Source organism: Malania oleifera, chromosome 13 (assembly GCF_029873635.1).
Source record: "Malania oleifera isolate guangnan ecotype guangnan chromosome 13, ASM2987363v1, whole genome shotgun sequence".
Lineage (NCBI taxonomy): Eukaryota > Viridiplantae > Streptophyta > Magnoliopsida > Santalales > Ximeniaceae > Malania > Malania oleifera.
In genome coordinates, this window is record NC_080429.1 from 67,047,370 (window position 1) to 67,119,458 (window position 72,089).

Here is a 72,089-nt window from a genome sequence, read left to right on the forward strand (position 1 = left end):
GAGGAAGTTCTCTTCAAATCTGCTGGAGCGGATCGTTGGTGAAAGCTAGTTGGAAATCATCCCAGAGTTGAGGTAAGACTTTTTAAGCCATATTTGGTCTTGCGCTAGTTATAAGAAATGTTGTGCGCATGAAAATACTGAAGTTTAATACTGGGGGTTTTCAGTTTCAGGGTATTGGTCAGGGAATCCCTCAGGTGTTAGACTTGAATACTTTTTGGTAAAAACTTTCTACTCAATATTTGGGTTTTTGACAGTTGCGGAAAGTATTATATGCTTAGAAATACTGAACTTTAATACTAAGAATTTCTATTTTCAGGGTGTTGAGTTGGGAACCCTGCAGGTGCAGGGAAGATTTTCTTAGGGGCTTTGCAGGAATCAGGTAAGGAGATAAATTAAGCTAGTTTGTTTTGAGAAAATGTATGTATATATATTTAGCATCTGATTTACGAAAAATGTATATATTTATATATATATATATATATATATGTTTTATATTTGCAAAATGCGGTAAAAATGATTGTATGATCGAATATGTGAAAATCCGTTTATGTGGCATGAGTATAATATGTTGTGAAATAATGTTTTCTGCGAATGTGGATGATATGAATTTTTATGATGGAAAACTGGCGTACAGGCCGAGATTTTTACATGTTTTGCTGGCGTACGGGCTGTGCTATGATTTGCTGGCGTACGGGCCATGCTATGTGACTGTGGTTTGCCAGTGTACGAGTTGTGCTATGATTTGCCGGCGTACGGGCCGTGCTATGTGGATGTGATTTGCCAGCGTACAAGTTGTACTATGATTTGCCAGCGTATAGGCCGAGTTATGATAAAATGTGTAATACCGGCGTGCGGGCAGATGATTTTCATGATATACGTGTATGTGCAAATTGATATGATTGGTTTGGTAATTAATGATATGAGATATTTATGTATCACGGTTTTAGTATATGTATATGATATTAGAACCTGGTTGGCTTGGTTTAGGCTAGCACTTGCATGGTACCGTTGCTATGTGTTCATGGTCTTCGTGATCATGATATCTGTGTTAACGTCGCTGTACGGAGTGGTGTAAGATTGGATGGTCGATGTGATTATTTTTCAAGAAGTGTGCTATTATCGTCCCTAGTGTACGGACCAGGTCTAGCAGACCTATCGGACCTACAGACTAGACTATTGACTTGGCAGTGGTTGGCCAACCACTGTCGGGTCCCACCTTTGAGCCATACAACCCAATCATGTGGAGGTAATACATGATAACAGCCAACTAACCTACCAGAGATGTTTTTATGTTATTATTATTATGATATGAGATGAGAAGTGTTTATGAAAATGCAGTATGTTCTGTCATGTTTTGATATACATATGTTTTCCCAGATTTGATATACAGTACTAAATGTGATATGTAAGGTATATGTAGAACACGAAATACTCATGTTGCCACACACTGGTATTAGTTTATTTCCCTTACTGAAAGGTGTCTTGCCCCTAAATCTTATTAACTTTTCATGAGCCCTAGACAGGAGAGCGGGAAAAGCCTCGCAGATTTAGTGTTGTTTATCTGCCCTCTGTGAAGGGTAAGTTTTGTAGGGGTAGTTAGATTTTGGGGAAATGTCCCTAGATATGATTTTTGGGATGTATATACTGAGATACTGTGATTGTAGTAACTTTGGTGTTGTAATGCATGTTATGATGAGATGTATATGATTATATGCTTTCTGCTGCTTAGGCTTCTGCTATATATACTCTATGATATCCCTGGTACCCACAGGTCTAGGTGGATGGTGACCTACCAAGCTGGAATGTGTGACGTTGATATTATTATTATAAAAAAAAATGTGGAAACTGAGCAGGTCGTGACACTTAAACCTGGGTCCGGCATGTTATACCTAATAAAATATCTGATAATCCATAATTAACATATACGCAGTGGAAAACATAAATATAATCTCCATAGATATAGTACCATAATACCAGAGTTTACTAATTCCTATTTATAATCCATAGTAATCATCCACCACCTGCATTTCCATAAATCTACATAACTCTCAAAACATTTCAGTATTTTCACAATCATTCCTTACTCAATAACATTAAAACATAAAGACATAAAATATAAATATTTACATTCCCCAAAATTATCATAGAAAAATATACCCTTTTCTTTTTCTATTTCCCAATAATGCTATAAAAACCTTGAGCTCTCAAAGCTCGATCTCGAGGAAATCCTAAAAAAAAAAAAAGAATTCATATTCGGGTGAGACACATCTAAGTAAGGGAAGAAATAATATATTAAACATAGCATGTGGCTAACATAAGTTATTCCATTGTCATTTCATTGCATAACGTTTTCATTTCATTCATTCGTACTACAGCTGGTCTTTAGCCATCATCAGTTAGTTCACATAGAAATACGCTAGAATCTGCTAACACAGCTCCTTTTAACTGTCATCAGTTAGTCCACATAAAAATGAGCTAGATATACTAACATGGCTGCCTTTCAGCTGTCTGACATTTACATGGTTGCATTTAACATATATGGCAACATTGTCCATATCACATTTTATTTTTAATGTCTTACTTACTTAGCCTGCATCTCATACATTTAAAATATATTTGCACAGAATCTCATGCCACACAATTTAACAGTAAAAATTCATGCATATTCCTGTAAAATAGGTCAACCCACATTTAACATGTAATTACTAAAAATACAATTTCCATTTCTTACATAATTATCTAGAAAATTTCTTCCACTTTCGTCAGTTCATTTCCACAAATACATAACTAAATAAGTGGTCTTAGGCTTAGAAATCATAGTTTTACATGGTCGGCATTTTAATAATTCACACCAAAACATACATATAATATAACGTAAATTATTAGCTTTAATTTCATAAATTATGATTTAATATATAATTTCCCCTTACCTGGTTTCTTGAACTACGCCAATAGGGATCCCGAAAAATATCTGCGGCTCACTCAGACCCTGAATCAAAAATTTTAGTTCCATGTAATTAATCCTGAATAAAATATAATTTTAATATTTCCTAAACCCATAAATTCTAAATAAATAAATATGCCCTTAAATATAGCCAAATTATCAAAATTTTCAAATCCTACTCTCACTTTGGAGTGGAGTCTAGAAAACTCCAATTGAAAAATTACCTACGTCAAAATGACGACGATCACGACTAGGACCCCATGGTGCTGCCTGATCGTCGATTCAACAACAGATTTAACGAGAAATTGAGAAATTAGGGAAAAGTTGCCTTATCCCAAGAATGGTGTCGACGCAGCTCCCACGACAAATTCGTTTCAATAAAAATGTCAGTGGCAGAATTAGGAATCCAACGACACCTTCTGTTTCCCGATCAGTCAAATATTCGTCAAGAAATGAGGGGAAAGAGAGAGACTGAGACGAAGAGGCGATAGACAAGGAGACTAAGAGCTGAGCGGATTTGTTTCTCTCAAAAGCTTCAAGCTTCTTTCTTTCTTTTCTTTTTCTTTTTTTTTTCTTTTACTTACTTTACATATAACATAATAATATTATATTTTATATATATATATATATACATATATATATATATACATATATATATATACATATATATATCGTATTATTTATTTAATACATCATATTTATTAATACTTAATTAATTCATTCATTCATAATAATAATTTTTTTAAAAAAATTATTATTTATTTATTTATTTAATTTAATAATTTTTAATTAATTAATTAATAATTACTCTTTTTTTTTTCATACTATTTCTTTTTATTTGTTTATTTAATACGTTAATTTAATAATGCTTAACTATTTAATTAATTAATTATTTTTTTTTCTCGGGTTATTACATTCTTCCCTCTTCTTCCCTCTAAAAAATTTTGTTCTCGAAATTTCTTTACTAATCAATCATCCATAACCAAATTAAATCATTGTTATCTTAATCATAAACCTATACCTGCCCCCTTGGCTTTATCTGCCCATTTAAAACCATAGGATAATCACATGCTCGTCCATCTCTACCTAGTGGTATCTGCTGGTTTCTCCCGATACCATAACATCTGAAATCAACTAACCTAACCGTCGAATTCAAATCCCAAGTTTGAATTTCTCTGCTCAAAAACATCACCATCGATGGATTTACCATGATTTTCTGATGTTAGCTACTTCTTCATGAAAACACAGAAGATCATCAAGGGATTTCTGCTCCCAAGCTTATGAAACACAACTCAGAATTCCTTATCTTAATCTACCCATTCCTATCCTTATCGCAACTCAATCCTATACTCTGGTATAAATCATCCCTAACCTAATACTCTAATATCTCCATATCGAGGCAATATGAAATTAATCACACTTCCAGCTGGACATTACTCTGATACCATAATGTAACGTCCCGAACCCTTAAATCCGGAAATCTTTGATAATCCATAATCAACATATACGCAGCGGAAAACATAAATATAATCTCCATAGATATAGTACCATAATACCAAAGTTTACTAATTCCTATTTATAATCCATAGTAATCATCCATCACCTGTATTTCCATAAATCTACATAACTCCCAAAACATTTCAGTATTTTCACAATCATTCCTTACTCAACAACATTAAAACATAAAAACATAAAACATAAATATTTACATTCCCCAAAATTATCATATAAAAATATACCCTTTTCTTTTTATTTTTCCCAATAATGCTATAAAAACCTCGAGCCCTCAAAGTTCGATCTTGAGGAAATCTTGAAAAAAAAAAAATTCATATTCGAGTGAGATACATCTCAGTGAGGGAAGAAACAATATATTAAACACAACGTGTGGCTAACATGAGGTATATAGATAGCATTTTAAATACATTTTCAAATCATTAGCATAACATTAAAACAATTTTCTGAACCTAAACAATCACATGCAGAAATTTATCCACGAGATTCCCCAAGGATAGGAGTGATTACCTACTCATACAAGTAGCACCCCTCTGCTCTGATACTTAGGTAACCCTAAGGTCACCATTAAAACATACCAAAGCACTCACCTTACTCAGTAAGCCTTCAAGTATAAGATTAATCTCGTACTCACACATTCAACAATAGTTTACCGGCAAAGACCCTAAGGATAGGGAAATCTACCCACCCATGCAAGTAAGTTTCCTCTGCCCGAGTACGTTATGCGGCTACTGCTATATCTGTAGCTACTAGTGCACTTGCCTTACTCAACAAGCCATTAGGCGAAAGGTACGCCTCTCCCAATCATAACATGTTCTACGTACATATATACTTTTAATATCATAATATATCATTCTTTCTATCATTATTCAATCATACACATCTGTTTATATTCATAGCTTAACATTGCATTGCATTTCAATTTAAGTGACTCTTTCCCATTTGTATCATTCACGTTTCACATTTCATTTCATTGCATCGTCATTCCATTGTCATTGCATTGCATAACATTTTCATTTCATTCTTTCGTACTACAATTGGTCTTTAGCCATCATCAGTCAGTCCACATAGAAATGCGCTAGAATCTGCTAACACAGTTCCTTTTAGCTGTCATCAGTCAGTCCACATAGAAATGAGTTAGATTTGCTAACATAACTGTCTTTCAGCTGTCTTACATTTACATGGTTGCATTTAACATATACAGGCAACATTGTTCATATCACATTTTATTCATAATGTCTTACTTACTTAACTTGCATCTCATACATTTAACATATATTTGCACAGAATCTCATGCCACACAATTTAACAGTAAAAATTCATACATATTCCTGTAAAATAGGTCAACTCACATTTAACATTTAATTACTGAAAATACAATTTCCATTTCTTACATAATTATCTAAAAAATTCATTCCACTTTCTTCAGTTCATTTCCACAAATACATAACTAAATAAGTGGTCCTAGGCTTAGAAATCATAGTTTTACATGGTCGGCATTTTAATAATTTACACCAAAACATACATATAATATAACGTAAATTATTAGCTTTAATTTCATAAAGTCTAATTTAATATTTAATTTCCCCTTACCTGGTTTCTTAAATTATGCCAACAGGGATCTCGAAAATTACCTGCGCGCTCACCTGGATCCTGAATAAAAAATCCTAGTTCCATGTAATTAATCCTGAATAAAATATTATTTTAATATTTCCTAAACCCATAAATTCTAAATAAATAAATATACCCTTAAATATAGTCAAATTACTAAATTTCTCAAATCCTACTCTCGCTTTAGAGTGGGACCAAAAAAACCCAATTGAAAAATTATTTACGCCAAAATGACGATGATCGCGACTAGAACCCCATGGTGGTGCCTGATCGTCGATTCAACATCAGATTTAACAAGAAATTGAGAAATTAGGGGAAAGTTGCCTTACCCCCAGGAATGGTGCCTACGCCGTTCTCATGACAAATTCGCTCTAGTAGAAATGTTGGTGGCGGACCTAGGAATCCAACGGCACCTTTCGTTTCCCGATTGGTCGAATATTTGTCAAGAAATGAGGGGAAAGAGAGGCGGAGACAGAGAGGCGACGGAGAAGGAGACTGAGAGCTGAGCGGATCTGTTTCTTTCTTTCTTTCTTTCTTTTCTTTTTCTTTTTTTTTTCTTTTACTTACTTTACATATAACATAATAATATTATATTTTATATATATATACACACATATGTGTGTGTGTGTGTGTATCATATTATTTATTTAATACATCATATTTAATAATACTTAATTAATTAATTAATTCATAGTAATATTTTTTAAAAATTATTTATTTATTTATTTATTTATTTTAATAATGTTTAATTAATTAATTAATAATTACTCTTAATTTTTTTTCATACTATTTCTTTTTATTTTTTTTATTTAATATGTTAATTTAATAATTCTTAACTATTTAATTGATTAATAATTTGAATTAATTAAAATTTTTTTTCTTAGGTTTTTACAAAATTAATAGCAGTAAATCCTAATCTAAGTGGCTCTCAATGACATCTTAAGTCTGTCACTAACCTAAGAGAGGCCAAAGAGGGTCCCTTAGCACATATTCGAAGCTATTATTTATACCCAAAAGGGTTTACAAGGTTTGAATTTTAAAATAGGAAAGTTTTGCCAAAATCTCACGTAGAAGATTGTCGTTGTTGACCAAGTCGCACCCATGCTTTCCCCTAGTCGCACCCTAGTCGAGGCTCGCAAGAAATCCGGAATTCAAACTTCAACATCTTCGACCTAGTCGCGCCAATGGGTCTTGCTGGTCGAGCTACTAGCCGAGACTTGTAGGATCTCAACTTCAGTTCAGTTTCAGGAACTCGACTTAGTTGCCCTTCTTGGTCTCCCTGGTCGAACACTTGGTCAAGACTCTCGGTATTTCTTGGCTCAGTAGGCTTCAGTATCTCGACCTGGTCACCCAAAGGATCACTTGGTCGAACCTTGCAGCAAATCTTCTTTAATCTGAACCTTGGAGTCTGCAGCTTGTGACTTGGTTGCCCCTTGTCTTGCTAGTTGCACCACATGGTCCAACGGGATCTTCTTCTCTTTCGATACATTGAGGCTCTAGGGACTTGGCTGAGCAATTGATTTGAGCTTTGTGTACTCTAATTACTCCCTTGGCTTCTCGTAATGCTTAACTCCTAGATTTTAACCTCTTTTTCCTGAAACACAAACAAACCTTGCATAACTCCGAACTATGTTAACAAAGGGCATACACAAGATAAAAGAAGACAAAACAAAGGTAAATGGAAAATAGTGCATTTTATGGACTCATCAATTTTATTCTAATATGTTTCCAATAATAAGCATACCATAAATTCCTATTGTAAACCCAAATTCTAAAGAGAGAGAGAGAGAGAGCAGGGACAGAAAGAAAACTCTACAAGAAAAATTCATGGAAATTCATGGACATCAGAAGGAAATATAGAAGCCTCAAAGGAAACTTAAAATAATTTGTAGAAGCTAAAACTAAAGGTAGGTGTTCTTAATATTCATTTTTTTCATCAAGGGACTTTCGATTTTAAAGGGAATAGGGGTAGAAACTTGCATGGAATTAAACCCTAATAAGATTTAAGCTTGTTGTCTCTAGTCGCTTGATATGACCATATGTTCTCTTTGGTTATCATAGCTACATGTTTTGTTTAGTTGAAAATTTTTCATTTGATACATATCCATGTGATAAGGATGATGGTTTTACTTGCTATGCCATAAATTGTGTGTGTGCATATATTGAATTGCTATTATATGAAAAAGCTAGCACCATTATTGTTTGCATTTGTGATTGTTGACTTTTTAAGTCTGATCCCTGTTTTGATGCTAACAAAGCACAAGTCACTTACGTGTGTATTCAGTTTGTGAACATGTTTTAATTCAACACACACATAAGGGAAATGGAAGCCAGAATGGAACTTCAAACACACTTTATTTAGCATATTCCATGACGAAGTACAGAGCAGAAAGAAGAAGAAGACAAATGTATTTAAATTGTAATTGCTCTTAGTTTCTTTATTTGGTTTGTACTAATACAGGTCATGCATGATGTGGATGTAAGCTTGTAATGACCATAGACTGACCTTAGGCACCCAACATTTTCATGAAAAACCTTTTCTAAAAGTATCAAAATCATACAAGGTTTTAAAATGAACATAGGGACAAAAACAAGGCCAAACTTAGGTTTTACAAAGACCTCGATCGGTCGACCAAGTCACGTTTTAAACACCTCAGCCGACTGACCATGCCCTAAGGGCAAGATTGTAGTTTTGGTAAAGCTCAGGTGACCGTCCCCAAAATGAACTAAAATGACCAGCCGATCGACCCTCCACTTTTGGCTTTTTAGGAAGCTTCGTCTGACCGACCATTTTAGTTCAAAAATGCCTCGGCCGAATGATCCTCAAGAACCAGCAAACTGGCCTTAAGTGTTAGTGTTAGTGTATTCCCAAGAGGAAGGGTGAATTGGGTATTTAAAAATTTCTTCTTAGGTTCAACTAATCTAGCAACAGTATTACTCAACCAAGGGTCGATCTATGCAATTATAAACCCAATCATTCACAATAGTAAAACACAAACATTCATGTGCTGAAATTTAAAATGTGAAAATTAAAAGCATGCATAAGAAATGTTATCAGGGTTCGGCCAACTGTGCCTACGTCCCCGCCTCTAGCTCACAAGCCCGAGGATTCCAATAATGTTCACTTAACGGGTGGAGCGGCACCTAATACAACCAGGTCAATTAGCATGGGGCTGACCTCAACCTTTACAAATTCTCTTTGCGGGACAAAGAAGGCCCTAACAATCCTTACGGGCTGGATTACCGCCCCCTCAGGCTAGGCCTAGAATACAACCCAATTACAATACAAACTGTGTACAATATAATGTTTCTCCAATAAGCATATATGTACCAATACAAATCAATCAAATGCATATCAACTATATACGTAAATGTAAGCTCAGTGATGTGAATATTTGTGCATGCAACACTCAATAAGATATAATCACTAGAATATTCAAGAATGTTCTAATTAAACTATATCTTTGAAACAAGTTATATCAAATCTTAATATCGAATCAGGGTTTCAAAGATGCTAATCAAATATTCAAACTATCTCCAAATATTTTCCTTCAATGTAATGAGCACAAAAGTAGTTTGAAAAATATTATAGCTTGTAAAAATATTTGCAGAACAAAAATAAAGCTATAGGAATCTTGCAACGACAATGCAAAGATCCTTAAGCTACTGAGTTTATCCCAATTCAAGATTTATTATATTCAAATCGATGGGATAAACTTTGCTGACTCCTCAAAGATAAATCAATAAGTCAAACAAGAACAATGAGAGTATTAGCAACCTTTACTAATTAATAACACAATATGACACTCTCACAAAGATGTATCAAGGGAATGAAGATTTGAGAATGTTTTGAAGTAAAAAGGGCAAAAATAAGATTTTGAAGTAGAGAGGATTCTTGGCTAATGATTTTTGCTAATTACCCCCTAATCCTCACAAATGAACCCATATTTATAGACTAGGGTGAAATTATAACCGTTTACGACCCATAGGGAATTCTTAGAAAAGTTTAAAAGTACTTAGGAAATATTAACCCTATTTAATCAATTTAACTTCGGTTAAAATTTAATTAACCTGAGAAAGTTTGGGTGGCTGAACCAAGGTTCAGTCGCCCGAATAGACAGAGCTTTGAAAAGCATTTTAAATGGTTCAGTAGCCCGAGTCTTTGTTCGGTAGCCCGAACAAAAGTCAGAAACATTTGCTCTGAGGTTCGGGTGCCCGGGTCTGGGGTCGGAAGCCCGAACACAAGAGTTTGGTCGCCCGAGGCATGATTTGAACTGAAATGCTCGGCAACTCGAGTTGGTGAAATGTCTTCTTCAAAGGGTTCGGGTGCCTGAGGGAGATAGGGTCAAAATGGGTTCGATCGCCCGAAGCCTGGTCAAATCGTTGACTTCTCAATAGTTCGGGTGCCCGAGGTGTTTTGAACTCCTAAGGTTCGGTCACCCAACCTCTCACAAATTTTGTCTGTTTAATCCATTTTTACTTCAACTAATTCCCTTGATATTATAAGTGATTATGGGGACTATTTTGTGCATTTGTGTAGGGACCTAAGGTCTTTCTAGGGTCTATGAGGATATCGAAAAAATCCGGTGTCAGTCGATCGAAGGGTGCCCTAAGGTCATTCGATCCCTATGGTCAAACTACGGTCTTGTTGAGCTTACAATTACCTACATGCGTGACATGCAGAGATCATTACAGACCGATATAGATTATTACAGACCAAATTTAAAACATAAGTGCATTTACAATAGGAATCTTCTTCTTCTTTCTTCTACTCTTCGGATTTTCCATGGAGTATGCCAAGAGTATGATCTTTAAGTCTTTCAGGCTTCCAAAAATCCTTTCTCATGTGTGTGTACTGAAATAATGACCTATTCACATACTAGGCATACACATTAGTAATATGTAGTTTGTCATTATCAAAACCAAGGATTGGACTCAAAAAGTCAACATTAAAGCTAGCTGACCGAACCTACAATGGTTTGGAATCGCCCTTAGCTCTGCTGACGAGCACCTTCCACAGCTAATCGAACCCTATTTGAAATTCAAATTTGTTATGAGAGGTCAGCCAACCGATGCTAGGGTCAGCCGACCGAACCTCTCAGGTTTCGGTTATTTTCTAAAGCTAATCACATTTAATTTTTAATTAAACAATTTGGAAAATACCAAGTTTGTCCCCAAATGGTCATTTTTTCCCAAACTCTATATAAACCCCCTCGTAACAAAATTTTTAAGTTGAGATTAGAGAGAAAATCCTTTGAAAATATTTTTTTAGATTCATTCATTTTATACTCTCCTACACTCATTATTTGAAAGTTTTCTTATGGAGAGCATTCATTTGAGCATTTATTTCTCACAACAAATATCATTCACTCTCATTCAATCCTTTCTTTTCAAAATCATTTTTGAGAGTAAGATTAGAGTTTTTCCCACATATTTTATTTGATAAATATCTTTGGGAGTAAACTTTATATCGCCAAAGAATCTTGCACATCTATTGCAAGATTTCAAAAGCTCATTTATTCTTTTTTGAAAATTTCTTTTGAGCAAATTACCCTAGGCTTCTCCTATATTTATCTTGAAGTATATTTTTCTTGAGAAAATCCTTAGGTAGATTAAGAGCATCTTGAGCATGTTAACATTCACATATCTTTGCTTGAAAATGTCTCTTATTTTTTTTTGGGCAAAAATTGTTTTAAGAGCAAAACCCTAAGTTCTCCTGCACTTTTATTGAAAAATATCTTTGGAGAAATATTTTTTCTAGGGTTTAATCTTTGAGGTATTTTATCATATACATCATTCTCAAAAATTGCAACTTTAGTTTGACAAATATACAGACTCTACTGAGCTTTAACTCACATCATATGAGAGTGCATTTGTGCTTATTGTTGTACATCATCTGCTTAGTTTAGAAGTAATTTATTAGTACAAACATGATTTGATATTGTTGTATTCCCAATGTATCGTCAGAAGAGGATTGCATTGGCCTGTAATGTGCACCGGATTGGTTCAAACCCAATTAGGAGAACTAGGAGCACCATCCTATAAGGTGTTGTAGTTGTTTGAGCTCAGCCCAGGTTAATTGAGCTAAGGTATTCCTCGCCCCGTAAGGACAGGGTGCTGTAAACGCTAACGCTCCACCCGTAAGTGAGCATTAGTGGAATCCTCTAACTGGTTTGCTAGAGGTGAGGACGTTGGTACGATTGCCGAACCTTAATACCATATTCTGTGTCACTCTCTTTCCCTACGCTCTATACTTTCCGTACTTGTATGCTTATATTTAATTTGTTGTGAATGGTATATCTATTTTAAATATTTGCATACTTGTTTATATGTGAGAATTTGAATCTGTTTAGAAAGACCTTAGGTTGCGTAATACTGAATATGATCTTTATATGACCTAGGAAGTTTTAAATTTCCAATTCACCCCTCCCCCTCTTGGGATTAACATCAGTGATATTATGGAATTTGAGTAAGTAGAGATTGTATCTCCCTTGTGTAAAAGACCCTAAACCTTTGAAGGGCATTTCCATGTTAAGCAGTGATTGGCTAAGTTGGAAACTGGCACTAATTTGAAATAAAAATTACGCTTGGTTGGGACAATACTACTATGTTGAAACAAAAAAAAAAAAAGAGGTTGAAATGCATGCTAACATTTTTTTTTTTTCCTAGATGAAATACTTAATATTTGAATGCTTTACAATTGTAACTTATAAAGAGACTGTTCAAAATAGAAATGTGTGTTCATAGGTATTGAAATCCTTATTTGAATACAGAGGAATTAAAAATGTCTTCTAAGTTCGTGGTCGCTCACTATATTCCTTGATAATTTCAAGTTCAAATGGAAAGAGATCCCTACTCATAAGTTCCTCAAGAGATTGCCATTTTGACATATACTACAAGTTGGTAGGATGATATCAAAGATACTAAGTATGTAATTTTAGTCTAGAAAGTGTGAAAAATGTTACATGTAGAGTACAATCCAATATAAAATGCTAGTCAATGAAAGTAATACTCTTTTTTTGGTTGCTTTTATTAAATATATGTATCTTATGTTTCAAATAATATAAGCCCTTAATTTATTTCTTTCAAATGGTGATTTTACAAAACAAATTCTTGCCTACGCCAGTGACCCCATCAAATGTTGGAGTGGTCACATGCCAAAAATAAAGACATGATAGATTAGATATTTAATTCAATTAAATTACAATTCAAATCGATTAACTCGTAGCAATTGGTGGATAATTCATTGGTCCACAACTTATTTTCGTGACATAATTAAAACATCACTGGAATTTATAATTTGGTAAATTGTAAAACAACTTCCTAAACATGATGGTAAAATCCATTTAAATTTAGACCCAAAAAATATACTATTTTTGAAATTAATTCTTAATTAAAAAAAAAACTCACAATTTAAAATGTAAACTTTTCATACAAGTTCAAATATAAAAAGCATAAATATTTTGAAATATAACTCTTTAACAAATTGACCATTTGTAAATAACTATAAACCATGAAAATCTACCATAAACTTAGTAATGTGAATTAGGTCAAATAATCCGTATTAAATTATGTAATAATGATATGATTAATTTACAATCTATACCATATTTAATGGATGTATCAAATGAGTTATTTTAAACAAATTGGCTTCTGTTTGAATTAATAAATTTTATATATTTTGTAAAGCCTAACTCAGGGATTTGAACTCTTTTAATACAAGTATTTTAAAGCAATCTTATTAATTTTGGCAATGCTTGTATTACAATTTTGAATATGTAGGGAGTAAGGTGAAGAACAAAAACAAACTCAATTCGCAGAGGCAAGACATGCAAGCCATAATGAGCTAATAATACTTTGCAAGCGAGGAAAAAACGGGTGAAGTCGTCAAGCCAAGCAAGTTATCGTGTGGCACACATCATTGTACTTTCTAGTGTTGCAATGCATTTCTTTTAATCCTGCACTTTGAAACAATATACCGACTGCCTAATTGCTTGCTCACCATTTGACCCAGTTCCACAAGCTAGCATAACAATATCAAGGGACCAAGGCTCAATACCAGTTACAGCTTACACACTAGGTAGACTGCTCAAACCTAAGATGCCCAGCTAAATGAAACCAAATTAATGTAAAAATAAAATAAATAATAATAAATAAAGGTTCTTTATATACCTAGCATAAATGGCATTTAACTATCATAGCCATGGATGCTGCTAACAGCAGGAAGATTAGTCAAAAAAGGATAGTGGGGGTGTTTGCAGCTTCAACTAAACGTGGGACTGCTGCAGATGCATATGCAGCTCAAGCAAAATTTCTTCCCTTCTGTCCATTACAAAAATTGATGTTAAACTGTAAGGCAAGCTCTAACTTGATGAAGCTGCACCTTCAAACTTTTCTGAAGCAGGGGCACAGGCTTCACTGGGAGGCAGTGAGGCCGATGATGCTACAAATGAATTTGTGCCTGAACAACTGTTTGTACCCATCATTTCATGATTCTCAGCTTCAGCCGAACTATTCAAAAAGATTAGGCTCCAGTTAGTCATTCAACTCAAGCACACTAAATTTCCCAAGAAGCTTAGGCATGTTGAATACTGACTAGTGCCTCTCGAGGAAAAAAGGATGTCAAAACAAAGTAAAATTTTCTTCCAGCTCAGAACATAAAGATATCTAAAAATAAACATAATCTTCCCAAACCAAAGCAACAAGATTTGTTTGTCTAAGATTTCCCTTGAAATCTTCTCCATTACATGAAATAATTTTTAGCATTGAAAATTTCACTGCTGGGACAAAAAATTCTACCAGGTACAGCTCAAGACTCTAGTTTCGTTAAATGCATTGCTCTCCTACATAAATAGCAAACTCATTCGTGACATTGCAAGACAACCAATGTCTCAGTTTAAGACTGCATAGGGAATCATGCCAACTACCAACAAATGACAAGTATCAATATCATCAACGTATCTAAATAATAACAGACCAACTTGTGACACTTATGACATGTAAACAATGTCAATTTAAATAAATAAATCAAATACCATTCAAAAGAACGGCTAGATATTTCAATCTGAATGTATTTTTGACTAAATGTCTCAATCTAAAAGTTCATCAATACCCAAAACCTGCTCATAAATCAATCTCAAAAGATTTTCTTTTGACACCCAACTCAAGATGTTGGTGTACACTAAAGCCGCCACAACCACAGAAGTAATATCTCCATAATTTTTTCAGCTTTCACAAGCAATCAATTGATTACAATGTCATATGAGAGTGCAAACAGTTGAAATATAAAGTGTTCTCTAATGAACTCTATATGCATAAATTTATAAGAAACTCACACAGTAGACTCCAAATACTCCACAGCCTGCTTAACAGCATGAAGAATCATTTTCATCACCTGTTTCAATGAGAGCTGAGTTTAGACTTACAAAGGAAAATTATTCCTACAGAATTTATTGAAACTTTTGCTTTTGTGAAATAATGACCCAACTAAATGGTGTATCAATTATAAAGGAGAAGACCGGAACCACCCTTGGAACAGGAATTGCAGATGTCTAAAACTCCAGGGCAGTGATCAGAAACACCAGAAGAAAGGAAATCAGGTAAGAGTAGGAAAATGTTGAACACAATTATGAGAAGCCAAAATTCTATCAAGCTTCCTGGCAATAAAGCCATCATCCTTTCTATCATTACATGAGAAAAGGGGCCCAGTGAATGAGATACAGAGCTATTAAAACAACACTTAAAAATTTGTTCACTATGAATCCAAAAACAGAGAAAAATAACAATGAGTAGAGAACAACTTGGTTCAATTTAAATTGGAGAAATTAAAACAATTTGAACATGAAAGAAACAGAATACCTCTAATTTGTCTTCATTTGCCCTGTGATTTTTGGGAAGCACACGAAACTCCTCTGCCAAACGGATGCACTCGCCGACATTTTCAGGCGAGACAAAGTCCAGTGCAACCTTAATACATGACTGTAATAAAATAAAACAAGAACATTTAAAAAATACAGATATTCCATGTGTTCCTACCAATACAAAACAACTGCATGAAACAGTTTGCACACTAAAAATTCCAATTACTGTTCTGCAGCTATCAGTTTCTTCAGCGCCCCAAATATCCATAAGCAACAACTTTTCAAACATATATTAATGGTTAGAAAAGAAGAGAGAAAGATTGGAGGTAGGTGAAAGGACCTAATCTACACTATATAGAAATACAAATAGTGTAGATCATTTTATGGACAAAAATGTACTTATCTTTTGAAACTAAAACCAAAAATTCCTAAAAAATTATTTTTATACCATATATAACCTAATTTCTTAGAAGAAAGGCTAAACATTTCCAAAAGAAATAAATTTTCATACTATATATAAGTGGAAATTGTTTAAATCAGCTTGTCCACAAAATTTCCTTATCTTTTTATAGCAAGATTAAATATTCCTAAAAGAAGTAAATTTACTCTACAAAGTAATTCAGTCAAATTACAAAAAATTACATTTATAATGTCTAGAAATTATTGTATAAAAATGAAAGAACAAACTTTCATCAATTGATAAAAATTATTTATATTTTTGGTAGAAAAACTGTGCATTGCAATAAATTTATTAATATTTTCATTAGAAGTCATATTAAGAATTTTTCTAAAATTAAAAATAATAAAAATGTTATTTATTAAATATTTTATCTATAATGATATAAAATATTCTATTTAATATTTTGCATAATGTTATCAGAGCATTCATATCATATTATATATTATAGTTTTGAAAATTTTCTTATCCCTATATCTCTGTGCTGTCATAATAATATCTCACGTTGATGTTTGTAGTTTATAATTTTAAATAAAATATAAATTTCTATAAAAAACTAGAAACATTCATACTTTAATATTTATAAACTAAATTATGAGAATATATTATTAATTTTTTTAAAAGTAGTATATCTAAACCTTATTAATAATTATAAATAATATTTTACAAAACATTATTTACATGCAATCACATGCAACGCACATGACACCTTTACTAGTTATACTAAATGTCGAATAGATATTAAGGATTCAAATTAGCAGTGAACAGTGGTTTCCAAACAATCATCCAGTAAGAAAGTTTGCATTTAATACTAGGAAATACAAATTTTACAATTTAAAATCCCACAATTTAGGCTTTTTTGTGCCCCTATGGTTCCAACAAACAAGCATATGTGCACAAAGAGAAACAAAAGCACGCAAAAGAAAGAGAGATCCTGCAAAAGACACCAGACAATTCTCCACCCAACCAATTGCTAAAATCATGAAGTTAGATCATGAAGAGAAACAAAAGCACATGCAAGAAAGAGAGGTCCTGCCCCCCCCCCCCCCCCCCCCCCAAAAAAAAAAAAAAACCACAAAATTCTCCATAATATGGTGGCTTTATTTGAATATATATATATATATATATATATATATATGACAAACACTTGCACACTCACCAAAAAAAGCAAATAAGGACAAATATTTGCATTGAAAATGGTGATTAAAGCAAATCCATCTTGGGAAACAACAAATTCCAGCCACAGTATATCATTAGCTGCAGTAATCAGAAGTGAATCTGGCTTCAGGCTTTCTTGAAGAATCAGTGTAGATGTCTTCTCTGTTACGGAGATAATTTAGCATAATTCAGTTGTAAATAATTTAGTTAAAATATTTCAGTTTATATTTATATTGTATATAGCAGAAAATAAGGCTGTAAATAATGCTGAAAATCTGGCAGCATTTAAGCGCTGAAAATGTGCTGAAAATCTGGCAACAACTATGTAAATCTCTTCTATATATAATGAAAGTAAACCCGATGGAAAAGGTATTCAGACCAAAATTAACATGGTAGCAGAGCCCCTCTTCTGATCCCGTCCTTTTGGTCTTAATAACTGGGTGTGATTCTCATTGCTGTTCTTTAAAATAAACAATAAAAAAAAATCTCAGTTTCAGCAAGTTCTTTCTTGCTTTCATGGGCGTTGGCCTTCTCTGTGGTGTCCACTTTGGTGGTTTTGAGTTTTGTTGGGGGCTGCCGGAATTTTTTTTTTTAAGTTGCGCACGCTGTCCTTGGTTGCACTACTCATCTGGGTGTTTTTCTTGTGGTGGTGGCTGGGCATCTTGTGGCTGTCGGCAGTCTCTGTGAGTGGCTGTGTGGTGATCAACCACTTCAGGTATTTCAAGTTAGACTTCCGTGTTTGATCTAAGCCTTCTGTGTTTGATTTGGCCTTTTATTTTTGTCGGGCTTTTGTAATCTGGTTGTGTTTGTGGACCTCTTATTATTTGGAATTGGAGCTGATTTGAGTTAGGCTTGCAGTTTATTTGGTTGACTGCTTGGGTTTATTTATTTTTTTAGTGCCTTTCATCATGTTATTGAAAATAGTAAAAATACTATTGTCAAGGTGATCTCTTGGCTGTTGGGGATGATTGAGTCCCACCTTGTGACCAATCTTTGCTGTTTTACTACAGCTCAAGCTATGTGGGATTATCTCCATCGTATTTACCACCAAGATCGCAGTGCTTGGAAGTTCCAATTGGAGTTTGAAATTAGTAATTACAATCAAGGTAATTTACTTATTGGACAATTTTATTCTAGTTTTATTAATCTATGGAGCGAGTATTCTACTATTGTTCATGCTAAGGTTTTCCCTGTGGCACTCGTGGCTCTTCAAGCGGTTCATGCTGAGAGTCAACATGATCAGTTTTTTATGAAACTTTGACTTGAATTGGAGCCTGTTTGAGCCAATTTATTGAACTGTAATCCAGTTCCTTTTTTGGATATTTGTTTGGGAGATTTATTGCGTGAAGAACAGCGATTATCCACTCAGATGGGTATGACTTCCGAGAAGGTATTTTTTGAGGTTGTGAATGTAGCATATGCAGCACAAGGGAAAGGGAGGAATAAGTTGCAGTGTTTTAGTTGCAAAGAATTTGGTCATATTGCTCGCAACTGTCCTAAGAAAGTTTGTAACTACTGCAAGAAAGAAGGTCCTCTTCTCCTTCTTTTGTGCCACCCAATGTAAGCTTTGATTCGTCTGTTCTCACACCAGCAATGGTCCAACAGATGATTGTGTCTACTTTTACGGCCTTTGGCCTGCAAGGTACGGCTACTAACTCAATTTCTTGAATTGTTGATTCGGGCGCTTCTAATCATATGATTGGAAATATGACAGATCGCCAAGGTGCTCGTAAGTATAGAGGCATGCAAAATATTCAGATTGCTGATGGCAATACTCTTCCAATTACTGCTATTGGTAATTTAGGCTCTTCATTTCGCAATGTTTTTGTCTCTTGGATTATCTACCAATTTGATTTCTGTTGGAGAAGTGGTAAACAATAACTGTGATGTTCATTTTTCTCGTGGTGGTTGTCTTGTGCAGGATCAGGTGTCGGTGACGGTGATTGCGAAGGGGCCTAAAGTCGGACGTTTATTTCCTTTACAGTTTTCTATTCCTAATGTTGTTTCTTTTACTTGTACAACTACTGCCAATAATAATGAAGTCTAGCATAAGAAATTGGGTCATCCTAATTCTGTTGTTGGCTCATCTTATGAAACATGGTTTTTTGGGCAATAAAGATTCCTTTTCTTCTTCTCCTGTATCTTTTGATTGTGCTACTTGCCGTCTTGGTAAAAGTAAAATTTTACCTTTTCTTGCGCATGGTAGTCGTGCCTTTAATTGCTTTGAGATTGTGCATACTGATGTTTGGGGTGTGAGTCCTGTTATTTCTCATGATTAGTATTGTTATTTTGTGACGTTTATTGATGATTATAATCAATTCACTTGGATATATTTTTTTCCGCTCTAAAGTTGATGTGTTTTCTGTCTTTCAAAAATTTGTTGGACTTGACGAGACACAGTTCAGTACGTGTATCAAAACTTTACGCTCCAACTCAAGGGGGCAGTACATGTCTCATTCTTTTCAGACTTTTCTTCAGCAAAAGGGGATCATTTCCCAACGTTCTTGTCCTTGTACCCCTCAACAAAATGGAGTCTCTAAGCGTAAGAATCTTCATCTCTTAGATGTCGTTCATACTTTGTTGATTGATTCTTCTGTACCTCCTAAGTTCTGGGTGGAAGCTTTATCTACTTTTGTCTATTTGATCAATCGTTTGCCTACTGCCACTCTAAATTATGATTCTCCCTATTTTCTATTATTTGGCATATATCCTGAGTATCAATCCTTTCATACTTTTGGGTGTGTTTGTTTTGTTCATCTACCACTTGTTGAGTGTCACAAGCTTGCTGCCCAGTTTGTCACGTGTGCCTTTATGGGATATAGTCCTACTCAGAAAGGATTTGTTCATTATGATGCTCATTCAAACAAATTCTGAATCTCCCAAAATGTGATTTTCTTCGAAAATCAATATTTCTTTCAGGCTCAGGTTATTTCTAATACTCCTATTACTCTTCTTCCCACTTTTGATGACGTGTCTTCTTCTATTGAGCGATTTAAACCATGTGTGGTGTATCATCAAAGTCGTTCCCTTTCTTCAACGCCCCTTCTAGACACTGATTCATCATTTGATTCTACAGTTCCCCGGCGCTCCACTCAAATTACACATCCACCGGAGAGGTATGGTTTTCCTCATACCTCACTTATTGCCACTCTTGACACTATTTATGTTCCTCACTCATATGCCCAATCAGCCACCCAAGCATGTTTGCAGCAGGCCATGCAACAAGAAATCCAAGCTCTTCAAGACAAACACACTTGGGATCTTGTGACTTGTCCCCTCTGGTGTCAAATCTATTGGTTGTAAATGTTGTTTTTTGTCCCACATTGGCAGAATAGTTTCACATTAGTATAAAAGGTTGTTTTGAATTTTTTATATTATTTGTCCCACATTGAAGAGAAGTGTTTTTTGGACTTGAGGTTGAAGCTATATAAAGAGCTCAACTCTTCATTTGTAAAAAAACACCTCAAAGTTGTACTTTGTCAAGAAGTAGTGGATTGATCATCGGCGCCCGAGGACGTAGGTAATTCTATACCGAACCTCGTTAATTTCTTGTCTTGTTCTTTTTACTGTTTTATTATTAGTTTCTGCATTGCTTTAATTTCTTATATATTCAATAGCAATAGTTGTAGTATTGGTGTTTGGCACAAGTGGGGTGCCCGGCACAACAATTGGTATCAGAGCTAGGTTTATTAGCAAATTATATGCATGGACAATTAGTAATTTAAAGATAATTAGAATTAGAAAGGTCAGCATTTGATACAACAGCTCTTTTCAAGGAGCTGGCAAGAGAAGTAAGTAATCAAGAAAAATACAGAGGGCATTCAAGCTCAAGCAAGACAAGATACTGCCCTCAAAACTGTTTGGCCTACACCAACCCCGCAAGACCAACATTAAAAAAAATATATGCATTTTCCTTGTCTTTAAATAAGGCTTTTTTGGAAGGATATTTCCCATTTGTTGTTGTCAAAGTGTTGACCCAAACCTGAAACCTAAACTACGTACATAAACATTAACCATTATTTTAGAGATAAAAAAATTGGGTTTTTTTTTTTTTTTTTTGGGTAACTCCAGAAACCTTCACCTGCAAAACTCATGGGATGAAAAGAAAACAAACATTTCAAAAATAATAATAATAATAATTACCTTCATGTTTCTAACTTGGTGGGGACACCCAGCAGGAATTAAAACTGCTTCTCCAAGTCTTTGAACAAACGTCCAGGGCTCAATGCCTACAGTGCAGCACAAAATTATAAAATAAGAAAACTGCATCAAACAAACACATGCACACACAGAATACATCACGGAAGATATATTATGAACAAACCAAATTCCTCCTTAAGCTTCCTTTTATGCTCCAAAGTCAAGTAAAAAGTTTGGTCATGTATAGGGTGAACAACCTGTAGTATTAGAAAAAATGAACATTACAATTGGGTAAATTGAACAAATACAGACAAGCGTATACGGTATTGTAATTCAAAATTGAACAAAACCCCAAGACAGGTCACATAAGCACAACAGCCAACTGTAAAATTTATAAATTTGAGCTCCAACTTCCCTAGTTTGTCACTAATTATTATAATTCAAAATGCAAAATCAGGACCTCCTAAATAATGTCCTCTTCCTATTATCAGTTGATTTAGGTATATACGAAAGTTATCTGCATTTTACAGCATTCAAATGCATTGCAGTATATTCTTTGTATACAAGACATGTACACCATTATGTTTCAAATTTTCACTGCTGTGAAAAGCTTATGGGAGAAAATAAATGGGTCAACTGTCCAGAAGAGTGGAAGATTCCTTAAATTGATTGACGAATTTAGGTACTATTTACAATCAGTGCATTTGAAAAAAAATAATACACACATACACACACACACACACACACACTAGTTAACATGATTCCAAATACCATTGTATAAGCTATTACCTGCGGTACACGAGAACAATAGAAGTGCCTGAATTCCTTGAAGTGCTTCATTAAATATTTCTGCAGCTTAGGTACATCTTGCCTACGGAAGATATCCCAGATAGCACCTCCCTCTGCTGGATCAATGCCTTCTGAATGTTTTATTGACATTGAAGGACCATAATTCTCCACAGCACCATTCTCAAATGTCCCTTTCCTTATCTCTAAATTTGCATTTCTCCACGTCTCCTTCTCAGCACTTTTGCCTTTAGAACCCTTTTTTTCCTTCAGGATATTTTGCCTTACTTCAGTTACATCAATTTTGATTTTCTCTCTTATTTTCTCTTCCAACAGCAAATCAAAATTATTTTCTTCAGTTAGCTTCCCCAAAACATCATTTGGTCTAGGATCATCTGCTATGGAATCAGGAGAACCATCTTCCATCAAAATTCCAGCATTTAGCGTATGCCCGTTTGGCTTCTTATCAGAATCGCTAGTATATTGTAGAGCAGTAGCATCAGTTGCACCATGTTTTATGTCAAGTTCTCGCTGATCTTGCAAATTGTGCTTTTCTTTCCTATCTCCTATCTCAGCAAGCTGTAAAGGTGTGACAGTCACTTCGGCTGTATGTGTCAAAATATTAACCTGAAATAGCAGATTAAAAAATATGAAAATGAGAGTAGGAGGAAGACAAATGAAAAGAATCCAACAAATTGTTGGATTAAGAAAAAATTCACATGTCTAACTGTGCAGACTGGGTTAAAGGCATGAACAAACCTAAAAAGAAAAAATTCAAATTTCAAACATCTGAGTAAAAAATAAAAATTGAGGTGATGCCAGGGGGATAACGACGATTAGTTGCTAAAAAAAACCCCAGCATGAGATAATGCAGTTCTCGTCAACATAACTTTGCAATAAGAAATTAGCCAGCCACAATCGTTGGATAAATAGGCCCATAAAAGTGCACAGGAATTTTATTCATCGGGATACTGCATGGATTGAAATAGATTAAGCATACCGCATCAGACATATCGCAGTGAAGTTTCGTTACAGAGTCTCCGCGCCCAAGCTCTTCAGCAATGCCATAAGCAATATATGTCTTTGGCCCCAGATCTGGTTTTAGACTTTTCTTCGGCAACTTAACAGCAAGATTAAGAAAACCATGTTGAGGATCTGTGTATTCCTTAAAAGGCAATGCTCTGATAAACTCAGCACCATGGCGTGGTAACCGTTCATCAAATGAATGTGATGGTGGCCAATCTTTCAATTTTAATAACTGAGGCCAGCTAGACTTGATGAACTGTCCTGAATACCCCTCAAAGAATTTATGAATATTAATCTCTACCTGCATTTTGTTAATCAACCAAAAAAATAAGTATTGGATAAAATGCAAAAATAATTTTTTACAAAAATAAATCCTAGGCAAATTCCATAAAATCAGAAAATTTGAAAAATAACACATCAGGGGACTTCTAACAATACAGATACAGTATAAGCAAAAAATGAATGTTCAGGCATCAATCAGAATCAATTAACAAAGTGCATTGAAGGATATAAATGAAAATAGTGCTAATAGAACTCAACAATTAAAAATTCAACAATTAAAAATTTTATTGAAGCATACAAAGCAAGATGCAGGGAAGTCAAACAGACAACTATAAGCACATTAGTCAACTACAGATCAGAATAATAGAAACACAGCCTACCCAAGAAGCCATACATACACACACAACAATTCTTAAGGCTTTTGTTGTTTAATCCTGGTTTAGAAAGAATGCATAATACATCAATAATATAGTTGTTAACACTTTAAAGCAATCTCCTACAGCTTAAACAATACAAGAAACTCAGATTTGCAATTAGGAACACAACAGGATAAAGTGCATGCAGCTGTGCCAGAGCCATAATAAATAAATTGCACTAGTTCAACAACCACACAGTTAGAGTAGCATAGGAACCAATTACACACCTCCTGTAAAAAATTTGGTCATCAATACTTGCTGAACAAATAGGGAAATTAAAAAACTGGACACAATCATCATTGCAATCAAATTTTGGCCCTTCAATGTCAGCCAGTCAAACAATGACTAACATATCACAAAGTACAACTAAAATCACCTCACATAAGTCCAAGCAATCGATGGCCTTGACATCCAAATGCTGGGAGTGTTTAGTATGTGTAATCTGTCGGAATGCACGCCACATGACCATTGGTTCCCAGCTCAAACCTGATGTCATTTCGAGCACATTTTTCACGATCACTGGCTCACCTTTGCTCCAATGCCACTGAAAATGCTTCAATTCACCATGATGAATCTCAGTGGCTTCTGGAGAGTACAAATAATTGTCACTGGAATCTTCTCGAAAAGATGCTTTCCGTAGCTTATCACTGCTCAAGTCAATGTTGCACCCTGGGTTGAAACAGGAGCACTGTTGTGCAGGTGCATCAGACATATCAACGAGTTTGTAAACTTTAGCCACTTTTTCAGCTTCCTGTACCAGCTCTGAAACCCAATTTTCTGAAAATATACACCTCAATTCTAGAATACCGCAACCACAACCACCCATGTCCTTTGGGGGGCAGGGGATGGTCCCATTTTCCTTCGCTTCCCACTTGATTGCTGACCTGACGTGATCATTACAGCTAGTATCCAGCAATGAATTAGAAAAATCAAAACCTTCACCATGCATGTATTCTGATCCCCTGTTAGTGTACTGAATTACTACTTCTTCACCACCTCCCTGCAAGCGGCCATCACGGATCTCCCGACAGCATACGAGGCAAAGGTCATAAGAACATTTTGGACAGCTTCTATGATAGTCAACTATAGACGTTTTGCAGTTGTCACTGAACAGCCAAAGAAGAAGAAGAAAAGACAACAACACTTGGTAAAAGTACAACTGGTGAAACAGAATAAACTCAGAAGAAATTACTTCTGGGAAGGATTCCTACCAGTACACGCGCTCATCATCAGGCAAGCCGACTACTTGTAGCTTTACATTTGATGGAGATAGCCCTACGCGTACATTGAGATAATAAGGAACTAAAATAATAAATTTGGCTGAAGAAATTTGCCATCCAACTCAGAACATTCTGGATGCCAAACAACATCATGGTTGATTACACATTATTTGCAACCATACAGATTGAATAAAGAAATCTTAGTAAGTTTATAATCTAACTAATCCCACACTTTCTTTTCCCAATTTTGAGAGGATATGAGTGCATTCTATCAACAATTAATTAAAATAACAAACAATTAGAACAGCTAGAATGGTTTTAAGGGTATAATCAGAAAACTATACCAGGAAAGAAAGCAAATGTGGAAACTATAATGATGGTCACATAATAAGTACACATACAACTCCTTTTCCAAGATGAATGAGCATGGTACCAGTTTGTGACGTGTGTTAGCTTTTGTAATATAAAAAAGTGAAAAAACCACTAGCATTTCCAAATAAATGAAGTAATATTTCTATCTTGGTATTTACAATGAAAGCACATGGGAAACTTCTGTTGTAAGAACGTCTTTGTGCTTCAACTAAATAAACATTTTAAGATCTTCTCTGCTGTCAGTTTATAAGAAGATACGTAATTTTCTATACATCTTCAAATATAGATTATGTAATGATCCCTTGTCAATTAACATCATGAATACATGATATGATATTGGATGATGAATTTATCTTGCACGGGGATCCACATTAAAAGGGATTGAAAATAGAAGTCGTAGTTGCATGTGAAATCAGTTTTAAGAACCTAACACCAAGATAATATATATATATATATATAAAAACATTGTGAAACCTTGAATTACAGCTTCGACCTCCTTCTCCATTACTTGCTGTTGACTAAATTGTTTCACAAATGGGAGGAGTGCATGTAACAAATAATTAGAATATTGAATTTCCTCATCTTGGCTTATGTACAGCTTAGATTTCTTCAACTCCTGCAATGAACCACAAAGAATAAATAAAACATTAAGTTGTAGAAACAAATCATGACTTCAACTTAAACCAACTGTAACACCCCTAATACAGAAAATATGAAGAGGTCGAGAAACTGACTTTTAGAGGGCCCTCTAAACGCAAGCATGCTTTGCAATTGCAATTTCTACGACAAAAAGGGCAAGCCTCAGCAATTGCATCCTCTTGCACTTTTGGATACCTACATATCATCAAACAAAAAGAACAATATGACAGACACAATAATGAAATTACAGTTAGCAACTGAGCTGGGATTAATTTTTAAAAAGTTAAATTTATCAGATGACTAAACTGCCATTGACATTTCCCAGAAAATTGCAAGAAAGATAACAATAGAAAGAAAATTAAAGAGTTGAAGGAGTTAATTTTCATCCCTGATTTGAGAGGGGTAAATTTGATTGAGAGGAGTTATTTTTGAAGGAGTATATATATAAGTGCCTTTCTGGGTCTTTGAAAGGTGTGTCAAAGAGAACAACATCTTAGATTCTCTTGTATTTTATCTCTTCCCAATAGTGAAGTTTCTCGTCACCTTTGCCCGTGGATGTAGGCTATAAGCCGAACCACATAAATCTTGAGGCTATTTTCTTGCATTTCTCTTTTATTATTCAATTACTTTCTTAATTGGCATAGTTGCTGAGCCTAACTAGCGCTAGCAATTTTAATCTTTAGCAAGTCAAAATGTGTGTTGTCTTGACCCAAACGGGAATGGTGAAAGCATTGCTGGGGAAAAAAAATGTCGAGTACTTTAACACGTGATTGAAAGGACGAGATGAATGAAAAGCTTTGACAGCAATCCAATTATGCCTTTTAGACACACTTCTAAGAGAAGTCCTCTCACAAAAGACCACTTCCAATTTATGGTTTAAATTGGAGTCATTATACATGAGAAAGTCCCTTACCAACAAATTATATTTGAAGCACCGCTTGTATATGTTGCGAATGATAGAAGGAATGTCCATGAAAATCCATGTAGATGAATTTAACTCCATTGTTACAAATTTGAATTCGACTGATGTCAAAATTGAAGAAGAAGATCAAGCTCTTTTATTGTTTTGTTCCTAGCCCCTTTGCGGCCAAAGTACAAGTAAGATGAAATTCTACAAACATTGTGTTTGGAAAGCAGAAGAGGGTCACTTTCAAAACCAGCATTCACAGAACCAAAGGAACTCTAAAGTATATACATTCAAACTTGTGGGGACCTTTTGCATTCCTTCTAAAGGTGGAGCTCGATACATGCTTACCTTTATCGATGACCACTCAAGAAAGACCTGGGCATTTTTTTGAAACATATAAAATTATGAATAAACTATTCAAATTTCAACCAATAGAAAGCAATGATCAAGAAACAAACTGAAAATAAGATCAAGTGACTCAAAACAAATAATGGTTGGAATTTTGCTCACTCAAGTTTGAAAAATTTTGCAAAAATGAAGGCATTGTTAGGCATAAGACAGTAAGGCATACACCACAACAAAATAGGGTAACTAAGCGCATGAGAAAAATCCTCTTGGAAAGAACTGTTATATGCTCTAAAATGCTCATTTATCGAGGAATTTTTTAGCATGGGCTATTTCTATTTCTTGCCATTTAATGAATTTTTCTCCAACCTCAACTTTAGAGTTCAAGAGCCCAAAAGAGGTATGATCTGATAAATCTATTGATTATTCTAATTTGAAAATTTTTGAGTGTCTTGCCTATGTACATGTTAGTGATGGGAAATTAGAGTGAAGAGACAAGAAATGTATTTTTCATGGTTTTTCAATCAAGGTGAAGGGTTATAGACTCTAGTGTCTTGATTCCAAGTCAATCAAGTCTATTATCAACAAATATGTTATTCTTGATAAGATGGTAATCCAAAATAGAAGAAAGATACCATTGCATAGGTTAAGCAAGTCAAAAACAACATCAAGATAGTAGAGATAGAAGATGGCACTACCCCTTTGCAAGAGACTACTCCTATTTAGGCTGCCTAAGTTGAGAACACTAGTGAAGTAGAAGAGATGTCACATGAAGAATCTCATAGCATTGCCAAACATAGGCCTAGAAGAGAGATCAGTTACCTTCAAGGTACAATAATGTTTTGCAGTTTTGTCATTCTAATCCTATTGGCCATGATTTGGCAAACCAATGAAGAAGAATCTATAATGTCTTCAAAAGCAATTTCTTGTATTGATTCTGCCAAGTGATTAGTGGCTATGCAAGAGGAGATTGAGTCTTTACACAAGAATCACACTTGGGAATTAGTAAAGCCTCCCAAGGGAAAGAAGATTGTTGGTTGCAAATGGGTCTTCAAGAAAAAATAAGGTATTCCAATAGTCGAGGACGCAAGGTATAAGGCCTAGTTAGTTGCTCAAAGGTATAGTCAAATTGAAGGATAGTTGCTAAAGGTTATAGTCAAATTGAAGGAGTAAATTTAATGATGTTTTATCTCATTGCTGTGCATGATTTGGAATTGAAACAACTAAATGTCAAAACAATTTTTCTGCATGGTAGACTAAGGAAAAGATTTTCATGCATCATCCTGGAGGTTTTATTATTGATGGGGAAAAAAAAAACCATATTTGTTTATTAAATAGATTGTTATATGGATTGAAGCAATCTCCTCTTCAATGGTATAAAAGGTTAGACTCGTTTATGTTGGACAATGGTTATTCAAGGACCAAGCGTGATATTTGTGTGTACTTCAAGAAACATAAAGATGATTCATTTGTCTAGTTGTTATATGTTGATGACGTACTTATTACTTCTAAAGATAAATCTAAGATCAACAGGTTAAAGGTCGAGCTTGCTAGAAAATTTAAAATGAAAAATTTAGGAGAAGCAAAGAAGATTCTTGACATGGAAATTCACAAGAATCAACAGAAAGGATTGTTATATTTGATACAAAAGAAATACGTTGAAAAAAGTTCTAAAATGTTTTGGCATACAAATGCGAAAACAACTAACACTCCACTTGCTACTCATTTCGAGCTTTCAGTTGTCTTGTCTCCACATTCAAACATAGAAAGTGATTATATATCACATGTTCCTTATTCTAGAACAACTGGAAGTCTTATGTATGCTATGATCTGCACTCGTCCAAACATCTCAAATGCAATTAGTGTTTCAAGCAAGTCCATGACTAATCAAAGTAAAAAGCATGGCAAACAGTAAATTGGATACTTTGATATCTAATAGATACTTCTGATGTTTGTTTAGAATTACTGGTTATACATTCTCAGAGGATGTGTTGTAGGTTGGAAGGTAGGCCTACAACAAGTTTGCAATATACACTACCAAGGCAAAATACATTACAATAACATGGGTAGTCAAAGAAGATATTTGGTTAGGGGGTTTGATTGGTGACCCTATATCTAGGGCTACAAATGAGTTAGCTGCTCGTGAGCTACTTGATGCTTGACTCCATAATGGCTTGCTAAAACTCGTTTATTAAGTTAAACGAGTGGAACTCGAGCTCAAATTTCAAGCTCGTCAACTAAACAAGCCGAACTCAACCTGGTTCGTACTCAACTTGTCAGGCCTCGTGAGTCAACTCATTTATTAGCTCGCTAACTACTTCGTCAGTAGCTTGCAAACTAACTCGATATTAGGCCCGTGAACAAACTCAATATTAATCTTATTAAAAAGTTAATTTCAAACTTTCTTATTTTAAAATATATTTTTCCCAAATCATATTTATTAATTTTCAATCAATTTAATTAGCTTAGTGGCTTAGTTTGTTTAGTGATTTGAAACGAGCTTTAGTCGAGTTGAATTGAGCTCAAGCTCGAGTTCAGCTCATTTATTAATGTGAAATGAGCTTTAGTCTAGTCAAGTCAAGCTTGAGCCAAGCTCGAGTAATATATATACTAAACAAGTCAAGCTCAAATAGAAAAAACTTTAAGCTTGAGTAGAGCTCGAGCCAAAAATCGAGAGAAACCCCATCTTTCTCTTTCCTTTTTACGTCCCCATGTCGCCAAACAGGAGGGATGTGGGGACGTAAAAAAGGGAATGCTATCAACTTGTTCCGACCTATGATGATACTCAAGCTGGCCACAGCTCGCTAGGCTCAACTTATTTGCAGCCCTACTTACATCTTGTTGGGACAAGACTATAATTCATTGTGATACCCAAAGTGCTATTCATTTGACTAAGGATCAAATGTTTCATGAAAGAACAAGACATATTAATGTTAAGTATCATTTTTGTTCATGATACTATTTCACAAGGGAAAATTATTATAAATATAATTGATACTGCTAATAATCTTGCAAATTTGTTGACAAAGTTTCTAGCATTGGCTAAGCTCAAGCATTGCTTGGACTTGGTTGGAATCTACAATTCATGAAATATGCCCATAGTGGCATACGATGAAGACGATGGAAGAAAGAAAATATCAACCACATGTGATTGGAGGAGAAGATTCTTTTAATGATGGACCAGCCCCATACGAATGTTTGGGTCAACCGCATATGACTGTTTCACAATAAATCTCTTGTTGGAGCTCTCATTCAAGAGTGGAGTTACTTGTCTTCTCATGCCTGGTCAACACATTCATGCTTCAAAATAAATCTCTTATTCAAGAGAGGAGTTATTTGTAATAAATTAAGAGTTTATTCTCTCATTAAGGGATGAGTTTTTTTGGAATTGGAAGAAATAAAATTAAAAAGTTGACTTCAAGAGAAGTTAATTTGCATCCTCGATTCAAGGAAGGGTTAATTTGATTTGAGAGGGAGTTATTTTTGAGAGGGTGTATATATAGGTGCCCTTCTAAGTCTTGTGTTAGAGAATATAACATCTTAGGACCTCTTGTGTTCTATCTCTTCCCAATAGTAAAGTTCCTTTGGCCATCTTTGCTTATGGATGTAGGCTATAAGCCGAACCACGTAAATCTTGTATCAATTTTTTGCATTTATTTTATTATTCACTTACTTTACTAATTGCTGTACTTGTTGATCCTTAAAAAATAAAAAAAAATAAAAAACCTTAAGATCATTAGTTTGTAACTAATCCACATCTATGATCTAATTTTAAATGGAAGAAATCTTTCATAAAAACAAATAAACTAGTTTCATGTTTCTAATACTTTACATCACTAAATTTGTCACCTAGATTAATATTAAATTCTTCTTAGATAGGACATACATCATTGATATAAATAATAGAACACATTTATCTTATAAATAGACACAATAACTTCCAAATTTTTATTCAATTTGCATCCACCTAAGAGAAATAAAAGTAATTTAATTTCAAATAGACATTGAAGTGATGTAATACCAAATAATTTCTTGGCACATTCATAATGTTCAAATAATTCAATTCCTTAAACAAACAAAATACTTAAAATAAGTTCACATTGGTTAAATTCATTAGATGCTTTTGTATATATCAATATTAAATTCATCCAATACACATCCAACTATTAGTATGATAAAACTACATTGATCCTAAGGACAAAAAAGCCTCATCCAAACCACATCATTACTAACAAGCATATCTATTCCAATACTCTCCCTCAGCAGAGTACAAAAATCACCTAACCCAAGCTTGTTACAGAGATTTTACAAATGAAGTCCACACAACCTTCTTCAACACAGAATTCCTCACAAAATGAGTCAACTTCAATGTGCTTTGTCCTCCATGAAATGCTAGGTTACAAGCAATATAAATGGCAACTTGATTATCATAAAACATATCTATTGGTTTCATAACCAAGGACCCCATCTCTAACATAAAAGACTTCAACCAAATAAGCTCACTCACAATATAAGAAATTGCTCGATATTCTACTTCAGCATCTAGCAACAATAATTTGTTTCTTGCTACACCATGTAACAAGATAACTCCCAAAAAAGTATTCCAATAGTAGACCTTTGATCATGAGTAGAGCCAATCCAATCACATCACACTATCCCATGGTCTGAAAGTTTTTATTACAATTGTGTATCAAGTCTCTACTAGAAAAGACTTAAGGTGCCATAAAATCCTACAAACAGCATCCCAATATGGTTGTTTAGGATTTCAATAAATTAAACGAAGAACATGCAAGATTTAGTGACAATCAAGGAGATAAACCTACCTATTAACTGCCTCTATTGATGTTTGTCTTCAAAGTCCAATCGAATATGCCTAGAAAACTTCAAATTGAAATCTATACGAGTATCAATTGGCTTTGCTCATCTAAGTTATATTTTCATTAAGATAGATTCAATCCTTTCTTACACCGTATAACCTCAATAACAAGAAAGTAACATAAAAGCATCCAAGTCCTTGATAAAGCCTTAAGCTATGTGATGTAGGGGCAGCATCAAGGTTCTGCAGCCATGGAGAAATTAGAAGAGATGAAGGGGAAGGGGGGGGGGGGGAGAGGAGATACTAAGGTGGAACTCACGTCCAATTAACAATTCAAATTCATCATCTGCCTACATCATGTAAGAAAGCCTCTTTACATAAATTACACAAACCCCTAAAACTACACTACATTACGAACATACCTATACTTTACACAAATATCACAAACCCCCAAATACACAATCTTATACCATAGTAGTTAAAAGCACACCTAGGTGCGAGGCGCAAAGAGGCAAGGAGTACAACGCCTCATCCCAGGTGGGGCGAAGGTACCTGCAAGAGTTGCAAGCATGTGAGATGACGCACAGAGGGGCGCCAAGCGACAAGAGTCGCGCCTTGAAGTTTTTTAACTCGCTAAATAAAGAAATAGCCAAAGCAAAAGGAGCGCCCTAATTTGACTCGAATCAACAGGGGCCTGTGTGGGCTTTTGTGGAGCCTAATTGTGTTTTAATTTGGATGACGACCCAATCTCTATTTAATTAGAGATTTCTATCCTAAGGCTTAGTCCATGGAGTTGCGGCTTAGGCCTTTACTTCATGGATTAAGCGGCACAAGTCGTACTTGTGGGGGTCCGGGGGCAACGCCCCCAGGAAATTTTTTGGAGCCCATTCGGAACGGAACCCTAGGCGCAACATATAAAAAGGATTGCTTTCGGGTGATTAGGGTTGGCGTGGTTGTACCTGTGAGAGAGAGAGAGGGAGAGCATTGTATCACTGCACTCTCTATGTTTTCTTCCTGATAATATTGAAATCCTTGCAACTCCATGGACGTAGGCAAAATTGCCGAACCACGTAAATATTGTCTTGTGCGTGTGATTGATTTTTCTTTGACGTTATTTTTCTTTCTATTTTGTTTCTCATAGGTTACGGGAATTTGTTCTTTATTCCCAACAAGGCCAGCACGAAACCCTTCTTCTTCGACCCTTTGAAGCCCAACCACCCTTCGCGAGTTTGTCTTCCACATTTCGAACCAACAAGAGCCTTCGCAATTTCGGCTGCAAGCCTTTGAACCAGCAACGTGAGTTCGTCTTCGACATTTCGAACCAACAGGAGCCCCCATGAGCTCGTTTTCGAGTCTTCAAACCATGGTTTTAAATGCTACGTAACGGCCGATACGTAACGTAAATCAAGGGCTCCGAAACCGATCCAGGCCGATAATGCGGTTCGAAAAAAATTCACAGCCGTAATGGCCGTTACGTCTCCATAACGGTCCGTAACGGCCGTTACCCCTACGTTACACTCCGTAACAGTCCGTTACGGACCGTTACATACCGACAACTTGCAGAATCTGCTTTATGTTGTGCAACGTTCCTTTCCCCCTTTCCCAAGTCCCAAGCACCCATCTACCATTCAATCTACCTAAATCTAACATTCAAAGAACAAAAATACTTACTTGCAGTTTTGTTGGCTGAGCCGCCGAAGCTATAAGAAGGCTTCACGCCTTCACTCCTTCGAAGCCTGAGTTGATCTACTCATCTTCGCAGCCTTCGTTTCCTGAATCCTGAACCTAACAAAGTTCTTCGAAGCTTGAGAGTGGCCGAAGGCAGCTTCATCCGCCACCGCCAGTCGTCGCACTCGCCGCCACTAGCCAGCCCTCTACCAGTCGTCGGCGTCGTCGCACTCGCAACCACCAGCCAGCCCTCCGCCAGTCGTCGCACGAAGCTTCGAGGCTTCTCCATCCTCCGAGTCGCCTCCCCTCTCTCGGTCTCACTCAGAGTCTCAAACTCTCTGCCCTCTGCTCATCTCGCGTATGAGATAAGCTTTATTTCAGTAACACTCAACACCCACAACCACATCTTAAACATTTTATTATGTTTTTTTTTTTAATTATAATTTATTGTAAGTAATGTTTGTTAAATTGAATTAAAAAAAAAGAGTAATTTAATAGAGTAAAAAGCTTTAAAATTTCAGATTCATTTAATATGCAAATTGGTTCCTAAACAATTTAAGCATGTCATATTCTGTTTTGATTAACATACTTTTATTCATTCTTTACGTATTCTTTCTTTCCTTTTGGTTTCATTGCATATAAAATATATATTATTTTAAAATAAATGACTATGACATGGCATTCCAAAAATATGGAGTGGACAATTTCTCATGTTCTATTTCTATGCTATTTTATATTTGTGAGTAAAACAACATTTTGCATAATTATTTCCCCTAACAGCATTTTTTTTGTTGTAAATTATTATATTCATATACAATATCAATTTCATTTATATGGTATCGCATTAACATTTTTTGAAAGCTGACACCGATAGAAATAGACTAATAGTATTATGGTTACAGACTTCCAAGATACAACATTAGTACAAAAAATACTCTTTTCCAGTCTTATGCCTTGCCTATAGATGCAACTCTTGTTTTTTTTTTTCTTTTCAAAGATCAGAAATCTCCCACATCTTAAACTTTTTATTATGTTTTTTTTTTAATTATAATTTGTTGTAAATTATGTTTGTTAAATTGAATTAAAAAAAGAGTAATTTAATAGAGTAAAAAATCAAAAAACAGTAATAATTATGTAAAATAAAATTTTCTTAATTTATAAATATTTTAATTGTCTTATATTTTTTGAAAGGTAATTAGGAAAATTTAGTTTCATCACATATTTCCTATTTATAAATATTTTTTAAGTTTTAAAACATCATTTTGACCTTAAATTTAAAATTAGGTAAAATAAATCGTTACATGATCTATTTTTTGTTTTTCAGTTATCAAATAAAGTAAAAATTGATAACTTAATAAAAAACATTTTAACCTAATAGTTAATATATTAATAATTCAGATTTTTGCTAATTACTAGTTTACTACTGGAATTTGTAGAAAAATTTTATTTTAATCCATAAATTGAGAAAATGCTTAAAAAATTAAATAGAAAATTTGTACTGTATGGATCTCTATTAGTGATGCTGTGATGTATATAAAAGTAGAGTAAGTTTTTTCCACCTTTAAAATTACAATGTTAATTTCTTATAGTTATAAATAAAAATAAAATCAAGTTAAAAAAATAATGAAAATACCTTTTTAAAGATGAAGGAATATATTTTTTTGTAATAAAATATCTAATATTTTATAATTTTGCTTATTTAAATATCAAAATAAATTAAACATTACTTATTATTTTTAATCAAATATTATATTTTATTTTTACGTAATAAGTATTTAAAATTAGAAGGACTATTTAGTACTTATTATTTAATATTTACTAAATTACTAATTATAAATTATTCCTGTCATTTTTAGAAAGGTTGTAACTTTATATTTTCTCTATGTTTTGTGTAGAGATCATCAAATTAAGTCTATCAATATGTCACGTGATAGAGGAAATGAGAACTTACCTAGTGAGGATATTGGATGGCATTTTGGTACTGCGGTGGACGATAATAGACATGTTATTATGTGTAAGTTATGTGGGAAGATAATTAAAGGGGGCATTACACGCTTGAAACAACACTTGGCACATAAAAAAGGTCAAGTAGCTGGATGCTCAAATGTGACCACACAAGTCAGAGAACAAATGATGAAACATCTACAACAGTATGCTGAGAAGAAAAGAGATAAACAAAAAAGGCAAGAAGAAGCAGAAGCCCAAATTAGAGGAGATTTTGAGAATTTGAGCGATGAAGAAGACTTGGAAGAAGAAAGTATGAGATTTGCTCGACAAGAAAGCATACGATCACAGCAACAATGGGAAGAGAGACAAAGATTTCGAGCAAGAACATCTAGAGGGGATAATATTTATAAAGAGGGAGGTGGCTCTGGCAGTGGTGCTACCAGTGGTTTCAATAGAGCAGGAGCTCGATCTTATAGTGGTCGAGAAGCTAGAAGTAGTGGACGACAATGGATCAATCCTGATGCCCCTGAAGCTAGACTAAAGGCAATGGATCCTATTTTGGAAAGAAGTAAGAGTGCAAAACAACCAAAAATCAACACAAAGTTACTGAAAGGTTTAAGAAGTAAATTAGGAAAAGCAGTTGGAAAATTCCTAATTTATAATCGGATTCCAGCGAATGTAGCTGACTCTCCATTTATGCAGCCTATGCTTGATATTGCTGCAGAGGTTGGAAAGGGGGTGAAGGGTCCATCACCCTATGAAATATCTGAAATTTATTTGGAGCAAGAGTATCAAGAAATGAAAAATTATATAGCTTCTTTTGCTGGAATTTGGAAGGAGAGAGGTGTAACCCTTATGTGTGATGGTTGGTCAGGACCAACTATAAAACACATTATAAACTTTTTAGTTTATTGTGATAGAGGCACCGTGTTTCATAAATCAGTTGATGCCTCTGATGTACCAAGCAGAACAACTGAATATTATTTCAGGTAATTTTCTAATTTTAATTGTATATGCAAATAGTATTATGAACATGCATGTTTTTAATTAAATAGTAATAATTATTGAATCTATAATTTCTTTTCAGATTAATGGACGAGGGGGTTGAAGAAATTGGAGAGGAGAATATTGTCCAAGTAGTGACTGATAATAAAGCTGCAATGAAGGCAGGAGGAAAATTATTAATGCAGAAGAGGCCCAATCTCTATTGGACAGCATGTGCAGCTTATTGCATAGACCTTATTCTAGAAGATATTGGTAAGAAAAGTAACGTGAAGAAGGTCTTAGAAGATGCAAGAACAATAACCTCGTTTATTTACAACCACACATGGACAGTGAATTTTATGAAGAAATTCACAAATAATAGAGAGTTACTTCGCCCTGCCATCACTCGATTTGCCACAAATTTCATTGCTTTGGAGACTATTGTCGGGCATAAAGAAGCACTAAGGGAAATGTTTACATCTGATGCTTGGAAAAACTCAAGGTTTGGGATGGAAAAATCAGGCCCAGCATATGATTCAAAGAAAATTATCTTAGGCAAAGAGTTTTGACAAAAGGCCTCTGATATAATTAAAGTGCAAGAACCCTTAGTGAAAGTTCTTAAATTGGTTGATGGTGATGAAAAACCAACCATGGGCTTCATATACGAGGCAATTGAGAGGGCGAAATTAGCCATTCAAAAAGATTGCCGATTTTACAAAGTCAGTTGCACCAAGATTTGCACGCTGCTGGTAAGTGTAAATCAAATACAATTTCTTATTATTTTAACTTTTAAATTATGCATAGTTGCATTAGAAAATTATTGATTAATATGTTTCTAAATTTAATTATAGGGTATTTTTTGAACCCACAATTTCTTTATGGTGCCCCACCCTCTCCTGAAGTTGCTAGAGAAGTCATGGATGGAGTTAAAAAAGTGATAACCAAGTTGGTACCCGATATAGATACTCAAATTCGGGCTATTAATCAAGTAAGTATTGGTTCCATTAAATTGAATAATGAATTGTTCTAGTATTCTATAATACTTTCAAGAATAATTATTAATATATCTAATTAATTAATTATATTTCACAATCATCCTTTTTTAGTTGTTGCTATATCGAGATAGGCAGGAGACTTTTGGAACCCCGTTGGCTCAAAGGGCAGTAAAACAAACAAATCCTGGTAAATATGGCTATATAGCTAAATAATAGAGAATTACTCTATTTTCTCTCTTTGTGTTCAAATTTGACTTTTGAAATACGCTATACTAACATAAAACTCTTTTTAATTATTCATGCAGCTGAATGGTGGATTCATTATGGCTTGTGTGCTCCTGAGCTCCAAAGAATAGCAATTAGAGTTCTTAGCCAGACCACATCAGCTTCGAACTGTGAGCGTAATTGGAGCACCTTTAGCCTCATCCATACGAAAACAAGAAATAGATTAAAGTAAATGAGACTACAAAAACTTATTTTCGTACATTACAACATGAGGTTAAAGTTAAGACGTACAATGAGAAGAAGCCAACAAGAAATCGAAGAGGGTTTCAATCCTATCAATTTGGACTACATTTTCGAAGAAGATGATCCTTTAAGTCAATGGTTAGAGGAGAGAGAAACACCACTACTCGACGGTCAGGACAATTCAAATTGGTTAAATGAAGAGGTTGGTGGTACTACAGAAGGAGGTGATCAACCACCAATAAACGCGCATGATGATTCAAGTTCAAGTCCTGAACGCACACAAAGTGATGACAATCTTGGTTTGAGCCCACCAAGTGATGATGATGGTAATAGTGGTGCTGGAGCTGGGGTTGGGGGGTGGCAGTGGTGGTGGTGGAGGCGGCGGTGTAGAATATAATTATGGATATGATACAGGGACATCATTTGGAAGGGATATATATCCTTCTGATCCTTATGGACTACATGACATACCTGAAAATTATGACTTGGGTATTCCTCCAGGGAACCAATCTTCACAACCCAGGAGAAGGAGTGCTCGTGGTGACCCTAGCGATTCTACTGAAGATTCATATGGTGTGGTTCGTAGTTTTGGCGACTTTGGTTTAGATGGTTCATCATCACAATCATATGGATCTCATCCAGCATATCCACATTATGCATCTCGTGACTCACATTTTTATCCCAGTGGATCAGGAATCTCAGGATCTAGTGAGTCTTCTTCCACACACTACCCAGAGCCAGCCCCTGCCCCAACTTATAGACATTATTCAAGAGAATTTTCATCACCAGTACATTTTCAAGAGCAACAACAAAATGACGCAAACTTGGGTTCATTTAACTATGTATTTCCACAAGGATGGGGAGATAATTTCCCATCCCAATCTCAAGATACAGATGCAAATTATGAAGACCCTCCACGTCATTCTTTTTGGTGGTGACATGTGTTATGTTATAAATTTGTAATATTGTATTCATGTATTTTCAACTATTTATTGATATTTGATATTAATCACTTTTTAAATTCATGTATGTGTAATGTGTATATTGAGTATTAAGTCTATTGAGTATTGATTCATTTTTAGTAACTTTATGACTTTAATTAATTGATTCTTACATTTCTACATCTTTTTACTCATTAAACTAATGTAAACTATAAAAAAATATGCTTTTTTTTGTAAACAGCGCACTAAAATTAATATAAAAATCATAATGCCTATTAAAAAGCATTTGTAGGGTGAATGAAAGCCTTCAAAATTCATTAAAAATCATGTATTAATGGATTTCATGCTTATTTTTTAATTTTCGCATGGTTGTGCATGCGTGAAAAAAATTCACGACCGTTACGCCCGCTTCCCGTTACGTAACACCCGCGTCTCCCGCGACCCGTGACACCCGCGACCGTTTCGCGACGTTACCCGCGACCGCTATTTCGAACCATGCTTCAAACCACCAAGAGCCCTTTGCAAGCTCGTCTTCTAGTCTTCGAACCACTAGGAGCCCTTCGCAAGCTTCTCTTCCAGCCTTCGAACCAACATAAGCATCTCCTCCAGCCTTCAAATGAGCAAAAGCTTCTTCTTCATCTTTTTCACTTCTTCTTCTTCAGTTATTTTTCTTTTTCAGTTCTTCTTCACTTCTGCTGCCTCCTGCCAGCTGCTTCTTATAATATTAACTTGCATTAAGCATCTAAATTAATATTATGTAATGTGTAATTAATTATGTAGTTTAATACAAGTTTATAGTAATACTTTTTAATTAATACATAACATTTTTTACTACATTTTGCTGCTGTTTTGTAATTTGCTTGGAAATGCAGGGTACAAACTTTACATTTTTATTAAATATATAAATACATAACATTTTTTTACTGAATTTAGCAGCTATTTTCTTGTACTCTTTTCTTTTGATATTGAAGATGCTTTTGGGCCTTTAGCCTAGCAATTTTATTTCATTTCTAATTTGAAGCTTGAAATCATGCATGCGTAATTACTTATGTTGAACTATATTTGTTTCACTTGGTACTTGGTTGTCATAAATTCCATAATTACTATTGAATATTTTGGCATTTTAAATTCTAATATAACTATTGACGTGTTTTTCTATCAATTACCCACCAAATAGGCATTGTACACAATTTTAAGAATCGTGAGGCGCACGCCTTCGCCTCACCCCTCAGTTTCAAGTACCCTCTGCACCTTGGTACGCCTTGCACCTTTGACTACTATATCCTATACTACTTAATACTAAACAGGCATAATAAACTACCAACTTAACCTTACTCTTCTTTATTATTCTCCAACAAGGATCCTCCCAAGATCTTGCTTCTTGTCCTACATCACCATGCAATAAAGCCAAGAAAATATTTGACGGTGTATCCCTCGGCAATTAATCAAGCCTCAAGTCATTTGATAGAACTAGAAGATATTAGATGATATAGATCAAACAACATCTAACCAACTCCTTTCTAAGAAGATTTTCCCACTAAGTCCCATGCCCCTTGAGTGGCGAATGCATTTATTTCTATATTCATTGTATGCTTCCAACCAAGCATAGCAAGTGCTTCAACATGTGATAAAGGCAAAAAAAAAGGAAGAAATAGAGAAGAAAAACACATAGGGCTAAAAAGGTGAAGAAATAAAACATATTGAGTACTAGGATAAGAACTGCTAAGTACGTGTTTGGAACCCTTCTAACGATCAATTGGCAAATCCAAATCATGCTAGGTTGGATGTCCAAAACCACAAGATAAAACCGAGAAGGGCAAAAGAGGCAATTAAATGGTGGATGCAAAAGTGATGTTTGTGCATGCTTTTCTTTAGTCATAAACCCTCATTATTTGTTTGGGTCAAAAAAGGAGTGCAAGTTTTCTCTAAGAGGATAAGGACAGGAGTAGGAGGATCAACGCACAAGGGAGAGTTATAAATGCAAAATTAAAATAGAGTCATCCAAGGAGAACCCAACACTAGAAAAATAAGATGTCCACTGAAAAAAGGTGATATTGCATGAACATTTCCTACAAATGTGGGGATCATAATATGTATATTCTTTTTGAGTTCTCTAGTATCCAACAAAGACATACTTGACAATACAAGAGAACTTGTCTTGACCAATACGTGGAACATAAACAAAATGAAAGATATTCTAATTTTTTTTTTTTTTTTAAAAAGCTATAGTTTCATTTATATATTAGAACAATAAAATGTCATAAATCTTCATGAAAAACAGTGTAAAATATCAAAAATCAATTATGTATAATAGTTTAAACTTTCAATAAGACTTCAATGCCACTTAAATCAACTTAACTAAGGTCCAATATTATAATTTGAATTGAATAATGATCTGATGTACTGAAAGCACTTCATTCAATATATAATAAAGTTGCTCAAAGCTCTATTTACCTCTTCGATCAATAGAATATCATGAATGGAGAACAACTTTACCTTTTGTCGGCAGGTTTCATTCTCATCTTGCTTTTGTTGCCATATGTCACTAATCATGATCTCTTTTGTTGCCTTGCGTCCTCTCTCTTTTTAATGTGTTTGGCACAATCAAAGATTCAAAAGGCTTCTTTCCACACTTTCCTCCCTTTCTCACCATTTTCCAATGATAGCCACCCATTCCCCTCCAACCTATCCCCAATGCTTAATTTTACCATGTCTCTACTCAAAATAATTTTGAACAGTTCTCAAGCTCAATAACTGATAATATAGGCAACATTTTGTTAACATATAAGCAAAAAAAAAAATTCATTATTGCTTATTCTATATATTATATATCATGTACCAGAACTGATTCTCCTAATTTTTCCTACCAAACCAGCTCTTACTATACATATTTCTGCCCACAACTTTGACTCTTCCACATGACAATTTAATCAGATGCGTATATAACAGAACATGAAAGAACATGAGGTAAAAAACTATTACCATCTAGCAATGCATGGTTTACAATACCGCTTCGTCTTGCATGTCCTGCATCGAACAACAGGTCCCTTATCATTCCTCTGGCACTGATGGCACATCAAGGATTCATTCTCAATCCACTGGTATCAGAAAAAAGGACCAAAAAATGACAAACTAGTGATAAATATATAAACTCCAAAAACAATAGGAGATCAAGGACAACTCATCCTTACATCCTTGCCCTTCTTCTTCGCATTCTTTGCAGCAGTATACTGTTCAACTTTCTTTGAAGCTTTCCGCGCCCTGGAGTAACAAGACCGGTTGCTCTTTGCTGAAAAATCTTTATCCATCTCCACCATACCTGAATCCCTAGAACTCCCATTTTTGGCCTTCCCCGTTGATTTCAGCACCGTATCAACTCCACAGACTTCATTTTTTGACTCACTAGTTAGAATAATAACTTTCTTTGGCTTCCTTCCACGCTTTTTCGGTGCTTTTCCAGTCAGTTCCTCCTTCGATAAAACCCTTTTGTGCTCTGCTCCAAAGCCACCATTTTCCGTCACTTCGTCACCACCGTTTCCAGGCCCTTTCTCAGCAAGCAAATGTTGATTTTCTGCAACTTTCTCCTCTTTTTTTCGAAGGGGGGGTCTACCACGCTTCCTAGAAGAGGGATGAACTCTTCCATCAATTTTTCCAGACAATTTCTCAACGCCCTTTCGACCATTTTTGCCGCCTTTCTTTGATAAAACCCCTTTATGCTCTGCTTCAAGCCCACCATTTTCGTCACCGCCGTTTTCTGACCATTTCTCAGCAAGCGAAGGCTGAATTTCGGAAAGTTTCTCCACTATTTTTCGAATGGGGGGTCTACCACGCTTCCTAGGAGGGGGATGAACTCCACCATCTTTAACATCATACAACTCAATTTTTCTACTCAGTTCCTCAACGCCCTTTTGATCATTTCCGCCGCCCTTCATTGGTAAACCCCCTTTGTCCTCTGCTTCTAGCTGCTCTGCTTCAAGCCCACCATTTTCCGCCACTTTGTCACCACCGTTTTCTGGCCCTTTCTCAGCAAGCAAATGCTGATTTTGTGCCACTTTCTCCTCTTTTTTACGAAGAGGGGGTCTACCACGCTTCCTTGGAGGGGGATGAACTCCTCCATCTTCAACATCTGGAACAGCGTTTTCTCGGCGATTCTCTTGGCCACCCCCACAATCAGCATTTTTCGGCTCGTTCTTCGAAACCCAAACTCTTTTCTTCTTCGGCTTCCTTCCACGCTTCCTGGGAGGGGGATGAGCTCCTCCCTCTTCTATCACAAAATCAGTATTTTCTCGTTGACTCTCAACCTCTGCGATCAAACATTGAGTTTCCGCCGTCTTCTCCGTGCGCCGGCCCTCTGGACCACGCCTCGTCGCCATAGCTGCGTGTCAGCGATGGAGGAACCGAAAGGACGTAAGGGAAGAAAGGCTGAGTAGAACTTGAGAGAGAGAGGGCGGGAAAGGTGTGTGGAGGAAAGTGAGCTTTGGTCGGAGTGAAAAAAGTGCATGGGATTTGTTTAGTATAGATTGGATGGCTCGAATCTCAAAACAATGGGCTATTCATGCGGCGGGAAAGGGCGGCAGTTTTGAAAGGGTAAAGCTACGCAGCACACGCGCACACTGTATTATTCAAACTGCCATCCCAAGTTTATTGAAAATTACCCCCCGAAAAAAATTCCTAAAATTTGAGCTCACGTTGAAAAATAAAATAATAATTTTAATCCTCCATTAGCTGATGTTTAGTGAATCGTTAAATTTATATATAAAAAAAAAAATTAACTTGTATTCTTATTAAAATAAATTTCTCACAAGTTGAATTTTAAAATGACATTAATATATTAAATTAAATTAAAAATATTTTAAAATTTGAATTTTTATATTTCAAGTTGATCTTCCAATCAATTTGATTGGTACCAATCAAGAATTTACAAACATAATAATATATTTTATTATTACACAAATTGAATGACTAGTTACATCTCAAATCTAAATAATCTATCAAAATAGCATTAAAAAATATAAATTAAAATTTTGTAAGGCTAGGTATTAGGCCTTTCAAACATGAATGCTACTTATATTAATTGATTGATCTTAGTTCGGGTTAATATGCTAATTTTCCCTTATTTTATCTATTTTTTATGTTATTAAATAGAATAAAATTCAATAATACTTATTGAGCCTTTTGAGTATGACATTGATCCCCTGAGTTTTCGAAAACTATTAAAAAAAAATTTTTAATTTAATTTTATTAACAAAATGAACCTTCCATTAATTGATTATTGATCAACTATTAAGCATATTTGTTCGCCTAACAAGACTTAGTCCCGTTTTGATGATAACGAATCAATGTTACTCAACATATCCATTTAAGTTTAAGTTTCAGGACTTAAGCGTTCTTATTGTTTCAAGTGGATGTGCTTGGAGAGTTTGAATGAAAAATCACACTTAAGGCTATGAAACATGATAAACATGAAGATTCAAGTCATGTGAGGTATGAAGATTCATTGAAGCAATGCATAAAACTTAGAAGAAATCGTGGAAGCTTCACAACATGATTACTTAGGAACGTAGATAGGAAAATCTTATGAAAGTCTCATGTAAGTACTTTAAATTCCAATATTGATTGATTGAGACTTCTAAGATATGTCATTGGACTTAGATACCTGAATTTATACATGGAAAATATTTTCTCAAAGTCCAAATTAAGTTTTCCAATATATGAATTGAAGTTTGGAACCAAAATGTTGAAAAACAAATGTTGGTGAAAGGACAAGCGACTGATGAAATCTCATCAGACGACTAAGGTGCTGCTGAGTTTGAAAATATGCAAACAGGATAGGCATAGGCGACTGACCTATCGGGCACAATCGATTGATTTCATTATGACTTTCAAAATGTGATAATTTTAAAAAAGTACAGGCGATTGACCCTTAGAGTCCAGTTGACTGATGCGTATGTTTAAACGTTTAACAGCGCTGATCTTGTTTCCAAAACTTGCGTGATTGATTTCCATTTTGAGAGCAAATTTAAGGAAAACTTTTTGAAACCCTAGTGCACTATTTAAGCATTATATTCTCGTATATTAGGGTAACAAACACACAACAAGAAGTTGAACAGCACGCACATATTGTTTGAGAAACTCTCTGGTTATACTACTGCTATGTTCTTGTTGAATACTCAAAGAAAATTAATTTGATCTTTCGAAACTCACACTCTTGAATCAGTTCTGGTGATATACTTTCGAGCTTTAACTTTCATATTGTTTATTTGAATTATTTTTTATTCTAATGTGTACTAATCTACTCATTTGAGGAGCTTTCTCTTGTACAAGCAATTGTTACTTTGGTTGTTTTGTTTTGACGATTTAGATATTTTGAATCATTGCCTAATGAGAGGGTTGTTCTCGTTAGAGAGGCGAACTCCACCTTGAACGGAGAGAGGTTGTAACTTCACTTGGTAACAAAGTTGGGAAAGGAAATCCTCACAGCGGGTTGCTTGAGGTAAGGATGTAGGCTGCGGCCGATCTGCAAGATATAACCTGCGTGCTTGACTATATTTTCATTATAAACTTGCTGAATATTGAAACTCACTGAATATCTCATTCTGTTGAATATTGTATTGTGCAGAAAATCTAAAGTTGCTAAATATTGGATATTGTTGAATGCTGATTGAAATGTGATTGAACATATATCAGTTGTATGGTTGAGTTGTTAAATTAAAAAATCATATGAACACATACTTTTGAATAATTGAGAGATTACGCTAAGTTAAAGCTTGTGTAAATCAACTTTCAGATTAATGCTTAACGTACTAAACTAATACATGTGATTTTACAGAAATATGTTTTGAAAGAAAATATTATTTATTGCTGAAAATTTGATCTTAATATTGATTATATCATTAAGGCATAAGTCGAATAACTGTATTTATTTTTCTTGAATACATTGTTGTAAATCTCATTGATTCCAACTGAAAATCATATTCTAAATAGTGCTTAAATGAATGTATTAATTCTTAATTTCATATTGTAAATTTAGATTTTGTATTGATCTTTATATTTATTTACATATTCATGCTCATATCTACAACTCCCAATTGGAATAGTAAGTTCGCTGAATAGATATATAGTTAGTGTAGATCATTGAAGTTTAAATAATCAAGGGATACAGTAAAAAGGAATTCTGCAAACAAAATTTAAATAACCCAATTCACTCCCCCTCTTGGGATTACATTCTAATTTCAATATTGAATATATATATATATCCATAACAAATGATGTTTTAAAATAATATCAATTTATAAATTAAACTTAAAAAAATATTCAATACAGTATTTTGAAAATTAATTAAAGAAATTGAATATTTAACTACTTCGTGAATTGGTTGATCCTATGAGTTGAGATGTAATCTCAAGAAGGAGGGGTGAATTAGACATTTAAAAATTTATACAATTATTTATACAATATTTGCTATGATTTAAAGCAAGTGATCTAGCTATGCAAATGCAATCAATATTCACAACAAATATGAACAAATCTAAATGTGCTCAATTTAAAGAGATTAAGGAAGAGAGTGTTAGCCTTAGTGGTTACATAATCATATTTAATGTATTTTGATGATATTAACCTATTTGTAGTTCAAAGTTTAACCTATTTTTGCAGATCAAGTTAGTACAGGTACAAGTGATGATTACATGAAGGTATTGGATCCAATGCAAAGATCGGATCGAGTGGACGTTCGAGTAAGAAAGATCAAAGTGGATACTCACTCAGAAGAACTTAAACACAGCCAACAAAGTCGCAGCGTAATAGGGAGTGTTTGAGGTAGGAACTATTGTAACTCTTATGGTATTGTTTCACGCAAGATCATTGAGCAAAAGTTGAGCAAATGCATTTAATATTAGGTTATAAAGTATATAGGATATCAACAAACTCTTAGAAAAAAACTAAATGAGTTTTCAAAGAACAAAATAAAAAGTTTTACATAAATATCCTATACTTACTACGTTTTCATAAGGGACAAGTTTGAAATCATCCTAGTGTTGTAAATCTTTTATATACTTGATCTCGATTGGGTTAAAACCATTTTTATGCACCTAAGTAAATAAGAAAATCAAGTTTGTAAAGAAATAGAGCAAATCGTCGGCGATTTGACCCAGGTGCATTGATGGTTTTAGGTAGAGAGCTAAAATAGATTTTCGTCTGAGGAAACCATCGACGATTTGCGTCGGGTTCTACACCCAATGGCTATAAACGAGTAGTTTTCACAGTAAACAATTAATTTATTAGCATAACGACCATAAAATGGCTACTCCAAAGACTTATTTAAGTATTGATTTTGGTAATCATATGTTATTTGCAAGCACACTTCAATTAGTTCATCATCTTTGTGCTCAACTTCTCTCTTGCTCTTCAATATTAGTGTGTTACATTACTTTGAGAGAGTTGTGTGAGGATTTTGATTGTATCAATTATCAGCTTATTCAAGGAGCATTTGATTTGTAAATCATTTTCATCATCTTGTTGAATTAAGGTTCTTGGTGAACCTAGTCCAAAGGTTCTTTGTGAACCAAAATGAGAGGATTCTTGGTGAACCAAATTGCAAGAGTTCTTAATGAACCTTCTTGAAAGGTGTTGTGTGAGCATGAAAGGATTTGTTCCCATGGTGTAAAAGTTTCTCTGCCGGTGAAGGAGGTTGTTTAGTGGATTGTGGAAACCTTGAGTGTGACTCAAGGCGTAGACGTAGGCAAAGGGCCGAACCATGTTAACATCGGTGTTAAGCTTTTCCTCCCTTCTCTTTAATTTATATCTTGTGCATGATTTACTTTGTATTTATTGTGATATAATTATTTGCATATTGCCAAGATTTTATATTTTGTAGAGAAAAACAAAAATATGCGAAAGAGTCTATTCACCCCCCTCTAGACTCGACTCTAGGGCCAAAAAGTCGTATTAGAGTAAGGAACTTGCATTATCGAAGTAACTTCTAGAGCGGAAAGATCAAATGACGTATTTGGTGGATGCCTCAGTTTCTCAAGGGGAATCTGTAACAAAGTATCGGAGTTCAAAGCAGCAATTTACCTTTTGTGGAAAAATCGAATGACTATTTTCATTCAATCATACGACTTGGATTTATGGGAGATCATCTCAAATGGAGACTTCTCCTTCACAAATAAAAATGATAAGAATGAAGATATTCCGAAGACGATAATGGAATTATCAATAAGCAAAAAGAGGTTAGTAGAACTCAATTTTAAAGCAAGACATTGTCTTAACCGTGCTTTAAATGATGATGATTATAGTCATATTTGCAGATGTGAAACCGCAAAAGAAATGCAGGATATGCTTCAAAACACCTATGGAGACACATCTCAAGATAAAAAATAAAAAATATGCATGCTAGTTAGAGAATATGGGATGTTTAAAATAAATGAAGGTGAAGAAATTACATCCATGATCATTTAGTTCGCACACCTCATAAACAACTTAAGAGCACTTGATAGAACATATTCATTAGAAGATTACACTCAAAAATATCTCCAAACTTTACCTGAGACATCAATGACCATTGAAGGAGCAAGAAATCTAGAGAAGCCTAAGAATAGGTCTTGCCTTAGATTCATCTAGTGCTACTCACCATGACATAGATGAAGATAGTGAGGATGATATTGCATTCTTCACAAGAAAACTTAAGAAACTCTTGAGTAAGAGAAGGCAACAAATAGGAAGAAAAGAGTCAAGCAAAAATAGGATTGAATACTGTGATTGCAATAACACCGGGAATGACATGGTAAATTGCCCTCTAAATCAAAATGAAGGGAATTTTCAAAATAGGGATCATAATGTGATAAGTCCCTAAATGCATAATTTTAGGCCCTCACTTACCTTTGTTTTTTCTTATTTTATCATGTATATGCCCTTTGTTATCATATTTCAAAGTTATGCAGGGTTCATTTGTGTTTTAGGAAAAACAGGTTAAAATTGAGGAGTTAAGCAATACGAGAAGCCAAAGGAGTATTTGGGATACTTAAAGCTCAAATCAGTTGTCCAGCCAAAATCCTAGTTCCTTAACACACATAAAAGATAAAAGGAATTTGTTCGACCATGTGGTGTGACCAGCTAACACAAGGGGCGACTAGGTCAAAAGTTGCAAACTCCAAGGTTCAGACTAAAGAAAAGATGCTACAAGGTTCGACCAAGTGTTCGACCATGTGATCCTCAAGGGTGACCAAGTCGAGATACTGAAGCTTATTGAGCCCAAAAATACCGACAGTCTCAACCAAGTGCTCAACCAGGAAGACCTTGAGGGGCGACCGGGTCGAGTTCCTGAGCTGAATTAAAGATTGAAATACTGAGTCTCGCCCAAATGCTTGACTAGGAAGACCTTGAGGGGCAATCAGGTCTAGATCTCAACCGGCAGCTCGACCTGCAAGATCTTGATGGGCGACCAGGTCTAGATTTCAACCAGTAGCTCGACCAGCAAAAATAGGGGTGCGACCTAGTCTCCAGTGACGATCTTCTATGCGAGATTTTATGCTAAAATTTTCTATTTCGAAATTCAAACCTTGTAAACTCTAATGGGTATAAATATTTGCTATGAATATGTTCTAGAGGTTCCTCTTTGGCCTCTTTTAGGTTAGTGATAGGCTTAGAACACCATTGAGAGCCATCACTCTATTGTAAGGATAGCTGTTTGTGAGAGACGACTTGAATAACAACGAGTGATTTTTATTTGCTTTGTTAGATTAGATGATCATTCAATTGTATTAATAGTCGTTAGTGACAGACGATTCGAATACAAAGGATTGATCTTTTTACTTGCTTTCTCTTTACTACTTTCGTTTAAATGCTTTTGATTTGCTACTTTGTGTATGATGAAAGCCTGCATATAAGGATGAGCACTACTACAGTTTCAGTCAGGTATAAGTAGTTGGCTATGGATCCGCGGAAGTGTTCGTGTGATCATTGAGACAAGGTATACTCCGATTCCCGACCATACTTTGGACGGTTGGTGCACCCTTGCTACCCTGTGCCCTCGAATGACCCTCTCCCACTTTGGCCTGAGAATCTCAGGTTAGTACTCTAATGTATATGGTTGAACGTAGTCAGAGGCACGACATCCAGAGTCTGATTCATATCAAAGCATCGCTTTGTAGGAGTAAGGTAACATAGATTTTATCTGCTTTCTAGTAGTTATTAACACACTCATTGCAAAATACCATCTTTCTCACACTCATTGCAAGATACCACCTTTTTACTTTTCTTTTTACACAAGGCTACAATAAACTGATTTGGAAGTGGTTTGATAACTGCACTCTATACCTCGTGGATTGATACCCAACTTCCCCCACTTTCTACTAAACTTGGGATTAAAGATCGATCCTTTGTATTTAGTACGTTTGTCACCAACACCAAAAGGAACAAGAGAATGATCATGTAATATACATGGAGATTACACGAACACCGCCAGTTGTCACAGGCCGTTGGACACTTTGTGCACACACCGAAATAGGAATGAAATCAACTTTACTCTTACTCTTAGTTGGCTCTCAATGACGTCTTAGGTCTCTCACTAACCTAAGAGAGGTGAAAGTTGAGGTGCAGTCCCAAGAAGGGGGGGGGGGTGAATTGGGTTTTAAAATTTTCTTTTAATTCTTTGTAAGAATTCTTAACCCCTTATTGATTTAACAATTAACAGCAAAGTTTTATTTACTTATTCAATCCAAAAAACAATACATAACATAAGTAAACCAAAGCTCAAACAAAGATAACAACTCAAGATATAATATGCAACTCTATGGCAATTCTCAGTTTTTGCAAGAATTCAAAGTATTTGTTTGTTTGTAGCCCTGTGTATATGAATTTGATTCAATCCTTGTTGTTGATGTTATAGGTCACATCCAGTTTTGATTATGACAAATACTTAGGTATTTAATAGTTGCCAAGTTTGTGTGCTGGTTCTTATTGGCAAATACTCATATAATGGCATGCGGCAACCTGAAGAGAAGTGAAGACCCAATATATTTATTGTTGTATTTTTCATCATTGGGTCTGTAATAATTTCATTTAAGAAAATGTCTATAATAATCTGCATATGTATGTCGAGACCTTAAGGATCACTCGGTCGACCAATACTAGATTTTTTGGTGTACTTAAAAAGGCCTTAGAAAGACCCTAGGTCCCAGCACTTGCACGTAAGAAAGTCCCCATAATCACTTGTTTAATCAGGGGATCAAATTGAAATTAAATTGAACATAATAGGCAAATATGTGAGAGGTCGGGCAACTGAACCTCAGGAGTTCAAAACTCCTTGGGTGCTCGAACTGTTGGAAAGTCAGCAATTTGACTTGGGTTCGAGCTACCGAACCAAGAATGAATGTATCGCCCTCGGGCGACCGAACCTCTGCTAGAATGCTTTTCACCAACTCGGGCACCCGAACCTTCGTGTTCAAAATAGGCCCTAGGCGACTGAACCTCTGTGTTCGGGCTACCGACCCACTAACCGAGCATCTGAATTTACGAATAAATATTACTGACTTTTATTCGGGCTATCGAACCTACACGCGGGCAATTGAACTGTTTAAAATGAGTTTTTTAAGATGAGTCTATTCGGGCGACCGAACCTCGGTTTAGCCACTCGAATCTCTCGAGTAAAATTGATTTTTACTAAAAATTAAATGGGGTAAACTGATTTAATTTTTTTAATGGCTTTTAAAACAAATTTAATTATCCCCGTTGAGTCCCCAATGGTAAAAAATTTCCCCTTGCCTATATATACATGTTGATTTGTAATAATTAGCAAGGATTAGCAAAATTAATTAGGGCCAAACTCTCTCAAATTCAAAAATCCTTATTTAGCCTATAATACTCCCATACACTTCAAAACTTCTTTTTCTTTGATCATTCAAGTGTTGTGAGTATATTTAATGTGCTTGTGCATCATTCTAATTTGCTCATACTCTCATTTGCTATATTGATTGTTTGATTTTTGTTGAGAGTAAAGCTTGAAGTTCTCCCATCAATTTTATTTGATAAATCTTGGGTGGGAAGACTTAGTGGCTTGTGATTCTTGCATTGTCATTGCAAGTTACCTTAGCCTATAATTTTTGTGTGCAAAAATATTTTACAAACTCAGATTTGAATTTCTCATTGTGCATTATTATTGAGAAAATTATTTTGGAGATATTCTAGATTTCTATTAGTTTGAATCTTTGAATTCCTAAACTAAGATTGAGAGCTTATCATTGCCTAGTTTCAAAGATTAGCTTGTATAAACACTTATGTACTTGACTTGAGATAATCACTGTACTAAGTGTTGATTGCATACGTAGAGCACCAAGCTTATAGTTCTTACATCATTGAGGTGCATTGATTATATTGTGCGTAATGGTGCATATTCGCTTGTATAAGAAGCATTTCCATGTACACATTTTATACACATTGATTGTATTCCAGGTGTGGCACTGAAGAGGAAGACTAGCCCTGTGGAATAGTCCCGAACTGGCTTAGACCCGGTTAGGAAAGTTAGGTGCGCCATCCTAGTAAGGCATGTTGGCTGAGGTCAGCCCTTTGAATTGACTTGATTGTAATCGGTGCCGCTCCACCCGTTAAGTGAGCAGTAGTGGAATCCTTGTGTTGGTATGGCCAAGGCAAGGACGTAGGCACAACTAGATGAACCCCGATAACATATCTGGTGTTGATTTTATTTTTCGCAATTTACTTTCTACACCTGTATGTTTACGTTTATCATTTAAATATTTGATTGGGATTGTGAATACAGAGAAAGACCTTAGGTTTGTGAAATACTGCTTGCTAGATTAGTTGAACCTAGGGGATTAATTTTTAAATATCGAATTCACACCCCCTCTTGGGAATACACCAAAGCTAACACTTGTATTAATGGATTTGATTCAAGCCCTGTAGATAATGAAATTTCTTTCTTAATATGATGCACAATTTAAAATTCAACACTTTTTCCAAAAGCTCATACTTTAAATAAACTTTTAGTTAAAGAGTCTTTGGGTGTTAACCAATCAACGTACTTCCTTTATGGTCTCCGCAAATTATTGATCAACCAACGTATTCCCTTTTGGTTTCCTCAATCCCAAAAGCAAATTAAACTTCAGTTTATTTAATTTCCAAACTTCGTAGTATTTATGATTAAGAAATTAAATCATCCACGCAGTTTATAGGTATGCTGAAAAATAACGAGAGTACGGGAAAGAGAAGGAGACCAAAGTTTTTACAAGGTTCGGCTTATCCCCAGCCTACGCCCTCACCTTAGGCAAACCACCTAAGGATTCCACTATACCTATTCCTTTTCGGGTGGAACAAAACCTTTACAAGCGATACCCCACACTAAAACACTCCTTCACTAGGCTAGAGCAACACCTCTTCAAAAGATACCCCACGCTTGGGCACTCCTTCAATAGGCTAGAGCTACACCTCTCCAAGCGATACCCCATGCTTGGTCAACGATCCAACAACATAGAATAATCAAGAAATAAGAAACACTAGTTGCGTACAAGAACACTCTCACATAGAGCAGATTATTACAAATTCAAACACTATGCACTTCAATATTCAAATATCAATATGAAATACAATTGAAGCTCAAGTTAGAAATCACCAATTCCTTCTCTAGATGAATATCAATAGTAGGAACTGAGAGTAGGATGAATCAGCAACTCATAAATTTAGCAATTCAGATTTTGCAATGAGTGAGCAAGAGAGAGCAGCAAGATAGCTTTAAGCAAAACTAGATTTGTCAATTCTTTTGTTCTTTGAATATTTTGATTTGCAAAACCATGTATTTATAGGCTTCTGAAAGTGTTTTCGTGATGCCTAAGTTTACTTGGAGTATTTCCCAAGATTTCATTAATTTTGGGGCACAAGAAACCTTTAATCAAAATTTAAAACATTTTAAATTTTTTACTATTAACAGTGTTTAGACGATTGAACTATCGGGTTCAGTATTCTGATGTTCCTTAAAGTACTAAAAAATATAGTATAGACATAGGGTAAGACAACTGAACTTTAGGTTTAGTCTTCTGAAGTCCCAACTCAGACGACTAAACTGAAGGTTCAGTCTTCTAAGGGTGTTCTGCTAGTTCTGTGTTTTAACAGATAAATCTTCAGACAACTGAACTAAATCTTCAGTCTTCTGAGGAAATGCTTCAGACGTCCGAAGTAAAACTTCAAGCTTCTAAAGGTGCATCTTCAGTCTTCTAAGGGTACACCTCAAATGACTGGGCAGAACAAAATCCAGTTTTCCACTTTAATTTTCAAAAGTTTCTTTGCTCTCTCCCTTTGAGTATTTATAAAACATTTTCCAGGGTTTTGAAATAAGGTCTCTAAGTCTATAACTAACCCTAGAAGAGCTTCAAAAATATTCCACAAGATATTTAAAATATGAAGTACTTACATAAAGACTTCTTATGACTTTTTGACATTTTAAGCTCTTAAGTCTTCACCCTTGTCTTTCTTTGGCTCTGTCTTGACTTCAAGCTTTAATATTCTTTAAGATTTTTGGCAAGTCTTCTTTATCATCCATGCTCTCATAATCTTCAAGCTTTATAAGATCATCTTTAAATTCATGCCTTGACCCTTTAAGCTTCATTTGATCATCTTTCTTTGGTACATAAGTTTTGAATGATCCTTGTGAACATATGACCTTGTGTTTACATACTTGAATCCTGAAATATAATTATTCACCAAATATGTTAAGTTCATCTTATTTGTTATCATCAAAATAAGATTTTAAGCCCTATAAGGCCAACAATCTCTCCCTTTTTGACGATGACAAATAAGGAGTAAAGATTTGAGTGAGTCTTAAAAAGACTCCCCTTACAATAAGCATTATCTTAACAAACTTAAAAATATGAAGATAAACTCTTTTACTATCATGCTCATCACATCATTCAAGTTCAAGGTGATTACGCGCTTAAACTGCGTAATTATGTGCTTTGCATTGAGACTTATATTTTTAATTAAATACCTAATTATTCTCAATATTTCAACATCGTGTCTTATTCATAATATTTGGATTTTATTGAGTAAATTATGAATTTTCGGTATTTTTATCGCAGGGCAATTATTGGAAGCAAAAACCAACGCCACTTCGTAATCTATTCGTAATTTTCTCATTTAAGTTCCGATCGAGATGATTCAAAATTTTATGGAAATCCGAGAAAGTGTTCTAAGAATTTTGTGTTTTAAGCTTCAAGAGATACTAGCTCTAGGAGGGTCAAAACTGGCCTAATTCACTGAGAAGCAAAAAGAAAGAAAAGAGAAGCAAAAATGAGAAATAGAAAAAAAATAATTAAACATTACCTGATGTGACTTGGCCATGCAGCCGGGTCTGGATCTTCTATCTATGCGTTGTAGGGCTTCCTTCCCCTCCCCATTTATAATTCTTTTTCCTCCTCCTTTCAGCCAGACCCAGCCTCCTCTCTTCCTTCCCTTTTCTCTCATTTCCCTTCTCTTCTCCCCATCTCTTCCATTGCTACACCTGAGCCCCAGCTGTCTTTCTCTTCTCTCTCCCTCTCAGCCTCCCTATTCTCTCGCTGTCTCTCCCTTTTTCCTTCCTCTTCCTCTGTCTCTCTCCCTCTTTTCCTTCTCTTTTTCTTCCCAACTGTGTGCTGCAACCCATCAACCCGAAGACACCTGCTGCAACCAGCCACTGTCGTCCTCTATTTCTGACTACTGCTAAAGCCATTCTTGTTGTTCCTTGCTACTACTGCTAGAAGCACACGTCTAGCCATCTGAAGAAACTTGCTGCAACCTGCCACCCGAGACCACCCCAGTCGAGGCCACCATAGCTGCTGCTCCAGCCTCCCCTACGGCCAGTTTCCCTTACTGCCTGCAGTTTAACCTCACGGCCAATAGCAGCTTTGCTGCTGCCATAGTTGAGCCACACAGGGTGCTCTCTCTCTCTCTCTCTCTCTCTGGATTTATGTTTTTTATTTGGTGTTGTTTTGTGCTCATGTAATTTGCTTTGCGTCGAATCTCAATCTTGTTTTCAACTTTCTCTCTCTCTCTCTCTCTCTCTCTCCTTCTCTTTCTCTTCCTTTTTCTCTTCTCTCTTCTCTCTTCCTTTAGTTTTATTTTTATTTTGTTATTGCTTTTAATTAATTTAATAATTGTATGTTTTCTAGTAAAATTTTAATTAAAGTTTTAGTTTATAAATTGTGTTTGAGAGTTATTATTAAGGTTTATTTATGTTTTTTTTTCTTTCACTTGTTAATTAATATTGTTACTTGAGTCAGTATTTGATTGAGTTATTTATTTTAGGATTTAAATCTTGTTATGTTTTATTTAATTTAAAGTCAGTTTATTTAAAATCTGATTTTTTTTCATGTTTAAGTTTATCATTTAGTTGTTAAAGTTCGGATCTTAGTTTGAGTTTTAAATGCGTTAGAAATTTGGCTATTGTCGAATTTGTGTTTGAATGAGTTTATTTGTTAATTTTGTGCTTAAATTAAGTAGGAAAGATATCGTCTTTAGTTTTTATTCCGAAGTTCAATGCGTGTTTCAATTCTTGTTCGATTGTTAACGTAGGATTTCCGTTTTTTGTTATTAAATTCAGTGCGTGTTAGGAATTAGGATTTAAATTGCATGTTTATTTAATTTATCAAAAGAAATCTCAAACAATCTAGAAAAACCTGAATCTGAACTGTGTTCATTGCCTTTTTGTTTCTTATTTTCTGATTGGAATTACGTAAAATTTGAGATTAAACTGAATTCCCCAAGGAGACGATCTAGCCTTTGGGTTAAATATTACATGACAGAACTTCTATACTTGGGATAGCTTCTGAACTGCTCATTTTTCGTGTGAGTCAAGTTTTTGGCGTCGTTGCGGGGGAGTGCTAGTTTTAATTTCAAATTTTGTGTTTTTCCAATTATTTTTGATTTTTCATTAAAAATAAGAAAAAATAAAATAAAAAAATAAAAAAAAAAGAAAAAAAGAAAAAAAATTGAAAAAAATTGATCATGCTTGTTTGCTGCTGTGTTGGTGAATTTTTGCTGTTTGCATTGATGATTGATGCCCTGGGTCCGAGATAATTCGAATAAACTGTCTAAAATTTCACTTAGCACCAGTAGTGACACACAGAGCACAAAATCTGGCTATTCTCCTATTACTTTTATGAGTGATTCTGAAATTGATTTGAGCAATTTGTTTGAACAATTCTTTGAGGAAGTTATGGTTGCATCTATACCATCCATGAACACTTCAAGATTTTCTGTAACCCACATGCACATCTACACCTTCCTATATTGTGTTACCACAAGATGCACTGAACTTCACCATTAAGCATGGTATGTTATCTATGATACCCTAATTTCACGGGATGGATTTTGAGAGTCTATTCCAGCATTTGACAGATTTTGAGTTGGTCTGCAACACTTTCATTAATAGGGTTGGAACCGATAAGTATATTAAACTGCGCTTGTTTCCCTTTTCTTTGAAAGATAAGGCAAAATTTTGGTTTAATTCTCTACGACTTAACTCTATTACTAGCTGGGCTGAAATGCAGCGTGAGTTCTTACATAGGTTCTTTCCTTTTCAGAGAACTCAATACCTACAAGAGCAGATCAGATAGTTCATGCAAAAAGGTGACGAGGCATTCCAAGCTTGCTCGGAGAGATTCAAGGACCTGATGAATATATGTCCATATCACAGATTCGACTCTTGAAGGTTAGTGAATTATTTTTATACTGCTTTAACCCCTGCATGTAAATAGTTTGTCCAGACTATGTGCAACGGGGAGTTTTTCAATAAGGAACTAAATGAGGATCTATCATTCTTCGATTATTAAGCTAAGAGTGCCCAATAATGGAACACACGTCATGAACGGGCACTAATGGCAGCACAACCTATCAGAGCGATCAGTGGTGAAGGCAGATACGAGGTCAAAGAGGAAACTAGCCTACAAGCTTTTGTTGCTACGTTGTCTAAGAAACTGGAGGTTATGGAATTAGAATAAGTGAAAGCTGAGGATTGCTCTATCTGTGAGACCTCATACAACAGAATTCAAGATTGTCATTTACTACTAGTTTGGCAGGAGAGTAGACTTGATCAGGTATAGTCAGGGAATTGGGTCAACATATCTCCAAATCAGCCATTCTCGAACACTTATAATCCTAGATGAAGGAATCACCTAAACCCCTCATGAAGGAATGATCAGTCTGGTCCATCTTCCTCACGGTATCAGCAAGTTCCTCAATCTTATGCACCACCTCCGTAGCCGCTATATCATCCAGTTGCAGCTCCTTAACAGCAGTATCAGCCGCAATAGATTTCTTAGAGCTACGCACCTCCAGGATTCCAACCAAATTTAGCTCCTATTCCCTCAAAGAAATCTCTTGATGATGGCATGACACAGATGGCGAACATGTTTCAACAATTCATGCAGATTCACGTCACGACCAACAATTAGAGTAATCAAGCTTTTAGTGAACTGAGAGATACCATGAATAAGATAAGTACACAGTTGAATACCTTAGAAAAAAGGAAATTTCTAGCACAACCTCATCCTAATCCCCAGGTATATCGACAGCAATAGCAACCAGTGCATACTGCTTTAGGGGATTCTATTGAAACGACAAAGACAGTTATTACCTTGAGGAATGAAAAAGAAGTTGCTTGTCCTAAAATGCCCATTGATCAACAAGCAGCTACTCCAACATCTGAATTGACACCTGAGACAGATGAGGGAAAAAAAATCAGATGAAGCGAGCTCAAATTCAAAGAAGTCAGATAATAAGGAGGATAAGACTGTTAAGGAGTATCAACCTGTGGTACCCTATCCTCAGCAGTTGACATCTGGTCAGAAAAATAAGTATCACACTGAGATTCAAGAAATCTTCAAACAGGTGAAAATCAACATTCCACTTCTGCATGCCATACAACAAGTTCCTGCGTATACAAAATTTCTGAAGGATCTATGCACAGTGAAAAGGAAATTGAATGTAAAGAAGAAAGCTTTCTTGATCAAGCAAGTTAGTGCATTGATATTGAGTCAGACTCCTCAGAAGCTTAGAGATCCTGGTTCCCCCACCATTTCTATTATGATTGGTAAATCTCGTATTGGGAGAGCCTTACTTGATTTGGGGAGTAGTGTGAACTTGCTCCCATTTCCAATATACGAGCAGTTGGGTTTAGGTGAGCTGAAGAAAACACCTATAATGCTACAGTTGGCTGATAGATCACTAAAAGCTCCACGAGGTGTTATTGAAGATGTGTTAGTAAAAGTTGACAAATTTTATTATCCAATGGACTTTGTGGTTTTGGATATTTAGTAGCCTGTCTCCAACATTTACCAGGCCCCTATTATTCTTGGGCGACCATTCCCTGCTACTTCAAATGCCTTGATTAACTATCGAAGTGGAGTATTTAAGCTCACGTTCAGAAACATGACATTGGAGATGAACGTGTTTAATAAGACGCCAATTAGGTGTGATGATTCAGAGGTACATACATTAGATATGGTAGATGACTTGGATATGTTAGAGCTATTTTCAGAATTTGGTTTTGATGGTACATTTGAGAATGAATCTCCTGAGCTACCTGAGGTATTTGATGAAAAAATTTCCTTGATTAGAGCATTACTAGAATTAGTGGGGCAATCCACAGAGATAGATGCAATACCAGTCCATGATACGTGATGGGGACTGAACCCAACCATGACAGATGTCATGAAGAAAGAAGTGCTGAAGATGTTAGACATCATCTATCCTACTACCGACATGTCATGCGGCCCTTGGTTTGATGATATAGTGAACTACCTTGCCACCAATCAAACGCCAAAACATGGGATAACACAGGATAAGCGTCAGTTCTATGTAGAGATCAAGATCATACTTGAGAAGATGGGTTGTCCTAATCGAAAAGCTGGGTTCAAGAAATTGGTTGATGCACTCTGGGACTACCTAACTGCATTCAAGAAAAGTTCAAGGATGACTCCCTACAGGTTGATTTACTTTAAGGCATGTTATGTACCTGTTAAGATTCAACATTATGCATTATGACTTATAAAACAATTTAAATTTTCACTTGATGATGCCATAGGCTTGAGAAAGTTGTAGGTGTGTGACCTTAAAGAATCCAAGAGGAAAGTTTATGATGAGGACTGCTTAGCGAAGAAGTGGATTAAGCTACTACATAAAATCAAGGATAAACAACTTTTCCCGAATCAGCAAGATCTTTTCTACAACTCTAGATTACATTTGTTCCCCTGGAAACTGTGGTCCCGAAGGGGTGTCTCGTACATCGTTGAACACATTCATTCCCACGGCGTAGTAGAACTTGTGGATCCAATGAATGATAACAACTTCATAGTCAATGAACAACATCTCAAGCCTCTCACGACCCCCTTCAATCCAAATAAAGAGGTCTTGCTTCTACAAGACCCTAGGGGAGTCCTCTGACCTTTCTATTTTACTGCTTTTCTTTTTCATTTTTTTTATTTGCTTTTATTTGCATTTCTCTTTTTTTTTTTTTTGTTGCATTAGTTGGTAGTAATTTTCTATTAGTTTGTTCACCCATGCACAATTTTTCTCTTTTCTTTTTATATTGCATTAGTTGGTAGTGATTTTCTATTAGTTTGTTCACCTGTGCACAATTTTTCTATTTCCCCTATGCTTTCACATTGAGGACAATGTTCCACTTTAGTTGGGAGGGGTGAAAATTTGCATGTGACACTGTGCATATCTACTTGTTGGGTTTTGTATTAATTAATAAAAAAAAAAAGAAAAAAAAACAAGAAAGAAAGAAACTAAGAGTATTGAGGATAAACGATTATGCCATGATTAACACTGACATATACCCTTCACATACTTGCATATAACCTAAGAATTACACACTTGAGTCATTTATGTGTAGTTTCTTATTATATGATTTTATAACTCCATGAAGAATTGATTGGTAGTTCATTCATGTTAATTTGGCTATATAAACTCTTGTATTTACATGGTATCTCATGAGGCTGAAAATACACGTTCACGTGACTTGTAGAACTTAGGGTTCCTTGTGAGCACTGCGAGAGCGCATGTAGCGACTATGACACCTTGTGAGGTATTGTTGAGCCATTTATCATTCTTTTGAGTTTTTGACATCAACTTAGAGTTCATAAAACTCAACTTTCCTTTTTTTTTTTTCTTCTAAATATTCTTTGTACACTAATCTATGTTTTTGACTTGCTAGCCTAGAGGTGACATATAGTGGGGAGATAGAAACCTTGGTCTTGTAGCTTACTCAAGATGTGAAGGCTGAACATGGACTATTGTTCGAGATTAATTCCCATTTGTTATATGAAGACAACGAAGGTAGTGTAATGATTGTACTAATTAACCAGGAAAAGATATAAATTGAAGAATGAGCAGAAGAAAGAATAAGAAAATTAGAAATGCACATGAAATGAAAGATTAATACATGCTCCATAGAAATGCATAAAAATTCATGGACATGACACATGTTCTCCACATATGAAGACTCTTCAATAGCTTAATGTCTCAGATGTATTCATGGCTGGTTTGTGAATAAGTTGATCTAGGGTGGTCTTAGTTGGACATGGCGAATAGGTGAGAAGATGCTAGGCTGAAGGACCCGACACCTCACAAATAGGCAAGATCCTATTCAGACTAGTCCACTCCATACATTTAGCGCTTGTTCCTTACTATATATGGGATGTTTGATTGCGACACTCTTCCTCGCATATGATGAGTGAACCTATCCTTTTTGAGTGTTTTTGAGAGTATACTAGTTAGGCCGAGTCAAAATAATCGTTCCGTAGGTGTCCACTAGTATCCTAGGTGTAACGAATCACACACATCACACATTCCTCGATATTTCACCTGTTTATACTCGAATTTATATGACCACATTAACTCTAAATTGTACTGCTGGTTAACTTCATGTGAGTATACCATTCTTAATTGCTATATAATGATGAAACTTGCATGAGTGACGTGCATCGGAGTTGCGTGCATTAAATATGAATGAGCTAGTGTGAAATTTGGTTATATTCCTATATGTGAAACAGTATGGTTGTATCGCATGTGCATTCATTTTTGTTGGAGTTAGTATTTGTGGGTGCCGCCTTGGAATTCATTCACGTTATTCGCTACAGACTAGAAAAACGTTAGTTGGGGGGGTGTAATTACGAGCTTAAACTGTGTAATTAGGTCCTTTAATTCATGCATTGAGGCTTATATTTTTAATTAAATACCTAATTATTCTCAATATTTCAACATCGTGTCTTATTTATAATATTTGGATTTTATTGAGTAAATTATGAATTTTTGGTATTTTTATTGCAGGGCAATCATTGGAAGCTAAAATTGAGGCCACTTCGTAATCCATTTGTAATTTTCTCTTTCGAGTTCTGATCGAGACGATTCAAAATTTTGTGAAAAGTCGAGAAATGTTCTAAGACTTTCGTGTTTTAAGCTTTGGGAGATACGAGCTCCAGGAGGGTCAAAACTGGTATTGTTCGCTAAGAAGCAAAAAGAAAAAAAAATAGAGAAGCAAAAATGAGAAATAGAAAAAAAATAAAAAAAATTAAACCTTACCTGATGTGACACGGCCATGCGCCAGGTCTGAATCCTCCATTCGTGTGCTATAGGGCTTCCTTCCCCTCCCCCTTTATAATCCTTTTTCCTTCTCCTTTCAGCTAGACCCGACCCCCTCTCTTCCTTCCCTTTTCTTTCCTTTCCCTTCTCTTCTCCCTCTTTCTTCTATTGCTACACCTGAGCCCCAGCTGTCTTTCTCTTCTCTCTCCCTTTCGGCCTCCCTCCTCTCTCGCTATCTCTCCCTCTCTCCTCCATCTTCCTTTGTCTCTCTCCCTCTTTTCCTTCTCTTTTCTTCCCGGTTGTGTGTTGTAACCCATCAACCCGAAGACTCCTGCTGCAATCAGCCACTGTCGTCCTCTGTTTCCGGCTACTACTAAAGCCATTTCTGCTATTCCTTGCTGCTACTTCTGGAAGCACACGTCCAGCCACTCAAAGACACCTATTGCAACCTGCCACTCAAGACTAACCCAGTCGAGGCCACTGTAGTTGCTGCTCCAGCCTCCCCTACGACCAGTTTCCCCTGTTGTCTGCAGTTCAACCTCACGGCCAGCAGTAGATTTGCTGTTGCCATAGCTGAGCCACACGGGCTGCTATCTCTCTCTCTCTCTCTCTCTCTCTCTCTTTGGATTTATGTTTTTTATTTGGTGTTTTTTTGTGCTCATGTAATTTGCTTTGCATCGGATCTCAATCTTATTTTCAGCTTTATTTCTCTCTCTCTCTCTCTCTCTCTCTCTCTCTCTCTCTCTTCCTTTTTCTCTTCTCTCTTCCTTTAGTTTTATTTTTATTTTGTTATTGCTTTTAATTAATTGAATAATTGTATGTTTTCTAGTAAAATTTTAATTAAATTTTTAGTTTTTAAATTGTGTTTGGGAGTTATTATTAAGGTTTATTTGTGTTTTTTTTTCTTTCACTTCTTAATTAATATTGTTACTTGAGTTGGTATTTGATTAAGTTATTTCTTTTAGGATTTAAATCTTTTTGTATTTTATTTAATTTAAAGTCGGTTTAATTAAAATTTGATTTTTTTTTCGTGTTTAAGTTTATCATTTAGTTGTTAAAGTTCAGATTTTAGTTTGAGTTTCAAATGTGTTAGAAATTTAGTTATTGTCGAATTTGTGTTTGAATGAGTTTATTTGTTAATTTTGTGTTTAAATTAAGTAGGAAATATATCGTCTTTAGTTTTTATTCCGAAGTTCAACGCGTGTTTCAATTCTTGTTCGGTTGTAGGATTTCTGTTTCTCGTTATTAAATTCAGTGCGTGTTAGGAATTAGGATTTAAATTGCATGTTCATTTAATTTATCAAAAGAAATCTCAAACAATCCAGAAAACCCGAATCTGAACTGTGTTCATTGCCCTTTTGTTTCTTATTTTCATTATGCATATTAATTTATCTTTGCTTACAACAATCTCTCCTTCTTTGACATTAAATCATGATACCAATTGAAAAATTAAAAAAAACATAAGTAATAAGTCATAACACTCCCCTTGAATTTAATACATTCAGTTTTCATTCGTGAAATGAACTATATATTCATGAAAATACCATGCTTCAAATACTGATTTATATCATGTATATGTTCATAGATACTAAAAAATAATACCAATATCATGTCATTATCATAGCATGCTCATAGATAAAATTATGTTGTTATGCTCTAATTTTCAACGTATAGTGAGCCATAAATATACGTCAATGATATTATATATATCAACATTTTAGCATAGCATAACTTAGCATATATTTAAGTCAATATCATTTCTTTGGCATAGACATAGATATCAGTATATAGTTCATATTATCATGTCATTAGTATCTCACCACATATGTATATCAAAATATCATCATGTATATATTTCACCATATATTTATATCAGAATTTCAGCATTTAGCATGTAGCATATCAGCATATATAAGCATGGAGCATATTATAATCATTTGTGCATTGTGCTACAATTTTGCTCAAATTGTTCTCATGTTTCAAGTATTTCTCATTCAGTTCAACTACTTCTCTTTTTGCTCAAATATTTTTCATAATGCTTCAGATTTTATTTCTTTTGATTTCATATTAAGTCCAAAATTTTCTTTTCAAATCTTAAGCCTTATATGATTCATTCATTGATGGAGGCCAACAATTTCATTAGTTTAAAAAAAAAAATCTTTTCATTTCAACTAGTTTATTGAAAATTGAATTGAGTGACTTTCTTAATTTCAAAGAGGTATGACTAATCCAAATATCTTTGGATCCTTAGTTTATGAACTTGGTTTTTCATCTAGGTACCTATACTTTCTTGGGTTTAGATGGTTTAACAAAAGATGTTTCTTTAATTTTCCAAACTTGTTTAGTTTTCACATCTTTCCTCTTTAATGGACAGTCAAATTTTATATGTCCCTTCTTTTTACATAGGTAGCATATAGTGTGAGCATAAGCATTAGAAGAGGTGCTAGCATAATTTTTAGATGCTTTTGTAACATATCACATATAAAAATTCTTTTTCCTTTTATTTTCAATTCCATTGAACCCTCTGTCTTCTTTATTCAAAGATAATCTTTGTGCATCTACCATTCTATCAAAGTTTTCTTTTCCTCTTATGAAATTGTAGATTATTTTAGCTTGATCTTCAAATTTTTCTTTAAGATCACTAATTTCTGAATTTTCTATATTTTTACCCTTTTCTTTGGTTTTGAGACATCTTAGTAATTTTATTTTCTAATTAAAAAATATATATAAGTCTTTTACATTATCCATGGAAGTTTTGGACTTAAAATCCTTTAGTTCTTTTATTACCTTCTCATTCTTGCTTTCTAGTCTATGGATTTTTAAATCTTTTTCATTTTTATCAAGTTTTAAAGATTCTAACTCTTTCACAACTCCTTCATTCTTGTTTTTAGTGATGTGTATCTTTTAGTCACATTAACTAGAATTTTATGCAACTTGAATAGATCATTTTGAAGTTTTTCATAAGAGGGCATACTCTCATCATTGGATTCTTCCGCTGAATCATCACAAGAACTATTAAAGGATTTGGATGAGGAACTTTTCTCGTCGTCCCAAGCCATATAGTAAGTATAAGCAACCTCTTTGCCACTTGATTCACTTTTTGAACTATTAGAACTTAGATTATCCCATGTAGTGGCCTTCAATGCCTTTTTTCATTTTCTTTTTAGAATCTTTCTTAAGTTTTGGACAATCTGGTTTTAGGTGTCCAACTTTTTTGCAATTATAGCATGTAGGTAGTTCTTTCTTTGTTTCTTTCTTCTTAGTTTCTTCCTCATCTGAACTTGAATTTTGGATTTTTCTTTTGAATTTATTTTTTTTTCTTAGTATGCTTGCAAGTTTCTTGGATATGAAGGCTAGTTAATCTTCATCCATTTCATCTTCATCTTCATCACTAGAGTTTTTGTTTGAGGCTTTAAATGCAACAGATTTTTGGGTTTTAGATTTTCCACTTCTTTCGTCTATTGCCATCTCATATGTGAGGAGAGAACCAATGAGTTCATTTAAGGAGGCGTTTTTTCAAATTTCTTCCTTTAGTTATTGCAGTGGCCTTAGGTTCCCAAATCGGTGGAAGTCCTCTAAGGTTTTTTCGAATCATTTCATAAGTGGTGTAGGTTTTTCCTAATGTGTTGAGGGAGTTTATTATGTGGGTGAACCTAGTGTACATACTAGTTATTGTTTCATCCTGGTTCATCCTAAAGGCTTCATATTCACTAGTGAGCATATCGATCCTATTATCTCTTACATCAATAATGCCTTCATAAGTTACTTCTAATTTATCCTATATTTCTTTGGCTGGTTTACATGTCATGACCCTATTGAATTCATTTATATCAATGGCACAATATAAAGCATTCATAGCACTTAAATTTACTTGTAACATCTTATGGTCATTGTCGGTCCATTCTTTTTCTTCTTTAGGTACTTCTTTACCATCTACAAGTTTGGTAGGGGTAAGATCACCATGTGTGACAACCCTCCATGCTTTCCAATCCATTGTTTGAAGGTAGAGCCTCATTCTTTGTTTTCAAAATGTATAGTTTAAACCACAAAAGATGGGTGGTCTAGTTGAGGATTGACTCTCTCCAAAGGGAGCTACTCCTAGGTGTGCCATTTAGATCTTTATATAACTACTTGTTAGGATTTTTTATAACCCCTCTCTGTTACCAAGTGAAAGTTGAGGTGTAGTCCCAAGAGGGGGGTGAATTGGGTTTTAAAATTTTCTTTTAATTCTTTACAAGAATTCTTAACCCCTTGTTGATTTAACAATTACACAACAAAGTTTTATTTACTTATTCAATCCACAAACCAGTACTTGACATAAGTAAACCAAAGCTCAAACAAAGATACCAACTCAAGATATAATATGCAACTCTATAGCAATTCTCAGCTTTTACAAGAATTCAAAGTATTTGTTTGTTTGTAGCCTTGTGCATATAAATTTGATTCAATTCTTGTATTAATGGATTTGATTCAAGCCCTGTAGATAATGAAATTGCTTTCTCAATATGATGCACAATTTAAACTTCAACACTCTTTTCAAAAGCTTAGACTTTAAATAAACTTTTAGTTAAAGAGTCTTTGGGTGTTAACCAATCAACGTACTTCCTTTATGGTTTTTGCAAATTATTGATCAACCAATGTACTCCCTTTTGATTTCCACAATCCTAAAAACAAATTAAACTTCAGTTTATTTAATTTTCAAACTTCATAGTATTTATGATCAAGAAATTATATCATCCAAGCAGTTTATAGGTATGCTAAAAAATAAAGAGAGTAAGAGAAAGAGAAGGAGACCAAAGTTTTTATAAGGTTTGGCTTATCCCCAGCCTACGTCCTCACCTTAGGCAAACCACCTAAGGATTCCACTATACTTGTTCCTTTCCGAGTAGAACAAAACCTTTACAAGCGAGACCCCATGCTCAAACACTCCTTCACTAGGCTAAAGTAATGCCTCTCCAAGCGATACCCCACGCTTGGGAACTCCTTCAATAGGCTAGAGCTACACCTTTCCAAGCAATACCCCATGCTTGGTCAATGATCCAACAACCTGGAATCGTCAAGAAACAAAAAACTTTAGCTGAGTACAAGAACACTCTCATATAGAGCATATTAGTACAAATTCAAACACTATGCACTTCAATATTCAAATATCAATATGAAATGCAATTGAAGCTCAAGTTAGAATTCACTAATTCCTTCTCTAGATGAATATCAGCAGTAGGAACTAAGAGTAGGATGGATCAACAACTCAGAAATTCAGCAATTCAGATTTTGCAATTAGTGAGCAAGAGAGAGAGTAGCAAGATAGCTTTCAACAAAAATAGATTTTTCAATTCTTTTGTTCTTTATATATTTTGATTTTCAAAACCATGTATTTATAGGCTTCTAAATGTTTTTTCGTGATACCCAAGTTTACTTGGAGTATTTCCCAAGATTTCATTAATTTTGAGGCACAAGAAACCTTTAATCGGAATTTAAAACATTTAAAAATTTTTACCATTAACATCATTCAGATGACTGAACTATTGGGTTCAGTATTCTGATATTCCTTAAAGCACTAAAAAATATAGTTTGGACACAGGGTCAGACGACTGAACTTCAGGTTCAGTCTTCTGAAGTCCCAGCTCAGATGACCGAACTGAAGGTTGAGTCTTCTGAGGGTGTTATGCCTGTTCTGTTTTTCAACAGATTAATCTTTAGATGACTGAACTAAATCTTTAGTCTTCTGAGGAAATGCTTCAGACATCTGAAGTAAAACTTTAGGATTCTAAATTTGCATCTTCAGTCTTTTGAGGGTACACCTCACACGACTGGGCAGAACAAAATCCAGTTTTCCACTTTAGTTTTCAAAAGTTTTTTTGCTCTCTTGCTTTGAGAATATATATAACATTTTTCAAGGTTTTAAAATAAGGTCTCTAAGTCCATAATTAACCCTAGAAGAGTTCAAAAAGATTCCACAAGATATTTAAAATATGAAGTACTTACATAAAGACTTCTTATGACTTTTTGACATTCTAAACTCTTAAGTCTTCACCCTTGTCTTTCTTTGGCTCTGTCTTGACTTCAAGCTTTAATATTCTTTAAGATTTTTGGCAAGTCTTCTTTATCATCCATGCTCTCATAATCTTCAAGCTTTATAAGATCATCTTTAAATTCATGCCTTGACCCTTTAAGCTTCATTTGATCATCTTTCTTTGGTACATAAGTTTTGAATGATCCTTGTGAACATATGACCTTGTGTTTACATACTTGAATCCTGAAATATAATTATTCACCAAATATGTTAAGTTCATCTTATTTGTTATCATCAAAATAAGATTTTTAAGCCTTGTAAGGCCAACAAGAGGCCAAAAGGGAACCTAAAGCTCATGTTCGCAACGATTACTTATAGGCTTTAGGGTTTAAGAAGTTTGTTTCATAGTTTAGGAAAGTCCACAGCATATCTCGCGTAGAAGATCGTCACTGTCGACCAAGTCGCTCCCATGTCTTCCTTGTGCGCGCCCTAATCAATTCTCCCGTGAAAGCAGGGAGTTGAATCTTCAGCATTGTCGACTCAGTCGTACCATGGGGTCTTTGTTGGAATTGGTGCATTCCTAAGTGGGGGTGAATTGGGTATTAAAAATTTCTCCTAGGTTGAACTCAATTCGCAGCTAGTATTTCACGACCTAGGGTGTAATGACCCGAAAATTAAAATAATTAGAAAATATAATAAATGGAATGGATTAATGGATAATAAGGGAAAAGGAAGGATTTTTAAAAGAAAAGCAGGCCTCGTCGACGAATGTCCTGTATTCATCGACGAGTGTCCTTCTAAGCTCATCGACGAACTCGGTTTCTCATCGAAGAAGGAAACCCGAGAGAATATATTTGGAACTCTGAATTTCGTTGATGAAGGTATCTTCTCATCGACGAAGTCTCTATAGCACCTCGTCAACGAATCCATGTGTCTCGTTGATGAAGCCCTGCTTATAAATAGATAATTCTTCATTTTTCAGCGAGAATTCGAGAAACTCTTTTTCCTCTCTCTCTCTAAACGGTATCCCAGCCTTCTCTTTTTGATTTCAAGTTGGATTTGACCCGGTTTGATGATCCGGAAATACCAGGAGGTTCGTAGGATCATTTTCTGCAAGGCTGTAGGAGTTGATTGTTGGATTGTGAGGTTTGGCAAACATCCCAAAATTAGGGGAAGTAAGTTATTTTGAGATTTTCTTAATGAATAATGTTATATGGAGCTTAGGAAATAGTAAATAAGTATTTTTCTGAAGATTTAAGTTAATTGGAATTTATTTTAATTAAGCTAGGATTTTTGGATTCAGGGTCCAAGTGAACACTGCGGGTATCGGTTTGGGGATCCTACTAGCGTAGTTTGAAAGTCAGGTAAGGGGGAAATTTATATATTAAATAAGGTTTTTCATGAATTAAAATGGATCATGTGTTATATATATGTATATATGTTTTTATGTGGATTTAAAATGCCAACCATGAAATTGATGTTTTCTGAGCCTAGGATTGTTTATATAGTTATGTATATGTGAAAGTGAATGGATGAAAGTGAAAGGAATTTTATGAGGAATTAAGTAAGAAATGAAATGTATTTTTAGCATATAAATGTTAATGATGGGTTGACTTATTTTGTAAGGAATGTATATGAATTTTATTATTAAACTGTGTGACATAAGATTCTGTGCAAATATATGTTAAATGTATGAGATGCAGGCTAAGTAAGTAAAGTATTGAGAATAAAATATGATACAGACAATGTTGCTTGTGTATGTTAAATGCAACCATGTAAATGTAAGACAGCTGAAAGACAACCATGTTAGCAGATTCTAGTGCATTTCTATATGGACTAACTGATGATGGTTAAAGACCAACTGTAGTACGAAGGAATGAAATGAAAATGTTATACAATGGAATGACAATGGAATGACCATGAAATGAAATGACAAATGTGAACGAAGTAAATGGGAAAGAGTCACTTAAAGTGAAACAAAATGTAAAGTTTAAGCTATAAACATGAACAGATGTGTATGAATGAATAACGACAGAAAGGAATAAAGTATTATGATATTATAAGTATTTATGAATGTAGAACATGTTACGATTGAGCGAGACAAACTCTTCGCCTGAGGGCTTGCTGAGAAATGCGAGTGCACTAGTAGCTTTAGATGTGACAATAGCTGCCTAACGTACTAGGGCAGAGGAACATATTTGTATAGGCGGGTAGATTTCCCTATCCTTAGGGCCTTTTCCGGTAAACTATTGGTGAATGCGTGAGTACGAGATCAAGTTAATACTTGAGGGCTTATTGAGTAAGGTGAGTGCACTGGTATGCTTTAGTTGTGACCTCAGGGTTGCCTAAGTATCAAAGCAGAGGGGTGCTACTTGTATGGGCGGGTAATCACCCCTATTCTTGAGTAATCTCATGGGTTAAATCCTTTGCATGTGTTTGATTAGGTTTAGAGAATGTTTTCAATGTTACGCAATGATTTGAAAATGTAATTAAAATGATATCTATTTACCTCATGTTGATCACATGCTGTTTTAATATGTATGTTTCTTCCCTTACTGAGATGTGTCTCATCCGAATATGATTATTTCTTTTTCAGGACATCCTCGAGGTCAAGCTTAGGGAGCTCGCCCGGGATTATTGGTTCGGGTCATTACATTATGGTATCAGAGCGATGATTTTGGGATGTTGAGAATTTAGGAAATGATCTATACCAGAGTATAGGAATAAGTTAGGATGAAAATAGGAGATGAATAGTTCAGGTATTGGGAAATAGGTTTGATATAGGGAAGTATAGGATTGTCTTTTGTAATTTAGAGGTGAAAATACGTCAACGATTTCCTGTGATTTTTCTGAAGCAGTCGACGGCCTCAGAAAAGTCACGGTAAACCTTGGATGTTTTTGTTTCTGAATTGTGAGACTGGTTTTTATATGATTATGATATTTGGAATTATGATATGGAAATCTTATCTTTTCTTTGTCCTATTTTTAGGATGGACTCTGGAGATGAGAATATAGAGGCT

At 34.9% G+C, this 72,089-nt stretch overlaps 1 protein-coding gene across 1 annotated transcript; it reads right to left on the bottom strand.

Annotated features, from left to right (window-relative positions):
* Positions 1 to 13,988: 13,988 nt before the first annotated feature.
* On the bottom strand, positions 13,989 to 43,977 carry LOC131145451 (lysine-specific demethylase JMJ26-like). The gene is made up of 13 exons (XM_058094531.1): positions 42,686 to 43,977; positions 42,477 to 42,592; positions 26,519 to 26,618; positions 26,259 to 26,400; positions 25,404 to 25,467; positions 24,569 to 25,298; positions 23,469 to 23,795; positions 22,472 to 23,095; positions 21,867 to 21,939; positions 21,686 to 21,771; positions 15,926 to 16,045; positions 15,403 to 15,461; positions 13,989 to 14,578 (listed from the first exon to the last, which is right to left on the bottom strand). Exons 1-13 carry the CDS (start codon positions 43,865 to 43,867, stop codon positions 14,431 to 14,433), a joined length of 3,771 nt encoding a protein of 1,256 aa, XP_057950514.1. The 5' UTR covers positions 43,868 to 43,977; the 3' UTR covers positions 13,989 to 14,430.
* Between the last annotated feature and the right edge of the window lie 28,112 nt (positions 43,978 to 72,089).

What these genes read in the sequence shown, in the direction of transcription:
- LOC131145451 (XM_058094531.1), bottom strand. Translation starts at nt 43,867, where the DNA reads ATGGCGACGAGGCGTGGTCCAGAGGGCCGGCGCACGGAGAAGACGGCG. An exon ending in ACTGCGATATGTCTGATGCG is followed by an intron (nt 23,096 to 23,468) that starts GTATGCTTAATC and finishes CTGCTATTTCAG; the next exon opens with GTTAATATTTTGACACATAC. An exon ending in GAGTATTTGGAGTCTACTGT is followed by an intron (nt 14,579 to 15,402) that starts GTGAGTTTCTTA and finishes CTTTTTGAATAG; the next exon opens with TTCGGCTGAAGCTGAGAATC.